The sequence below is a fragment of the Talpa occidentalis genome, unplaced genomic scaffold (assembly GCF_014898055.3).
Source record: "Talpa occidentalis isolate TD23 unplaced genomic scaffold, MPIMG_talOcc4v2.1 talOcc4.11, whole genome shotgun sequence".
NCBI lineage: Eukaryota > Metazoa > Chordata > Mammalia > Eulipotyphla > Talpidae > Talpa > Talpa occidentalis.
The window spans coordinates 45,856,118-45,928,206 of NW_023601104.1; the positions used below are offsets into that span (position 1 = coordinate 45,856,118).

The window sequence follows — 72,089 nt, forward strand, 5'->3', positions numbered from 1 at the left end:
TGATTCACCAGAGACAGAGCGGGGAACAGAACAGGCAGATGGACTGAAATACACTGCTGAGGGGAGCAGCAGGTAAGTCAGGAGAAGTCTGCTGTGCCATGTGGGTTGCCCCCTGGCCGGGGATCGAACTCATGCTGCAGTGGCTGCGAATTGCTTCATAGGTTGCATCTTAACTCCTTGCACCACCAGGGAGGGCTTTCTCCTCAACTCTTAACAGTGGAGTTTGCTAGACTCTGTCCTTGATCCTCTTCTTTATATTCTACTCCCTTTGTGCGCTCATCCAGCTCTTTGCCTTTAAATATTGTCTATTTATGCTGATAATTCAAAAACGTTTATCCCCAGCCCAGAACTAGCTTCTGAAATTCAGAATCACATAACCAACTCTCTGCCTGAAATTTCCACTTGTGTATCAACTAGACATCTTAAACTCAACGTATCCAAAACTGATATTCTGATGTCATGTCCAAATCTTGTCCACCCAGTTTCTGTTCTCAGTATACTGAAATTCTGGTATTCTCATTGTTCAGGCGAAACATTCACCATTGTTGAGTTCTCTTTTTTGCATCTTATATTTATCCCATGAGGCAAAGTTACAGATTTTACCTTCAAAAAGCCCACAAAATGCAACCTCTCCTTACCGCTTGCACTGATAGTCACCTACCCCAAGTTTCCCAGAAATAACTGCCCAGAATTCTCAAAATAGTCTTCTGACTTGTCCACTAACTTCCCACCCTGCTCTCACCAGTTTATTTCAGCAGGGTAGCAGGAGGAATTCTTTTAAAGTGTTAGTTTATATTATGTATCTGTTCCAAATTCTCCACAACTGCCTCATTGATGCACTAATTTTACTGACATTAATGTTGAAGCCCTACAATGACTTACAAGGTCCTACATAATACCCTGATTTCCATTATGCCTATTCTATCTTCTTATCCTCTCATTATTTCTGTTCAGGTACACAATAGTCCTCCTAAATGCTGTTGTTTAAACACACCCAAATAGGGCCTCCCGAGTGGCACAGCGGTTGGACGCTGGGTTGCGAAGCTGCCCACAGCCTCTGCAGCGCTGGTTCCATCCCTGGCCCGGCAAGGGTCCCACATGGTGCGCGGACCTCTCCTGCCGCCCGCTGCTCCCCTCAGCAGTGTACTTCATCAGTCTGCCTGTTCTGCTCCCCGCTCTGGCTCTGGTGAATTCTCTCACTCTCCCGCGCTTCTGACTGTACCCAGTGCTTATATAAATAAATAAATATTTTTTAATAAATAAATAAATAAACATACCAAAATACTTCAATTTTATGGTTTTGCAATTAATGGATAAAAACGATTTTGATATATTAATAAAAGAAATAAAAGTATTCCCCCAAGGAATATCATTTTTTTTAATTTATTTATACAAGCACTGGGTACAGTCAGAAGCACAGGAGGGTGAGAGAATTCGCCAGAGCAGAACAGACAGATGGACAAAGTACACTGCTGAGGGGAGCAGTGAGTGGCAGAAGAGGTCTGCACACCATGTGGGACCCTCGCCCAGCAGCCAGGGACCGAACCAGCGCTGCAGAGGCTGTGGGCAGCTTCGCAACCCAGTGCTCAACTGCTGCGCCACCAGGGAGGCCCAATCTTTTTTTTTTAATTAGAAGTCTATGGATCCTATACTATAATAGGAATTCTATAATAGGAATACAAATGATAAATATTAATTTTGGATTTACTATTTGCCTATTATCTTCTAAGTAGTTTAATTATAAGTTTAAATCATTTTATCCTCATAAGAAGATTATGTGATTGTTACCATTATTATCCCCAGTTTATACTTAGTGAAACTAACACATGGAGAGGTTTAATAATTTACTTAAGGTCACAGAGCCAGAAAATGATGTAATCATATTAAAATCCAGACAGTTTAACTCTCAAGCTTGAATTTTTTAATCACCATGTTTTAAACTTTGAAGTTTTACTAGTGTCATTATATTTAAATATTTGAATATAGGTAACATTTATGTTTCCCTATAGCCAAAAATTCTAAACAAATTAAAAAGACCAATGAAAAAATGTAAAAGATATTTGAACCAAATAATGAAAGGTTAATAATGTTAAGCTTAAAAATTAGTAAGAAGGGGCCTCCATGGTGGTGCAAGGGGTTAAGATGCAACCTATGAAGCTGTCCACAGCCACTGCAGCATGAGTTCAATCCCTGGCCAGGGAGCTACACACATGGCACAGCAGACCTCTCCTGACTCACCCACTGTTGCTCCTCTCAGCAGTGTATTTCAATCAATCAGCCTATTCTGTTCCCCACTCTGTCTCTGGTGAATCCTCTCAGCCCACACCTCTGGTCTGTACCCCAGTTCTTGTATGCACAAATAATAATAAATCTTTAAAAAATATTAGTAAGAAGAGCACAGATTTCTAATAAAAAGGATAAAAAACACATTAAGTGGAACACAGAAGAAATTTAAAATGCAAGTAATATTTGGGAAAAAATGAATCTTGCTATACATAAAAAAATATACATTAATGCAAGCATTAGGTATTATTTTTCCTCTTAAATTGGCAAAAGAAAATGTAATATTTGGTGGGAGTTCAAGACAGTCACTTTCAAAGATTGCCAGTACAAATATATATTAGCAATCTTAATGAAATGTAACTTAATAATAGGTAGCAACTGTCTTATACTATACAACCCAAAGACCCTTTCTCTAAAAAAATATAAAATAAGAAAATATTAGAGTTGGAGATATAGATCAATGTGCAAAAATGCACATCTCAAGTCATCTAACGATCAAAATTAGAAATAAGTAAATGTGAGGCAATGTTTATTGAACAATGATTATATTGCTCATTGCAAATCCCTATGGTAATATAGAGATTTGCCAACAGTAGTGTCAAAAATTAAAATAGTGATGGAGAAATAGTATGGAAAGGATAAAGTTCTCACCCAACAATACCGAATCAGTTTTATACTGTGGAGGGTTTTTTCAAAACATGCATTCTTTTAATATATATATTACTTAGGAATGCAACAATTTCTTAAAATTTCTACTGAAAATTAAGGATTGTCCTGCATTATTTTTAAAGTATCCAGAACACATTGAAAAATATATATAATTGTCATTTTATTAGATAATTTTGCTGCTCTAATTTATGGTTTTTAAATTGCTAAAGTCAATATTCACTTATTACTTTATGTAACTTCCCAAGAAACTATGCTATTGTTTTACCTGCATTCATCTCAAAGTGAATAAAGAAATAACACATTTCATGTGATTGTGAGATGCACATATTTTAACATTTCTGGTGTGATGCATCTCATAATACATGGCATATCACAAATAAATTCACAGCACTTTTTTTCCTTCTTCATGGTTTTACAATAGAAAATGCATTCAACTCAAATGAACATATTCATCATCTCTTCCAGTTAATTGCTTTATATCAATAATGTCAAAACTGATTGTCTAAACCCCACACTGCGAAACTCTAAAATTTAAGAACATCCTCTAAGTTCAAAGCTCTCTTCTTGAAAGTAGCAATCCATCCATCTTGATCAAAAAGAATTGGTTTCTGGTGCAAAGGTCAGTGAGGGCATAAGCAAAAGTATTGATTTGCAGAATCTGTGCCAGGAAAGTACCCATAAGCTCTATAAATATGTTACATGTTACATGACCTTTTCAAGTCTATTATGAATGATAGGTGAAGAGATTATGGGCCTTCCTGGTGGCGCAGGGGTTAATGTCTCAGCACTATCAAGCTATCTCTAGCCACTGTGGTATGAGTTTGATCCCAGCCAGGGAGCTAACCCACATGGCACAGAAGGCCTCTCTTGTCTCGCCCACTGCTCCCCTCAGCAGTGCATTTCAGTGGATATGGCTGTTCTGCTCCCCACTCTGTATCTGATGGACCCTCTCACCTCACACACTTCTGGCCTACAGCCCAGTTCTTATATGCATAAATAAATAAAAATAAATCTTAAGAAAGAAAAGAAACTGGCCAAGACACTGCATATGTGTAAAGACCAATTCTGGCTGAGTCTCTGAAGCCAAACAGCTAAATTCACTCAGAAATAAGGGTATAAGTCATCCAGACTTCATACAAAACTTGGACAGTTACAAACTGCTGTTCTTACAAGCAGGCTACACATCTCTGGCTGATAGCTCTGGGTGCAGGACTATAGCATGTTCCTCGAGGGAGGACAGACAGGCAGTTTTGTCCCTGAGTCCCTAATATCACACTTGGAAGAACCCTTCAATAAATGCACATTTTTTTTTAAATTGTATCATAATGAATGTCAATACTAACTTATTTTGATTTTAAACCAATTGTGTTTCAACTAAGACATTCATTTCAAACAAACCTGGTAGAGAAGACAGGAAAGGAAAAACTTATTTCATTTGGTCAGTGATATCTATTAAAGCTCATTTGTAGGAGGAACAAAATATAGAAAAATAAGCAAGAAATAGAAAAATAGAATAGAAAAATAAGAGAGAGAGAGAGATATGAATAGGTAGTAATAGAGTCCATCATCAAGGGCAGCAATAGCAGGGCTTCCATGACAGCGATGACAGGGTGTGACAAGGTGGGACTCACCAGGCATTCTAACAAGAGAGAAGGCTGTGATAGAATCAAAAGATGAACCAGATTACGGGTGCCATAGTGGTGGAAAAACCACAGGGCCCACACATGAGGGAAGATATCAGATACTGCCCACAAATTACAATAATATAAGAAAATAAATAAATAAATAAATAAATAAATAAATAAATAAATAGATGAAATATTTTTGCAGCTAAGATACTCATCTGGATCAGTTGCTTTGGTAGACCCTTACTTGTGTCACAAATCAATTACGAACGAATGAAAAGTAAGAAGCACACTGAATATTTGTGGCATATATATATTCCTATCTAACTCCTGGTTTTGCCTCTCTTCACCTCAATACTGATATTTTTTAAGATTTATTTATTTATGCATACAAGAACTGGGGTACAGGCCAGAGGTGTGGGGGGTGAGAGAATTCATCAGAGACAGAGTTGGGAAACAGAACAGGCAGATTGACTGAAGCACACTGCAGAGGGGAGCAGCAGGCGAGTCAGGAGAGGTCTGCTGCACCAATTGGGTATCTCCCTGGCCAGGAATCGAACTCATGCTGCAGTGGCTGAGGATAGCTTCATAGGTTACGTCTCAACCCCCTGCACCACCAGGGAGGCCCTCAATACTGATATTCTTAAAATCATGAAATTACTACTGTGTATTTATGTTGGGAAATAGATGTGGCAATGTCATATTTGCCTAAAGGGCATTTTACTTATTAATTTCTTTAATGTTTATCTTCTCCAACGTCCCTCAATAAAGTCAGGGGAATTTTCTGAGCTCTGTCCAATACTGTATTCTCACAACCAAGAAGAGCGTGCATACAGTATGTGCCCAACACATATTTATTGAATGAATAAATGTATTATCACTCAGGGACTTCATATAATTATATTTTTATGGCAGGAAAGATAAAGTGTTTCCAATTCTTCAGGACAGAGATTACAGCAAGTTCAGAAACTTGTGGCCGTGGTATCACGTGAACTGAAATATATATTTCAACAGGTAATTACATAAAAGGTTTATTCTTTCAAATAAGTCCTTCCAAACACTCAATTGCAAATACTTGAAATTAGTGAAAGCCAGATATGCTCCTTCATGTCTCATCAGCAAACTCGAAGGAAGTGGAGTGGCATCATGGGGTATAAATGAACAGAAGGGCCTGGGTTCTATTTTCCCGTGCTATAAAACCCATACATACTCTGATTGATAATGCTCCTATATCTCATTTGGAACCAGAGACCCCAGTGAGTTAGATGCTGAAGGCTAACTAGCTCTGGTGGCTGAATGCCAGTGGAGGGCAGCAGAGAGCTACTTGAGAGAAAAGATTCAAGAGGAAGTCTTAGCGGCTCCCAGCTGAGAGTATGGTCCCTAAGCCAGATCAACAGTGTGCTGCTGAGAAAAAAGCCAGTTTGGAAAACCAGTCCTCCAGCAGCCAGCAATAAATGGAGTTCCCAAATACTTTAATACATGAAGCCAACATGCAAGGGAGACATGCAGGAAACAATGCTAGGATATGCAGAATAATCTGGATTCTGGCTCAGCACAGCTCCCACTGACTTAGATAAGTGCTTTCTCTCCAGAGATGCTAAATTAAATAATGTCCTACATTCATCCTAACTTCAAAATCTCAGATCCCGAGGTCATTAACAAGCATGTTTTAAATACAATCTTTTTGCAAAGCTTTCCCTCCTACAGGTAGAATATAAAATTGTTAGCATTAAAAGGAGAAAATCATTGATGAGTAAAGAACAGCAAGCAGAGACCCCACCATGTTAACAAGAGGTCCCTAGAATTCTCTAAAACATTAGACTTCTCAAATATGTGTGATGGAAACTTGGTGAGACCCAATGAATAGCAGTCAGTAACCCCAGTTCCCAGTGTGAAGTCTCTAACCCTGAGGGCCACCAGGAGAGAGATGCAGCCTAACTAAACCCAGGATTTGTACTCTTTCTCTGTGTCTTCCTAGTGGTATGAACTTAGATAAATCATTTAGTCTCCTAGTTCAGTTTCCTCATTTCTCAAATAAAATTATATTTGTCTGTGTAATGGCTCAGATAATACGCAGAAGAAAAGATGCCATATTTGCCTAAAGGGCATTTTAGGTGAATGCCTAAATGCCTCGCTAATTTTATGTAAATATAAGTTATTTTATTCCCAGTTTGAGTAGCAGGAATTGCAGGAAGATACTTAAGGGACAACGGAAAAGCACCTAAAGGAATGAATCTCTAATACATTCAGCATTTTTTTTTTTTGTAATAAACCCTACTGTTTCAATCAACCCAAATCAGTATAGTTCTGATTTTTCCCATTCTTCAGCCTCCTTGGGGCCTATATTAAATGTTAAATGTATTTGCCTTCCGTGAACAGTGTTCCCCTTGCTAATTGCTGTGTAGTGAGCGTTCAAAGCCATATAGAAGTTGCAGATATTTCACCGCTACTTCCTGAAGGAATTCACTCACAGAGTCACAGAAGCAGGGAGGAAATTTGGGCTGTTTGCAGCCAGAACACTTTGGTTCTGGTTCCTAAAAATAATAATAATAAATAATCATTACTGTGAGGAGATGGGAGCATGTTCGAGAAACTCAAATACAGCTGCCTCAGCTTTGTGTTCAGTTTAGCCCCATTCCCACACTCTGATTTTTCTGGATGGACAGCAAGAGAGAGCTGAGTGCATGCCAATGAGTTAGTAAATGTTGACTAAAAGTCTAAGCTTTTTGTCACTTTTTAAATCAGACAAAGGAGGAAATGGGTGGGACAAGAACAATGACTTATTGACTCTCGATTCTCATTCTTAGTGAGATGCCTAACTGGAGAATTCAAAATTGACACTGAAAAGCCAGAAATGACATCAGATGCAACAGAAGAGGGTCTTCAAAAATGCAAGTTGGTGGGGTTTTGATTTGTAGATCTTGTGAGCTAAAAGAAACAGTAGAGAGTTCAGCATCAACCTTTTTTTTGCAAGGGAAACTGAGGTTAAGAGTGGTATGACTAGCTCAGATTATCTTGTATTAATAACTTGTCCCAGCATCTCATTATTCCAGAATTCAGCTTGACTAAACTAGCTCAAATGCCAAACAGTGGATGAATTCCATAGTAAAACATAGAAAGTATTGGTCTAAAATAAAATAGAATAAGAAAATTCATTTCCATTAAAGTTAGAAAACATGGATCCACCTATTTCAGTAACCACCAGCTCCTCTGCTAACAGGAAATGAAAAATACTTATGCTTCAGCTAGTCCACCCACAAGCTATGCCCACACACATGGCCAGGTTGCAAAGTCACAAGGAGTGAGATACAGTCTTCTAATATTTCTCTCTAAAGAATTAAATACTGAGGGCCTCCCTGGTGGCTCAAGGAGTTAAGATGCAACCAATGAAGCTGACTACAGCCACTACAGCACGAGTTCGATGCCCAGCCAGGGAGAAACCCACATGGTGCAGCAGACCTCTCCTGGCTCGCCTGCTGCTCCCTTCAGCAGTGTATTTCAATCAATCCACCTGTTCGGTTCCCCATTCTGTTTCTGGTGAATCCTCTCACACCCCACACCTCTGGCCTGTACTCCAGTTCTTATATGCATAAATAAATAAATCTTTAAAAAAAAGAAAGAATTAAATACCAGTCAAATGCTAAAACTGTTCCTCTAAAAACTCCTGGGCTACATAGTCTCTTTGCCATTGCTAAGATTTCACCTGTACCCAGATACTCCATTTATTCTTTACAATAAAGAAGAGGTGTCCAGGAATGAGCATTCCATTTCTTTGAATTATAAAATATTTCAAAGAAAAGTGGCAAAGACAGAACATATACATGGTAACTTAAAAGAGGGGTTTGCTTTTAGTATATTCCCTAATATTGACCGGATAACAGTCTCAAATCAATAAAATGGCTGGTCCAGACAAAAGAAAACCTCAGAAATTTGTATTTTCCCAATTTTGTTAAATACTTATTTAGTAACACATTTGGTTTTAACTTCAAGAATTGGTTAAATAAAGTAAACCTACAAAATTATTTTTAGAACTAGTCTCTTACATGGAACTTAAAACTTTGAAGAATATTCTTAGAAAAACTGCAATTGCCATCTATGCAGACTTGAGGCAGGAAAGTATATTTTCCCTTCTCTTCTTGCCATAATGTAAGCCAATAAAACACACTTTGATATCAAATAGTACTGCTTACCAGACAAATAGTCAAGATTTATTTTAAAAACCAAAATATCTCCTGGGAAAACCCATTCCTCAGTAAACAGCCCCATCTTTTCACAGAGACTATGGAAAATTTTGGTCACTAGATGTCGCTGCTGCTGTATGAATGAGATTTTTTTTTTCCCTCCTGTCTCAAAAATATATATATTCTTAAGATTTGGGGGATTGTTTTGGTATTGTGGGGATTTGATGGGTCAATGGCATTTTTTATATTAATCATTTTTTCAGATGAAGAAAGAATTAGAAAGGTGACATAACTTACCTAAGGATCCATAGAAAGACGGATGGTGCAGGCAGATTTGGAAAACTGTTCTTACATCTACACTTTATAGGTTTTTAAAAAGCATAAGTGTCCCAGGGGCCTCCCCGGTGGCGCAGCAGTTGAGCGCTGGGTTGCGAAGCTGCCCGCGGCCTCTGCGGCGCAGGTTCGATCCCCGGCTGCTCCCCGGCCACCAGAGGAGGGTCCCACATGGCGCGCAGACCTCTCCTGCCGCCCGCTGCTCCCCTCAGCAGTGTACTTCGGTCCTTCTGCCTGCTCTGCTCCCCGCTCTGGCTCTGGTGAATTCTCTCACCCTCCCGCGCTTCTGACTGTACCCAGTGCATGTATAAACAAACAAACAAATAAATAAATAAATAAAACATGCCTCTATTAAAAAAAAAAAAAAAAAAAAAAAGCATAAGTGTCCCAGATGGGAACCCTGAAGTCACTCATCTTAAACCAAGACCCACTGAACAATACCTATTTGATATTGCTCATTTTGTTTTCTTTTCTCCCTAAAGGCTTTTTCCCTGGAAACTGGACACACAAGAACCATGAAGACACTGACTTCCCAGGCCAAATTTTAAAGTCAGAGAGCCTGACATAGGCTACCATGCAAATTCAGGTTATTCGTTCCTCCAGAGGATCTCTTCCACAGAGGGACGGGGAGAATGCCAACAAACCCAGAAGAGTATCCTCTTTAACGTTATTAAAACTAGATAAACATGTACAATGTACACAAACAATCCAATACAGAGAGCATCTCCAACCTAGCTTTCCTGCCAAAAAAGAAAGAGAGACAGGCATTTCCTCAAAAGGTTAACACTAAGAAGGATGCAGAAGACAGCTATAAGAGCTGTTCTGAACAGGCTGACGTGAGGACAAAGTAAAGAAACGACTGAAGTAAAGATGAAGGCAAGTTCAATGAGAGAGACAAGCAAGTGTCATGGTGACGTGTCCAGACATTCCTGCTCCCAGCAGAAAACCAAAAACTCACTACCCTTAGGTGGGTTAGCAGACAGGAGATAGAAGAGGGAGCTCTCATACAATAGCCAAGTTGTTAGAGCCTTGTTCAGTGCCATTCTCAAGAAAAGAAAAAGGGGAAGTGATGAATGGAGAGAGAGAGAGAGAGAGAGAGAGAGAGAGAGAGAGAGAGAGGAGACTGAGAAGAGAGAGAGAGAGAGAGAGAGAGAGAGAGAGAGAGAGAGAGAGAGAGAGAGAGAGAGAGAGAAGAAAGGACAAGCCAGCACAGTGGGTAGCCTTGGGAAAACCTCCACAGATGAGCATTTTTGTTGCGTTAAGTGGCTTGCATTAGCAGCCTAAACACGTAGGAGAAGGCTAACATAGCCTGTTAATGTAATGCCGAGAGGAATGATAGATTGGGAGTTGAGAGTGGAAGCACTAGTTTTACATAAAACAAAAGGAAACATTTCTGAGAACTTAAATTCTTAGGGGATTGGTTGGAGTGACTTTGGAGCCTTCCTCACTCCACAGGGAAGACATGTGCTGGGACATCAGTTTTAGAAACTTGTTATTTTATTTATTCACTCGTATATACATGCATACATACATGCACATTTACTTCCACTGCCTTAAAAAAAAAAAAAAACTTGCACAGTATGAACAGAGTTTCTTAGTTCACGGTTCTGAGGTCACCTCTAGGAGGTGAGAGAGGAAAACACTATCTCCAAAATGACTTTTTTAATCTCCAGAACTGAGATGTAAGGAGGTCCTGAGACTCAGCATAAACATGGTCACCTCCACCCTGCACCATTCTCACGAGTGGGGAGGAGGAGGAGAGACGAGAAGAAGAGAGAGGAGAGGCTGTGGGGCGTGGGAGAGGAGGAGGAGAGAGATGAGAGAGAGGGAGAAAGGGAAAGAGGAGAAGAGGGAAGGGAAAACCGAAGGAATAAAACCCAATTTGAAGCCAATTATTTAGCAGGATTATTTTTTTCAAAATAAATTCAAGTTGTTAGTTCTTTGCTCGCCCTTCCAGCCATTTGCATCCTGAAGATAGTGTTCTAGGTGCCTTATAGCAAAGCAAAACAAAACTTTGGGCTTTGGGGGCGGCGGGGAGCACGCCTGGAGGGCTTGGCGCGCACGGAGGTGGCCAGTCCGTGGTTCTGCTGCTGGCACATCAACCGACTGTGCGCGAACCCATACCCTTTCCTTCTTCAGTACTTCTATTTTCCTAGCGCCTTAGCTCTGCATCGCGTAGCATACCGGGTCCCCAATTTCTGCTTTAGAACATCCAGCCAAATCGAGGTGTGAGGCTGACTTTTTCTGAGCGAGGAGCTTCTGGGATCCACCGAGAGAACACCATTGGAAACGGGCCCCAAGTCCCTTCGTCCCACCCTCAGATTCCAGGAACTGTAGAAGTTTCTCAAAACTCAAGAACTCAGTTAAAAGACTTGGATTTCTCTCGGGTTTGGCCTCCGGGACTACAGGGCGTGCCCCATGCAAAAACATGGCCTTCCTTTTAATACCTTCCCTCACTATCTCAGGCAACACGTTTTAGGCAAATCAAGCGGGGGATTCTTGCGCTCGAAGAATGGGTCTGACTGAGGATTTCAGATCATCGTGTTTGTGGGGGAAATTAGGGCACTGTGGACTGGGGAGAAGTCAAGAAAACCCCGCGGTAAGCCACGGGGCCGACTTTGGGGTGCACAGGCTGTCCTCTAAGAAATGTCACTCTTAATTTAAAAAAAAAAAAAAAACAAAAAAAAAAACACTCTGGAATGTGATGGCTCTGGCATCAGACGTTCTTTCCGAGACCGAATTCAGGCTGCTCTAGACGGATTTCGGTTCAAAGTGGATTACCTCTCCCAGATCCAAACACTCCCTGCTTCCCCAGTGCTCCCTGGCGCTTTCCGGGGAAAGCATCGCGCAGCCGGAGACTCAGAGCTTCTGTCAATTGCACAGAGCAATTACTAAGAAAATATTGTGACGATGTTGTAGGGCGGAAGGGGATGTGAGGGGGTGGGGGAGGGGGAGTTAGTTTGGAGAGCAATTTGCAAAGGAATATTAACTTTGATTCCTGAGGTCACCGCCGCAAAAGGGGTTGGCGGTGGGTGAGCTGCAGAGCTCTTCCTCTAGGTGGCGGGCGTGGGTCCCCAACCACCGTCAGGCGAGTGCTGACTCCAAACACAGGATTAAGGTTCTTGCTGGTTAAAAATAATAATAGTAATAATATGGAGGTGTGGGGCTGTTTTTTCCCCTTTTGGATATTTATTTATTGCAGGGAAAAGTCACTGATTTTCCTAAGCAAACTGTGTTTCTCCTTCACTTGGTGGAAAATAAAAACTGTTTGAATAAATAAGTTATTTCTGAACATTTTGTTGTCAAAGTGTTAAATGTTCCCGTCATTTTTATTCAAACACTAACATGATTACAGCCAATTATATATTCACCAGTGTTCTTTATTTTAGAGTAATTGTACTTGTCACTAATAAAACAGAGGCATAATGGATCGCTACTGTTCTGGATTTTCAAGCAATTTTGTGTAATTTGATTGAATTATACGTCTTATCTGCTACTTTTTTATTTTTATATTTGGGGATCCTATTTTCTTGAAAATTGCAGCTCTATGCTTGTTTTGTTGTTTCTCCAGTAACGTACACTTGGGTAACACTGATAAATAGAAAGAGTCCCTTTGAAATGTCGAAAATCAGCTGTTTCTTTCCCCATCCCCTCCATGCACTTCAGCGCGGGGAAGACCTGAACTCTGCGCTGCCAGACAGACTGAGCCAGGGAGTGTGCTTACCCAAAAGGTCCAACGCCAAGACAAACTCCCCATTCACCCCAAAGGCAGCCGCCTCCCTGCCTCTAGTCTTTGGGGTTTTGTCTCTTTCCTGTAATGATACAGTTGGGTGTCTGGGGCTTCAAACATGCCAAGACAAGCCGACTATGGATTCAGTTCATGTACAATACCTATCAAGGGAAAGCGTATACACAGCCAGCTGAAAGATAAACTGTATATATTACTCCAATTACACAACCCCCAAATGTCCTACCTATCCAACCATCCCCAGGCAATTATAACAATTATCTGTCTACTGGCCTATGTTCTTTTTTGGTTTCAGATACACATAGAGAACTGGGATCAATAGCTTCTCCCTTCAAAAAAAAAAAAAAAGACAACTTAAATAAGCAGATGGGGGTACATATAGATAGATATCTACCCTATTTTCCCAAATCTGAACAAATCGAGAAATAAGCCCAACAGCAGACAAATAGGATGTAGAATTTTAAGGGACCATCTTTCCAGCTGAAGGAGCTGAGACTGTGCAGTTCTTTTCCCACTGAATCCCTCCAGTTCCCAGGACACAACTCAAACGCCCCGCTAGGAGCTGCAGCTGTGAGATGGAGCCAAAGGCTCTGACAAGTGGCTTGTGTATGACCCAATATTTATCAATAACAACAACAACAAAATCAAGTGAAACCAAGGCTGGGGATTTTGAACAGCTTCTAAAGCCCTGGCATAGACACACACGTGGGCAAAAAAAAAAAAAAAAAATCACTGGAGATGAGTTGACTCCATTTGTCCGCCCTGGGGAGCATTCCTGGGGCAAAATCCAGTGTTAATTGATCCCAACCAGTCACACTATGAGCTGAAAATTTTCGAGTGGACAAAGAATAAGGAATGTGCGCTAAAGACACTCTAGGCATTAAACCCCAAGTAAATCGGGGTGTATAATCAATGATTTGAGCACGTATATAGTGAAAGAGAATTGCTTGTAATTAATGAGATATTAAAGTTGCACGTGTAATTTCAGACTTCATGAAAATCTAATGCCTTCCACCCTCCTATTGTTTTGCGGTCCAGACTTAGCATTTCTCCTCCAGGAAAAATCTGCGGGCCCATGTTAGTGTTCAGAGTTGAGCCAGAGAGCAGATACCCACTTAGGGGCCGTTCTCTCTTCTGGGGTGTGAAGGGGAGGCTGTCTGGGCAGTGGATCCGAGCGCAGAGTCCGGCCCCGCGGCAGTGATGGTGGAGGCGTGAGTTGGGGCAGCTCCGCAGCGAGCCCACAGCGCCTCAGCTCAGAGACAACTCGCGGTCGCCGCTTGCCAGCGCTGATCACAAGCAGCTCTCTCGAAAGGAACCGGGCTTTCTCAACGCTTCTATTTCCTCGTGGCCTCATCTATCATATCTCACAAGTTCAGGTTCCAGAAGAAAAGGGTGAGAAAAAAAGAAAGAAAACCTCTTCACCGTGGTGATTCACAGTTCACACGCTTGCTCGGGAGCCAAACTTGCCGACCGCGCTTTCTTCTCGAATGTTACTTTCTCTCCTGCGTGCTTTAGAACAAACCCACAAGGAAGACAGTAAAACTGGTAAACAAGGATCTATCTAGGGTCTTTAAAAAAAAAAAAAGTGACCCCCACTGCTACCTTTGTTGTAGATTCTGAAACAGAGGAGTCGCGTGGTGGTGTTTGCACATCAGTAACGGTAACTTGTCCCTGACGCCATTCTGCACCTCGCTTACCCTGGCCACTCCTCTCCTCCCTGCGCGCCTCTCCTTCCAAAGGACAGGAGAGAAAGAGGGGTATAACTGCTCTCCCCCACTGGGTTCAATACCCCTTAGTTGTAATTGAATATTTGAATTAACTTCACCTGCACGAACCCCGGTCTTTTAACTCTGAGCTGTATTCTACACAAATAATAAGCTTAAAACGCAATCGCCTTTTTTTGCGATCAACGTGGCAGATGACCTCTTAGCCCAAAAATATTGATCTGTGTGCGTGTTTTCGCTCTAATGTGCAAACACCCGACATCTAGGCTGAAGAGGTAACTTTAAAGGTGTGGGGTGGGGGGAGAGAGGGGGGAGGCCTGGAAACGAAACCTAAAAGCATGTCCTCTAGCTTGATTGTACTCGGCGGGCTCCGGCGACAAAAGAGTGCAGGGCGAGCGCCCGGGTGCTCGCGGGGAGGAGCGGTGCGCAGGCCTGGGCACGGACTCCGCAGCGCTCGGCGCCTGGAACCGCAGCGGTAGCAGCCGCGAGCTGGGGAGACAGCGTGCTCGACCTGCCGGGAAACGCAGTTCCAACAGATTTTTCAATGTTCGGGGTCACTGGGGAGTGGGAGGGCGGGAGGAGGAAGACCTACAGGAACTGCGGTTCGAGAATGAGGAGGCAGGTGGGTATGAGACAGACCCCAAGGAAAAGCTGATTCATTGGTTTGTCCACGCGGATTTTTAGAAAGGAAGCAGAAATGCTGGAAAGTAAATAGCCAACTGTTTACTTTCTCTCATATGACCTTTCCCGTGTGAGGGGGATTTGGGGTTGGAGGGGTCTCTCTCTGCCAGCTGACACGCTCACCCCTGCGCATATAGTTTTCTTTGCCCTCATTCCTTCACAGACCATCAGTGGGTGCGCGCATTTCCTAAAAGAAGCGATCAATCTTATATATGGACTCTTGGGCTCTTCAGTGTTCCCCGTGTACCTTTCACCGTTGAGAATTGGGACTGAGTCACAACTGTTTCATTCTCTTCAGGAACGGTGTGTGTGTGTGGGGGGGGGCGTTTAGAAGGGTGCTTCAAATAGAGGGGACTCAATGATCCACAATGTCCAAGAGTGCTATAACACTTCCCAAAGTACATTATTCCAGCTTCTACTAGAAATCAAATTAAGCTCCCAGTAATGAAGGAGAATAGTGATGGGATAGTTAGAGTTACGGAGCTCAGCATTTTGACCCCCATATGATTTTCTTTCAGTCTGATAGATATTTATGAGGCCATTTTCCCCTCTTTTGATGTCCCACTAATGGAAAATCCAAAGTAGCATTGTCTAGTGTGCTGACTTTTGCCAAACCTCATGTCCTCCCTTTTTAGACAGACTGGAGCATTAAAGCTAAGAACCAGAGCTCTAGCTTCTGTCATTCTCATTTAATATCACCCCTCCAATTTTTTGTCTTTCTCTTTAGCTTTTCCTGACCCCTTTGAAGGATGGACTGCAGTATTTTCCTAGGCAACTAGAGGAAAAATAGGAATTGGTGTGTCAGGCTGCTGCTGCGCTAAAGAGGTGGGACCATTTCTTCCAATTGGGTTGGGTCAAGATATAGAACAAGCCTCCATCACACTATCAGAGGCTCAACTCCTTCCACAGGTCCTGGGGATATTGGCAAATGATGGGAAACAAGTGAAAGGGTAGTGGGCATTTTACATTTACAAGCATGTACAGAATATTAGAGTCAGATTGCTTGGAAGAATTTCAAGCTCCTTCATCCTTGGGGTGGAATATTTCATGGTAGATTTCTCCTCATCTGATTCTGGCATGGGAAATTATTAGGAAGAAACTTTTCCCAAGTGTAGTGTTTTGCTGTGGGGTTCAGGAAGCTCCTCATGGATGAATATGCACTTGATTCACAGAACTTGGACCCCCTAGCAGCTCACTGAGACATGGGAGAGTATCACCGGTCTCTACTGAAACCCTCCTCCTCTTCTTCTTCTTCTTTTAAACCTTGGCCTTTCTCTCTTCTAAGGTGGTTCCCTAGCTTATACAAGTTAAACATTTCGACTCTCAAATACGAGGCTCTCCCATAGATTTTTTTTTTTTCTCGAGGTTCTCAAGCAAAATTGCCGGTGCCACAATGTTATGATGGAAGGATGCTGAAATGACAGGCCTAGTAGACGCTTGTCTTAATCATCGGCTTCTTAATTTAGTTTTAGTTCTGTGTGTGTGTGAGTGTGTGAATGTGTGTGCATGCGCGTGCGCCCGTGCGCGCACACATACACACACACATACACACACACATGTGCGCGCCCCTGGGGATACTGAGGGTGCGCGCAGCGGCTTGACAACCTGCAGCTCCCTAATGAGTGATGAGGCAGGGCTGCTGCAGAAAAGTAACACTTTCCTGGTGTGAAGACCTCTTACTGAGAAGTTTAGTTCACTACTGTTCTCGCAAACCTAATCATATAACCTGTAACCAAAACCCACAGAACAAGGATACAACACGCTAAAGAGTAACTTATAATCACTAAATGTTAGCACCATTACCTGCTGTTAGAAAGGGATTACAGACGAGGTGGCTCCAGTGAGGGCAGACCTTGACTGTTACTGGATCTGGGGAAATACCTGGATGCCTCTGCAGGAGTTCTGCTGGCTCCCAAATGTCACCGGGTCAGGTACTCCCTATGCATCTGCAGAAAGAGAGCTTTTTAGCCAGAACCGGGCCCTGAGCACAGCTAAAAGCAGCTGAAAGGACACTATGTCCCGGACCCAGATCAGGATGGACTTCAGGTAAATATAGCAAATGTGTCCCGCCCTCCTTCAACCAGCAGCTAGGAAGGAAGCAAAAAGCTAAGCAAGACCCCAGGCGGCAAACAGGCCCAAGGAACACAATATAACTTCAAGTTGAAAATGAAGTTGCTACTACCTATTTGAAGGTGGGCTGTGGAGTCATGTTTATTAATTAAAATTAGAGACAGAATAATCTATTCCTCCAGCAGTTCTTCCCCTAAACCGCTCAGTCTTCACCACTGAGTCTGTCCTCTTGGGGGAGAGGAAGGGAGGGACGACAAGCAAAGAAGTTTACCACTACATATACCAGAAAATTACATTTTGCTGTGATTTTTTGCTTTGATTAATTAGCCGTGTTTATTTGTAGACGTATGCGTGTGAGAGAGCAAGTTTTAAGATGACAAGGAGAAATAAATGAATGATGAGGAATTTATTTCAAGTCTAAGGCCACTGGATGCCCACCGTTTTCTGAAGATAGCAGAGACCGAGATGGAAATGCAGGGTTAGAGCTCCTTGTGCTTGGGGAAGAGGCTCAAAGTGGATGTGGGCTGTCCTTTAAATCCAATTTGCACCCAAATTGGCCCATAGGATACACAAAGCCCTATCCAGGGACTTTCAACTTGCACAATACTCTGTCCAAGAACCCCCTCCCCCTCCATTTCATCTAGTAGCAGTTCTAAAAAGAAGCCATTGCTGAGACAAATGTGGGTTGCTGAGTAAACAGTGCCTGTTTTGTTGAACAAGCCTACCCCCACACCTATATATATACACACACACTGCACTCTATCTCACCATAAAGTCCAATTAAAATAACTAAGGGGAATTCAAACTCACTTCCCCCAAAAGTGCAAATGACCTTTGTTTGTTAGGGAGGATAAATCTTAAATATGATGATATTAAACTATTATCTATTTCTATACAAATGTCCTATTTTGAGAGACTTGCATACACGCCATTCTTAAAATAATATAGCACATGCTTAATTTACATGCAAAACATTTTCCCAGTCAATATAAGCTCTTGGCACATAAAATCAGATTATTACAGCTCTCATTAGCAGACCCAGGTTTCTGCTCTTTGAAAGTAAACAGAAGAAAAACTTATTTTCACCTGCTAAAATTTTATGCAAGATTACAAAACAATGCCCACTCAGCTCTGACCTAAGAAACACCTTAAAACATTAAAAATTCATCAGTCAGTGCTGGTGTTGTATTCAAGGAATGCTTCTCCAGTTTGCTGCTGAGCTCAGATTTGAATAAAATGTCCAATGTTAACAAACAATACCCACGTTTGGCACTTTGTGTATTAAATTGATCAAACAGATTTTAGGAGGCACAATGCACAATTTGTACAGACCTGATTGAGTTAATATAATATCAGCAAATTTTACATAGAAATGATTCTGTTTCTTTTCTTTGTGTTTAAAACCAGCACAGATTACAAATTTTAATGATCTGAAAATGTTTGGTATACAAAATCATGCTTATTTCAGTATTAGCAAAAACACAAGAAATTTTTCAACACAAACACCCAGCTGTGTCTATTTTAAAAGCAGTTCAATGACAGCTTGCACTTATGAGCATGCAATCAGCTAATTTCGCTTTTTTTTCTTCTGTGTTAATCAACACTTTCCTTCCTGCATATCAGAGTACAAATAGTATAGTTACTCCACATCAGTAAATGTTTACGTAACCTGTCCTTTCCCAAGAATCCGGTTACACCGAATCATTTCACGCTAGACCGACTACGAAAACGTACCGGGCCGTCCACCTCTGAGGGAGCCCTTGTGTGCCATTATAAGTGGAGATGAGAAGGGGGGCTGTGGGGGGAGAAATGGGGAGGAGTAGGTGGAGGAATGGAGTGAGGGAAAGGAATGGAGGGAGGAGAAGTGGGGTGGGGGGGCGGAGGAAGAGGGGAGGAGGGAGGAAAGACAGTTGAGGAAAAGTAGGAATAACAGGCCTGAGGAGGGGAGATGAGTGGGAGGAGGAAAGAGAGCCGGAGGAAGGCGGCCCGCAGATCTCTTCAGCTGGTCCGCAAAGCCCATGAGCTCACGGGGCTCTGTAAGAAATGTAGAGCCTAGAAGTCAGTTTGGGGGGCCATGCCATTATGATCGCTGGAACCCTTGATATTGTGCACATGTAAATATCGTTTGTTTTAAAATAAGGAAATACTTAGACACAGGAAGAAATACCTAATAGACACAATGGGAGGATATTTGAGGTTAAACCGATGTCCAAACCTCTTTTATGGTGTTCCTAATAAGAATCACCATTTGTAATTCTTTCATAGTCTCTCTCTCTCTCTCTCAGCTTTTCATGGTGGAGGGTGAGGTGGAGTGTGTGGACTAGCTCCCCTATTAACCTGAGCATTCATCAACTCCGTTCTTCGTATCAGAATTGCACTTTACTATCACATATAGGCATCACTTTTTCGTTTTCCGTTTTCTGATATACCAAAACCGCCAGATAACTCGAGACTCTCCAAGTGAAGAAACGTTGACATTGTTTGATTATTTACCTTGCAGAGGAGGGAAAGGGGACTATTCACTTATGCTTCTCTTCCACCTCCCTCTTCTCTCAGGCTACATCCTCCGTAAAATGTGGTATGTTTCCTGGCCATGTGGGATGGAACAGCCTTTGATCAGTGTGCTCCACACCAAATTCCAATCCCTGGGAAATGCTGGGCCTTAGCCCTGCCCCTGGCCATGGGATCCTTTTAAAGCCCCCAATCACAATCTCCCCCACACTTGAGCCGCCAACCGAACCTTCTCAGTGTTAAAGCCCAAGAAGCCGGGATTGTGGAACCCACGTTCCCGAGGCTCCTAAGTGTCTTCCAGCAGCAGCATTCAGAGTGGGGAAGATCGGGCTTCAGCCTGAGGTTATTTCAGGATGGAGGCCCGCATGAAATAAAAGCACTTGAGAAATGCAAAGCAAAAAAGAAAAGAGGGAGCGAAAATAGGAAGGCTTAACAAAAACAAAACCAAAACAAAACAAAACAAAAAAAAACAAAAAAAAAACGGGAAGAAATAGACGCCCACCCTAATTTTCCCTCCAATGTCAACAAGCAACAGGAAAGCATTTCCAGGGTGATGGCTCGCGGCTACTCGCTTCCAGCTGGGATTAGAAGCTGAGCAGGCGCTGGAGCGGCGAGGAGAAAACCACCCCGAGTCCCCCCGAGCGGGAGCGCCGGTCTGGAGCAGAAGAGAAGGGACAGGAAGAGGCGCAGAGAGAGCATGTGTTACCTGGTTTATTTCGAGATTGTTTGGTATTGTTTTCTCTCTGAGCACCCCTCATTTCGGAAGGCCACCACCGACGCCCACCACTGAGCCGCCCCCGCCCGCCGTCGCCGTCGCCGCGCCGGGAGCCACAGGCCCGGCTTCCCGGCGGCGCCCGAGCTCGGAGTAAGTAACCCCCGTGCGGCCCCGCGCCCGCCTGCCCACTGCCTCCCACTCGCCCCGCCGCCGCCGGCGCTCCTCGACCCTCCCCCCGCCCCGAGGTATGGGACCCCCCTCCTCCCCTCCCCCGCCGCCCGGAGCCTCGCCGGGGGCTGACCCCCGAGGGCCCCGGTCTCCCCACGGGCTCGGGGCCGCGGGCCCCGGGCCTGCGGGGCCGCCTGGGCGAGCGGCGCCTCGCCTCGCCTCGCCTCGCCCCTTCCTCCCGCCCGCGCCGCGGTCCTCGGCCCGCACTCCCACGCCGCCCTCCGCCGCCGCCGCCGCCGCGCCCCCGCTTTTAAAAATAAAATCGGATACCGACTTTAATCACTAAGGACAAATATTGACGCTCAAACGCAAACGACCCGCGAGTGTGAGGAGGAAGCCGGCCCCGCGGGCTCCCCGCCCTGACGGGGGCACTCGGCCGCGGGGCGCGGGGCGCGGGCGCGGGCGCGGGGCGCGGGGGCGCGAGGAGGGCCGCGGCGCCGCGTGCTCCCGCCGGCGTATCCCTGCGCGCCGCGCACGGCCGGGAGGCCGCGGCCCGAGGCGCGGGGGAGGCGAGCGCCCGAGGGGGCGGGCGCCGGCGGGCGGGGCCGGGGTGGGTGGGCTCGGGCCCGCCGATTGGCCGACGGCGGGAGAGACGCGCCCGCACGCCGCCGGCGCTGATTGGCCCAGCGGTAGGAAAGGTTAAACCAAAAATTTTTTTACAGCCCTAGTGTGCGCCTGGAGCTCGGAAAATTAATTGTGGCTATAGCCGCCTCGATCGCTGTCTCCCCAGCCTCGCCGCGGCCGCTCCGGGACGCGCCCGCCCGCCGCCCGGCTCTCCCCCCCTTTGGGCTGCTGCTGCTGCTGCTGTGACTGCTGCTGCGAGAGGAGGAGGAGGAGGAGGAAGCAGCAGAAAAGGGGGGGGAGCGGGGGGTGGGGGGAGCCCGAGAAGTGGAGTTGGGAGCGAGGGAGCGTCACCCCGGGGCGGTGGTGGTTTCTTTTTTTCTTTCTTTCTTTTTTTCTTTCCCCCCTTTTTTTTTTTTTTTTTTTTTTTCCTCCTTCTAATTCCTGAGGGGTGGTTGCTGCTTTTGCTACATGACTTGCCAGCGCCGGAGCCTGCGGTCCAACTGCGCTGCTGCCGGAGCGCTCAGTGCCGCCGCCGCCGCCCGCGCCGCCCGCGCCCCGCTCGGCACCCACCGGCCGCCGCCGCCGCCGCCGCCGCCCCGCGCCCGCGCCGCCGCCGCCGCCGTTTCCCCCCGACGACTGGGTGATGCTGGACATGGGAGATAGGAAAGAGGTGAAAATGATCCCCAAGTCCTCCTTCAGCATCAACAGCCTGGTGCCGGAGGCGGTCCAGAGCGACAACCACCACGCGAGCCACGGCCACCACAACAGCCACCACCCCCAGCACCACCACCACCACCACCACCACCACCACCACCCGCCGCCGCCCGCGCCGCAGCCGCCGCCGCAGCAGCAGCCCCCGCCGCCGCCGCCGCCCCAGGCGCCGCAGCCCCCCCAGGCGCGGGGCGCCCCGGCCGCCGACGACGACAAGGGCCCCAGCAGCTGCTGCTCCCGCCGCAGCCGCCGCCGCCGCCGGCCGCCGCCCTGGACGGGGCCAAAGCGGACGGGCTGGGCGGCAAGGGCGAGCCGGGCGGCGGCGGCGGCGGGCCCGGGGAGCTGGCGCCCGTCGGGCCGGACGAGAAGGAGAAGGGCGCCGGCGCCGGGGGGGAGGAGAAGAAGGGGGCGGGCGAGGGCGGCAAGGACGGGGAGGGGGGCAAGGAGGGCGAGAAGAAGAACGGCAAGTACGAGAAGCCGCCGTTCAGCTACAACGCGCTCATCATGATGGCCATCCGGCAGAGCCCCGAGAAGCGCCTGACGCTCAACGGCATCTACGAGTTCATCATGAAGAACTTCCCGTACTACCGCGAGAACAAGCAGGGCTGGCAGAACTCCATCCGCCACAACCTGTCCCTCAACAAGTGCTTCGTCAAGGTGCCGCGCCACTACGACGACCCGGGCAAGGGCAACTACTGGATGCTGGACCCGTCGAGCGACGACGTGTTCATCGGCGGGACGACGGGCAAGCTGCGGCGCCGCTCGACCACGTCACGCGCCAAGCTGGCCTTCAAGCGCGGGGCGCGCCTCACGTCCACCGGCCTCACCTTCATGGACCGCGCCGGCTCCCTCTACTGGCCCATGTCGCCCTTCCTGTCCCTGCACCACCCCCGCGCCAGCAGCACTTTGAGTTACAATGGCACCACGTCGGCCTACCCCAGCCACCCCATGCCCTACAGCTCCGTGTTGACTCAGAACTCGCTGGGCAACAACCACTCCTTCTCCACGGCCAACGGCCTGAGCGTGGACCGGCTGGTCAACGGGGAGATCCCGTACGCCACGCACCACCTCACGGCCGCGGCGCTCGCCGCCTCGGTGCCCTGCGGCCTGTCGGTGCCCTGCTCCGGGACCTACTCCCTCAACCCCTGTTCGGTCAACCTGCTCGCGGGCCAGACCAGTTACTTTTTCCCCCACGTCCCGCACCCGTCAATGACTTCGCAGAGCAGCACGTCCATGAGCGCCCGCGCCGCGTCGTCGTCCACCTCTCCGCAGGCCCCCTCGACCCTGCCCTGTGAGTCTTTGAGACCCTCTTTGCCAAGCTTCACGACGGGACTGTCCGGGGGACTGTCTGATTATTTCACACATCAAAATCAGGGGTCTTCTTCCAACCCTTTAATACATTAACATCCCTGGGACCCAGACTGTAAGTGAACGTTTTACACACATTTGCATTGTAAATGATAATTAAATAAGTCCAGGTATTTTTTATTAAGCCCCCCCCCACCCCTTTTCTGTACGTTCGTTCAGTCTTTAGGGTTGTTTATTATTCTAACAAGGTGTGGAGTGTCAGCGAGGTGCAATGTGGGGAGAATACATTGTAGAATATAAGGTTTGGAAGTCAAAATTATCGTAGAATGTGTATCTAAATAGTGACTGCTTTGCCATTTCATACAAACCTGACAAGTCTATCTCGAAGAGCCGCCAGATTTCCATGTGTGCAGTATTATAAGTTATCATGGATCTATACGGTGGACGCAGACCTTGAGAACAACCTAAATTATGGGGAGAGTTTTAAAATGTTAAACTGTAATTTGTATTTAAGAAACATTCGTAGTAAAGGTGCCCAAGAAATTATTTTGGCCATTTATTGTTTTGTCCTTTTTTCTTTCGAGCTGTTTTTTTTTTTTCTTTTGTTTACTTTTAGACCAAAGATTGGGTTCTAGAAAATGCACTTGGTATACTAAGTATTAAAACAAACAAAAAGGAAAGTTGTTTCAGTTGGCAGCACTGCCCATTCAAATGAATCGGAAGGGGACAAAATTAATGATTGCCTTCAGTTTGTGTTGTGTATATTTTGATGTATGTGGTCACTAACAGGTCATTTTTATTTTTTCTAAATGTAGTGAAATGTTAATACCTATTGTACTTATAGGTAAACCTTGCAAATATGTAACCTGTGTTGCGCAAATGCCGCATAAATTTGAGTGATTGTTAATGTTGTCTTAAAATTTCTTGATTGTGATACTGTGGTCATATGCCCGTGTTTGTCACTTACAAAAATGTTTACTATGAACACACAGAAATAAAAAATAGGCTAAATTCATATATATCTTGATACTTTTGTCTCTTTTATTAAGTAGAACTAATTCTTAAAAGACCAGTAAAGTGCTAGGGAATCAAAGGCTTTGTCAGCCATGCTGAGATTTAAACTGCTCCTTCCATCTGAAATGAGACTTTAAAAAATGAAAACAGTACTTTTTTTTTTCTCCCCCCCCCCACTGGGGAATCAAATTTTACATGGAGCAGTTTATTTAATAAACACTGGCTTTAAACAAAGTAAAGGCTTTTCAGCTGATATCTTTTTTAAGTTTCTGTCGATATACAGCAAAAAGATAATTTAATTTTATGTGCATAGCTATTTACCTTGTGTTTATTTTCAAATCAGTTTATAGAATGCTTACTTTTTATATATGTTGTTTCAGGTCTCTTATTTATAGCATTTGGCAAATGATAAATAAATATATGTATATGGTTAGATAGAAGTGAATATAATGCACACATATGTACTATATATAGACACACAGAGCCCTTCAGTTCAGGTACAATTTGCGCTATGAATGCTGCAAATATTTTTGTTTAAATATTTGTATTTATACTTTCTAAGTCAGCATTTATTTTTGTGGCTGTTTACCCACAATGAAAGAGTTCTAATAAAGATTTGCTGAAGTTGCAATATAGATTTTGCTGAAGTGATCACCTGTTGTAATGACTTGCAGATCAATGTTTATATTTTATTTTTAAATTATAACAATTGAAAATCTAGATGTTCAGAAGAAGTAAAATGCCTCTCTCTCCTTTTCTTTCATTTTTTTTTTCCTATGTAGAGGTATTTATTTGACTCCCGTTTAAATATGTCTGTGTAATTTAATCTAGAGATTTGTTCCTTTGGCTTACAGTCATAATTTTGTTTCAACTAGAAATATACATATGTATGCATATATATGCATATATATGAAACATAATGAAAACAATTTTTGAATTGTTTCAGCAGCCCAATTGCTCTGACTCCAGAAAATAATTAGAAAATCTAAGTAAAAAGGTTTAGTAACTAATTGGATCCTGTGGTGAGTCTGTGGAGGACAAGTTGTTCATTTGTTACAATTGTATCGTCTGAAATGTGTTCTGCAGTAATGCAATAAGCTGGCTACTTCTTACAATGGACCCAATGAAAAATAATCTGTCCCCAAGATGTTATCGGCAAACACTTAAAGAGTTGCTGGGGGTGGGGGGGAGCCCTAAGAGAGATGCAAGCTGACTCAAATAGATTTTGAAATAGAAATACAGAACGGTTAATATTGGAACGTGGGGATGGGTGTGTTGTGGGATGCAGAGATAGGGGAAGAGTCAAAGAAAGGAAAGGGAAATAGGATCTGTAAACTGAAAAGATAAACCCACCACAAAAAAAAGGAAGCTGGAAAGAAGGAAAGAATGAATCAGAGGGAGAGAGGAGAGAGGGCGATGAAGGGGTTGGGGGCGGGTGTGGAGAGAACTGTAGGAAAGACAGAAAGGGCCAGGAAAATTAAAATAACTGCAACCAAATATACACAATTGGTAATGTACCAAAATACACCAAGACAGGTACTTTATCTCCTTTGAGCAGACTGGACATTATTATTATTTTTTTTCTTCTTAGTATGAGAGCAGTTTTATGAAAGCCCAGGTTTCTTAAAATTTAACGATTCTTTAGAAAGAAGCATGAAAGAAAATTCCACAAATTGTTTTAGAAGCCAAATTTGTAGTTGATATTTAAAAACAGTAATAAGGTCTAAGTGAATGACATTAGGCAGAGGAAATCCCCATTACACAGATAGCTGAAAGAAATGCATGTGTTTAGACTGAAAAAAGGTGTTGATGTATTATTTGATTTTCCCATGGAGAAGAAATATAATATTTTGCCTATCAAAAGTTAAGAAGAAAGTTGAACTCTTGTTTTGAGGTAAAGAGACACAGACATTGAAGAGAGGTTTTCCCCTTGAATTTTTATTTCTGGCCATATTAAATAAGTGTAATTATTTGTGCTAAGTGTTTATTTGCATGATGGATGAATAGAATATCAAGTATCAATGGCAAACTTCATACTTTGAGGTCAAGGGTAAAGTTGACTTCTTTGGATTCACAGGAACTAAGCACTGGCGTGGAAGTTCTATTTGGATATATGTCCAAGAATAGCATGTTTAATAATATGAGTGGATATACAGAGGTGTGTGTGTGTGTGGGGAGAGAGAGAGAGAGAGAGAGAGAGAGAGAGAGAGAGAGAAAGCCCGAGAACGCTATGGGAAGGCCTCCTCAAGTCCGATAGGAACATTTCATCTACCTCAATCTGTCCTATCATCCTCAAGTTATCTTCTTCAAAAACACATGACAGACTAGCATAGCATTTAATTTTTTTTTTTTTTTGCCAACAAGTTGGTTGTAAAGTTGTGTTGATATTTGTTGTCACCAACCTTTGCCAGTTAAAATTAGCTTATGGCAGATAAACACTTCAAAACTTTTTTGAAGCTTTTCTTCTTTCATGTTTCTAATTGATTTTAATGAAACGGAGGTTGCTCTTTTTGAGACGTGTAGCTGAAAGTGATTAGAACTTAAAATACCAAATTATAGTTTAATTCAAGGTTTAAAGCACTTACTTGTCTAAGGTATAAAGTGTATAAAAGCTAATAAAGTTAGTATATAAACCATTGAAAAATGATTTCATGAAACTATAGAAAAGTATTTTCCCAAATATCTTTCTTCTCACAAAATTGGAAATCAAATGAGGTCCAATACTTAACAAAGATTTCGTACAAATATATTTATGGTTATGGAAGATTTCGTGCAGTTTCTATGAGTTGCATAATATAGAGGGGAGCGTGGCCAAAAAAAAAAATGAGTCTTGTAGTGGATTGATTTCATTATATATATTTAAGTTGGTGGATATTTCACCCAACTAGGTAGACGCAACAAATATATTCAATGCTCTAAATTATAAATGGCTTGTTGAAGTGTATTTTCTACGACATTGTTGAGGAATTTGCATGCACTGAAATAATTTTGCTTTTGAAAAATGACGTTTTTGAGTAGCTAACGTGGCTGGTTGTGTTTGGACTAAATGTCTGTTGGAGAAATAGGCTAACAAAGGGTGAAGGTGAAGATCATTAGAGGTTTTAGAGCTGGCTGAGGCGGATTGCTGGGGTTGTGTAACTGTGCCTAGAGGGCGGGGTTCCTGTACATTCCTACTTCACCAGATAACCTGCCCCCAACACCACTCCAGCTTCTGCCAGACAGATGGAACTCTCCAACATGAAAATCTGCGCAGCCATTCCAACAAGCAGGGTAGGTGAAACTTGAATTAAAATTCTCCCTTCTTTTTTTCTGCTTGAAGCCTGATCCTGGAGATATGTAAAGAATACGGGTCATCTAGATTCTCTTTTCGCGCATACGCACGTCTGCATGCTTTCTTCCTAAGAACTACCTACCTGTAAGAGTTCAAAGGCGCTATCTTTCACAGTACTTCATTCTCAGTTTTCTTTGCGTGCGTTTTTTTTTTTTTTAAGGCTTTCTTTTCTCACCCCAATGATTCCCCCTTTCTTACCCTCCCTCTAGGACCTCCCCTCCCCCCAACCACCAACAGTTAAAATAATCCACCTCTTAGTTTTCAGCCCCCAAACCGACCTTTTTCCCCACTCTAGTGGTCAGGTCAGTTCTCAGGGACCTAGTCCTGAGGACGTGGGCCAAGGAGGCTCTGGGGAATAGATGATGTAGTGTTATGTTTTGAGTCCTTTTTCTCCCTCCCGATTTCTATCTTTTTTTTTTTTTTTTTTTTCTCCCCTCTCTCGGAAGACTCTGCCTGAAGTTGTCCGAAGAATGCCGAGGAAAAGGACTTAAGGACTGGGAGCGCTCTTACCCCAAGATCGGTAAGTGAAAGTGCTTTTCTGATGGGGAGGGGGCTGTGCCGACAGACTGCTTTTGACTGAGGTTTCAGCAGCGACTTTGAGGTTCGGGTCTAAAATGCCCCTCTGGGGCGGGGTAATATTTCCTCAGCGGGCTCGCTCTCAACGGAAGTAACTGTGAGATTACATGATGTGTCCACGTCGGCAGAAAGTCACGGTGAATCCATTTAAAAGGAGCATGTATATATAGCAACGAGGATGGAAGAGAAAATGAGGCGAATTTATAAGGAGAAAGGATAGTGGGGAACTGAAATAGGTGCCAAAGCGCAAAATAATTCATTTTGTGGACATTTGATTTCCGAATCTTAGCGCAGCTTCGATAATACCCCAATAGGCCTTTTTTTTTATTTATTTATTTTTTTTTTTGAACGCCCTGGCCCGTACGGACGTATTTGCTCTTCGGTTTTGAGACAAAGCTTTGCTGCACATCCAACAACTTGCCTCATTCTAAACTTCTTTTCTTCTCTTTTCACTTTTTCTCTCTTTCTTCTTTTTATAGAACGTCCCTCCGCCCCCCCCGCCCCCTAATTTTTTACACCAACACTGGCAACCTACCCCCCCAGCTGCCCTCCCCCGTCCCCCAGCCCCTCGGCCTAGGTCAGGCAGGGGTTCCCTCCGCATTGAGCGGAGCCGCTCCAGGTCGAGCGCGGCGCGGGGCCGGGCGGGGAGAATCTTCTGCGCCCGTTCGAAGGACTGGGGAAATGAACACCGTTCTGAGCTTGACTTTGTCCCTGCTGGGAATATTCCAGGTCCCGGCTTTGGGGATCTCAGGCAAATAATTGATTGTTAATGCACACTTAGGAGACGGCGATGTGAGCTCGAGAGCCCGGCTGTCCCGGGAGTGGCTGCGAGCGCGCCAGACGCTGCTTGGCTTCGGCCCGAAGCGAATTTGGCGCCCTCGCTGCTGTCTCTCTTTTGCCTTCCCCGCTTGGAGCTGGAGCGGGACACAGAGACGGGGCACGAAGTCATCCTCGCGGCAGGGACCCGGTAGCGTCGTCCTCTCGGGCTTTGGGAAAATGCAGGCAAGCGCCTTGGGCGGCTGAGCCTGCAGGCGCGGGAGCCGGGTCCGAGCGGCTGGCTCGGCGCGCCGCGGCCGAGATTGCGGCGGAGCGGGATGCCGGGCGCTGCGCAGGGAACAGCAAGGTGAGGGCGCTCTTGCCCAGGACAAGCAGAGCTTTGAGAGCAGCAGCATCACTGGCTGGTGCCAGGAAAACTGACTCCAGAACCTTGGCTGGCGCTCTTCCCCACTTTTTCCCTTTCTTCCTATTCTTGTAGTCTCCCCCCCTCCCCAACCTCCCTGAAAATTGTTTCTTTTTGTTTACTTGGTGCGGTTTCAGATCTCAGCACTTATCTGCTAGTTGATAAAACTGTTTTCTCTGAAGTAGACATCTTTTCTCCTCTCCACTCTCTACTCCTCTTCCATGTCACTTTCTACTGCGTTTTGCTTTTCTACCAAAGCCTGAAGTCCAACGTGAAGGGTTCCTACAGGAAAAGAGTCAGGCTCGGTGCAGGAATTCCCTCAGTAGGGAGGGTCGCCCTGGATTGGGGACCCAGCAGTGGGGCTTGGGTGGTCAGAGCATCCCGCGCCTGGGGGAGAGGCTCAGGCTGTGCTCTTCTGCCTTGGAAAGGCCACAGGAAGGAAAGGGAGCAGCAGAATAGAGATCATCCACTTCTGACTAACACCCCCACCCCCCCATCCCACATAAATCCCAATTTGGGTGCTTTGGTGTTACAGTATTCTCCCCGCGCCCTCAATCAAAACTAGAGGTAGGCAGAAAATTTTAAATTGTTGCAATCAGAACTGCCTTTTAAAACATTAACAAATAACTCAACTTTACGTTTGTGGGGGTGGAAGGAGAAATAAAACGTCCCACGTCCTTTCCGTGGTCTCTTGCCTAACACGTGTCATCCTTTCCCCTGGTCTTCAGCCTCACAGGAAACCTGCGCTGAGGAAAGCACGTTGCACTTTATGAGCTTTGGAGATTCTTGTCTGAATGAAAGGGAGAGACGTGTTTCAATACTCATTTTCGTCTTAGGTGGAGTATTATTTTTTTACTCGGCTAGCAGTCCCCGAATCGGGGTCGTCTTTTCCAGTTTTATCCCCCCTCTTATTGTCGTTCTTTGAATGAGAAAGCGTGTAGAGTGCAAACACGTCTTCTTGAAGGTCTGCATGGAAGGTGTAGTTGACGTCCTTGACTGAGCTGGAATGCTGAAAACTGTAGTGAGGTTAGGGAGAGTTGTCTCTCGGCTCTTTCATTTTCTCACTGATCTGAAATTTAGTGACCTGATCGTTGTTGCTTGAAGTTAAATTATCTGTTAAATTAGTCTAAACAATAACTGAGGATATTTTCCTTTTGGGTCGGGTTGCCTCTGGACTCGTTTCCCTGCTTGGGAAGGAAAGGAATCGAAAGAGAATGCTCGGTCGCATAATATTATAAAGATAATCGAAATTTATATTTATATGCTGGTGATGTTATGTAAGAAAAATCTTCAAAGAAACGAAATTTCACAAATAAGATATTCTTTTAAAGGCCTGTGCTTTGAAGCGGTCGCCCTCATTCAAGGATGAGTGTGCAACACATCTTTGTTGATGAAGAAAAACTATGAACAGTGCATTTTCATTACTCTATAGAACCTAAGTCCTCAAACCCATCGTACACAGGTGCTTGCTAATCCAAATTAATTCTGGTCTCCAGGGATATTTTCAAAAAGGAAGTTTGAGTTTAAGCAAAATCTGAAAATTCTTAGATCTGAATTTTTAGAAGTAAAAAGTATAATTTATTTCTTTGAATTAGATATCGGATACTTCCGTGTTTGGAAATTATTATATGAAACAATTTTGGAATAATGCAGATGCTTTTCTCTTTCTCCTTCTTTCAGATTACTTGTATATACAGGCATAGGCATGAGAGCTTACACAGCATCTTGAGGAAATGACATTTTTCTCATTTGTTTTAATAAAAGGCCCAAAGAGTCTTTACACCCTAAGATATTACAGTAGTTGAGGAAAATCTTTAAAAATAATGAGCACTATTGTGTTTTTCCTATTAAAATGTGCTGAGTGAATAATTAGAGGCTATGATGAAGGTTGAAAATTTCAGAATAAGAATAAGGTGGTAATTTTATTATTTGATACCTTTATAATTTCTATAATTAATGATAAAGTTTTAAAGTTTGGAAAAGCTTTCTTAGAGAAAGTGGAGCACTCCTCCCACCCCATCAAAAACCCTCTAAAAGGAATAAAGTAGAATTAGGTAGCACTGGCAGCAAGGCTTGTTTATTTGTTTATTTTCCCTGTAGTAGTAGTAGTAGTATTAGTCGAGTTGCAAATATACTTTTAATTATACATTGAAGCTCTGATTGCAGTTGGAAGACTAAAATCGATCCTTCCTACATCGATAGTGTTGTCTATTACTGCATTGATTTGTGTTTATTTATGCAGAGACTTTCAGTTATTTACGTACATATTTCAGCATCTGCCTCTTGATTACTATGGCAGGTTGGTTTTAATGAAAGAGCTTATATAGGAAACACACTTAATGGATCAATTTTAAGTAAATCTGATAGTGAGTTATGGCAACCTAAAGAGTCTACGAAATTACTTATTCGTACTTGCCTTTAAGCAATTAGGAGCCTGTTTCTGATTAAAACCTCATGCTTTACACATTGTATTGAGGTGTTTTAATAAAATAGAAAAACAGATGATTTTATGATAATGGATATAATAGATTGAAACTGAGCAAGGCCCCTTGTCTTGTCCTCTTGGCATTCACTAAGTTACCCTCATAACAATAGGTTGCTCACTAGGCTTACTAATGTGGTAGATGGAAAATCAAGGAGCAGCAGGATTGGAATACAGAAGTGGTATTGTTTTAAAAACATCTACTAACTCTATGCTATACCTGGAGTACTTATACTCAGCAAGATAGTCCAGATTTAGTTGGGATGCATCGAATGCACATCTACACTCATAAATTTTATTATTTAGTGCACATGTACGGTCATACCTTATGAAGAGAGACATGTCTCTTGAACTAACAGCTCACCTGTGAATGTTATGTACCAGGGCTCATTTGAACAAACATGACAACTAAGGATCCCGGGGTGTGCCTTTTGCATGTAAAAGGCAACAGTGGGTTCCTATGTGTGCTCTTATTTTCATTGAAAAATAATTGAAAAGTGCCTTGGGAATTTGGAAAAAGAAAAGTGGCCTAATTTATGGAGGGCTATTTACTTCTCGTTTTTTCTAGGACTTTTCTTGTAGTTTGGAGGATGAATCTTCCCTGGCCAATAATTTGGAATACATATACAAATACGGTTAACAGTCCTATTCTTCATCTCCTCTGCCCCCTCACCCCTTCCACTATTTGCGAAGAATATAGGGAGGAAAATTAACCTTATTCTTTCTTGAGAACGAAGGGACCTTGAGAAATGGAAAAGGAATTAACCCTGGCGAGGTTTTCTGAAACTACTTGTGCTCAGCATCCGCGCTGTGAGAGGCGGAGCCTTGCAGTCCGGAGGCTGCAGGCAGAGGTGGGAGAGCCCGGGGACCTCACGGTTTACAGAAGGTTCAAAGGAGAAGCAGAGAGAGCTTGGAGTTTATTTGCTTTATTTATTTTTCTGTCTTGTGCCAAGCCCTTGAAGCTAACACAGAGACCTGGCTCTTTAGGACTAAGAACTCTTGGCATTCTTTCGAGATTGAGATTCCAGAGCATCGGATGGGATGGACAGGATTTATAGCTAAGGCGCGCTCACTCACCCCTCCCTCGGTCCTTTTACGCACGCACCAGCTCGTCCTCACGTGCATCGGAGTAGTGGACAGTGTTGATTTGAATTGCTCTGGCTCGCTCCAAGCCTTTCCTGTGAATGAACCCGAAAACACTCGACAGGTCGTGAATAATCGTTTTAATGAGTGTGCAAAGCGTGCGACGGGGTGCACGGAGCTGTCGGGTTAAACAAACAACTTGTACCCTGACCAAATCCGATTGTTAAAGTGCAAAGTGATGTCAGTACCATTTCCATTGCCCTTCGGACCACAGATCTGATACGCGGGAGTCCAATTTTCCCCATTAAAGAAAAATAACAATATTTTCCAACCGTGTATGTTATCTTCTTTAATATTAATCTGAGCCAAACAAAACCTCATTTGAGAACCGGAGAAGTAGTCGTGTCAGTGACTCAAAAGCAAATCGAAAGAAAGGGAAAACAACAAATCAGAACAAATACAAAAAGTCTGAAGGAGGTTTTCTTTTTGATAGCTCACACATCGTTGCTGATCAATATTGTAAAGATCTCACCTTTACATATATTTTTATAACTCAATAGAGGGAGATACCAAGTTAACTGTCCCTAAATAATTGGGTTTGGTAATTTCATCCTGTACTAAGGTTAAACCTTTGAACCTGTAAGGACTTTTTTAAAAATTGAAAATGTAACTAAAATATTTGCTGTTTATGTGCTAGCCATGAGAGCATGGAGGCATAAGTAGCTCCCACATTCATGCTTTCAAGGAAAACATTTTGGAGGAAAGAAATGGAAAAGAAACACTGATGAGCCCACAGTCTAAAACAATAACAAAAAACACAAGTGAGCTCCTTACAGATCACATTCTCTCCCTATTTTTTTTTTTTTGCATAACTGTCCTGGGGAGATATTTTTGTTTCTTTTTTCCATCCAGTAAAAAGATCTACTTGGAATTAGCCACATGTGTTCCTTTCCTTGTTCATTCTTTTATATTATTTCACATTTCCAAATATCATATACCACATGAAGGAGGAGATTCTTAAAAATTCCCTTTTCTACAAATTTTGAGAAATGTGTGAAATGTTTCCCTTGCCTGCACCTCAATATACATTCACAAATTAAACAAAATGACCAAGATGCTTGGAAATCAATGTATTAGTTCCAAAAAACTAGGCTCTTCAATAATAATATGGGGAGATTAAGATCGATATTTTCATTAAATTAAGTATATAAATAATATATTTTCTTATTAAACACTGCAAAAAAATGATATCTTACAGCCTAAAAGGTTATTTGGTCTCTTAAAATTGTAATCAGCTTGTAGAAATGAATTGTTAAGGATAAGGCATACTTGAATATGGAAACTCAGCATTACTGGTTTGCTTAACTCTTATTGGTCATATTGTCATGTTACATATCTGTCTTTCTGACCATCTATTTCCCAGACAAGCATGTTAAATCACAACTGATAGCAATTAAAGATTAATACACCTAAAAAGATTAACAGGTGTTTGACTGAGTAAGTAATTTCCTATGGAAGTCATTGTAGTTTTGTTATAATGGGTGCTAGTTTTTACACATCTGTGTCAGTTTAGCTCCAACTGGATAAAATGGAAGGTATTGAAATTCAGTTTCCATCATCAAAACTTGGAAAAGACAACCAGTAGTTTAGGACAGTGTTTTTGTTGATTTTGACCATTATCTAGTGTCTGTATCAGAATATCAATTCAGAATATCCTTTATTTTCTAAGAAATTTGACCAAAAATGACTATCAAAACCTAGGGCCTTGCATTTTTTATTGTTTTAAATATTTTTGGACACACAACAGACTGTGCAGTTATTACCTAAACAGATTTCTTCTCTGTGGGCTGACTGAGTTGAGGAATTTTAGGAGTCACTGAAAGAGCTGTATCCATTTCTGCTTTAGATGCACAAACAGCAAAGCTAGAGGGTGCGTCTGTTTTTGTGTGTATATATGTAGTTAAAGAACTACACTATCAAAACATTAATTATATTTGAAAGAGAGCAGAGAGCTTGTTGTGGAGAGAATTGCATTATTGAATTTATATTCCATGGAATCTGTCTGTAGAGCGGGCTGAAATTGTATACCTGTCTTTATGATGCACCCTCTTCAGTGAGGTGCATAACAAGAGCAAGGATGAAGAAGGTAAACTTGGAGAGAAGTGATTATAGATACTTGGATTGTCCTAAGCAGAGGGACTCCACGTGCAAAAGCATATCACATGAGGAACAAGCATGGGGTCTTTGTTCTCTGTCAGCAAAGACAAATACATATGTGTATGTGCATATACACACGTGTGAGTGTGTGTTTGTATGTCCTCTGTTAAGAAAATCACAGAATGATCTTAGCTGAATTTGGAGGAGGGGGAGAGGCTGAGTGACTAACACTGTTTCAATGATCATATTTCTGATCCCCTAGTCCTGTTTATTTCACAGCTGCCAAATTTTATATCCAAAAGCTAGATTCTCTTCCTCCCAAATCCTACATTGGTATGAATCATCCCTGATCATTTTTAGTTTTTGGCTTAATTACTAGTTTTCAGCTTTAAATTACTAATAAACTAATTAATCTGACTACTCTTCCTAAACTTCTGTTGAATAGTATAATAGCTGCAGCAACAACAAAAATATCAAAAACTGCAGCAATAACAAAAATAAAATGTTAATAATAATAATGCAAATAATAATAGAAATAATTTTAAAATTATTTCTCTGGTCGACAGGATGAAGATGGAATCCATTTCAGTACGAAATTTGTGTTTCACAGCTACAATCGGGCATTCCTTTGATTTCTTGTTTCACTGAGTAGATGGATGATGCATTCCAGTCCAACTCAAGTATCATAGTAGAGATCCCTTGGTCTAATATGGTAGGTCATTAATGGCACCGAGTACCTTTGTGCCCACTCCTCTGCATTGTTTCCGCGCTATCTCGGAGAGACACTATTCCTCAGTAAATCAATCAGGAAAGGAGCCGGGGGAGCGGAGGCAGACATATGAAGGGCTTCTTAGGTAGAAAGACCCAGTGCCTTCTAGCAGGAGCTCTGGGGGTGAGCAGGCAAGGTGTCATCCTTGGGAAGCATGTTCACAGAGCTGAGGAGCTTGAGAAGGGAAAACTAACCCAGGCTCCAAAGACTCACAGGCCCTGAGGAATAGAGGCCATAAGGCAAAACACACACACACAAATAGGGAATTAGGTCCCCCTGGATGAACTTGTCTGATTCCTTTAAGGATAAAGGGCTGGAAAGGGACAATAAAGTGAAGAAAGTAGCAGTGAAAGAAGGAGACCAGGTTGAAGATAATAGTAACTAGTGGTCATCTACTTCATAAGCCAAGTCCATTCACTTAGGAGATGTTGTGCTCACTGTAAAACTGCCAAGGTTTACCAGAGCACCCACCAGTTCCTGAAACAAGGCTGGGAAAAAATCTGCCAGTTAATCTACACTTGGAGGAACCTAACTTTTCTCTCAACCAAAGTTCTCCCCATCTCCTGAGTCCCCTCCAAAACCCCTCCGGAGAAAAGGGGAAAAAGTGGGTGGGAGTGGAACTCAACTCAGTCAGTGTTAGTCAGGCAGATGTTTGGGTTAAAGTAGGTTGTTTGATAATCACATTCCCTTGTGGAGGAGAAAGCAAGTTGGTTAGGAGAGGAAGGGTGGTTATGGGAAAGGTGAGCAGAGACTGAAATAGAAACTCCTTGGCAGTACAGTGGTTAGGGCCAACTAGAAAAGGATTTTCGCTGTAGGGTAGTCTGACAGCAAGGAAGGATATCTATGAAATGTTTTTGCTTTGTTCTGTTTTCCTGAAAATTAACAGTTCTGAAAATTTATCAGAAAACAAGATGTGTGTCTTATTAGAAAAATAAACTATAAAAAGAAAGATATAAATATCAATAGCTAGTTTTGTTCTCTAGTAAACTTTTCCCTCGGATATTTTCTTCCAACTCACATATATACGATCCAGAACTAAACCAAATACTAGCTGAAGGAAGAAAGGGGTGGGGGGAACGCAACTTCCTTGCTGGTATCCCCGAACATCTTTAGCTTCACCTTTCCCAGCAGGGAGGCCGAACAATCCTTTTTCAGTTCTGTGTAGTCTTTTCGTTTAAAAAAGTATGAAAACGTGCAAGCTCATGAGAATATTATTTTACTAAAGATCAGCAGAGAATGAGGAACTTTCATTTCTAGATGTAGATTCACTGAGGTGATGTTTGGTTTGCAAGCAGAGAAAGGCCGCTTTGCTGGGTTACTGCCCCCCCTCCCCCAAGCCTTACAACTGACTGTTACTGTGCTCCTCGCTGGTACCCCAAGCTTTCTCCTTCAGTGATATTAATAACTACTGAGTTCCCTTGAACTCTTCTAGAAGTACGACTCAGCAACTTGAAATTGAACTGGAATTTTCCAGATAAATTCCAATTCTCATTTAAAATAATCTTCTAAAGAAAATATTCTGTTTTTGTGATTCTTATCTGAATTGTTCCTGTGATTAGGAGACAACTATCATTTGTTTCAATAAGGAGATTAAAACGAATCAACGTTACAAGTAAAAGTGGCCCAGAATTCTGTTACATATAACCCCAAAGTGTGGTTTTTAAGAATTTATTTTCAAACACCTTGGTTGTAATTGTAAATAACTGTGAACCTCTGAGTCATTGGAGAGATGTCTAACTATAAGAAACTTAGTTTAACACGTTTGTAACAGGAATATTTGACAAAAAGTAAAGAAATGATAAAAGCACTTATTTCAGGAAGTAGTCAAAGTCAGGCAGACATACACGCATACTAAGATTTTATGCACTCATTTAACAAAATAGCCTTCTATGTCCCAGTGTCTTAAAAAACCATTAGCCAACACAAATCATGTATTTAAATGTTTGTACAAATATATATGTTATATATACCATTTTGCATATAGTTCAAATATGTACGTTTATTTTTTATAGGAGCTAAGAATGAACTAATACTGTCATTTCAAACTTTTAAACTACCAGTATTTGAGGTTTATGATACGTGAGCACTGAAGGAAAGCCAGAACTCCTAAATTCTGCTTGTATTTGCAAGAAAGAGGAACTTAATGGTGAATGGAAATAACATCTATATACGCTTTTCACTAAACCTAGACAGAGTAACTTCGTTCTATAAACATTCATATTCTACTAAATAAAAGAGATACCGTTTCAATGGCAAGTCAATAAGCACAAGTCAATAGATGATATTTCAGATAGGGAATAGTTTCACATGATGCTAAATTCTTGCCCCCTACCCCAAAGAAGGTAAATAGATCTGTTGCACAAGTGGCAAAACAAATATATTATAAATGGGCTGCAGGGGTACACTGAGTATTTATGAAGAATAATACTTCTTTGAAGAGAGTTGTGTGATTGTCTAGCATGCTACTTAAAAATGGAGAAGGGGAGGAGGGAAGGCTTGGTGGGTGGAGGTTACCTTGGCATCCTAACATCTGTAGTGGCCTGTGCTGTGCAGGAAGAAATTCTTTGCCACGAGTGGAGTCGCAAAAGTCCATTTGTCCTACCCTGTTCATTCTCTTTTAGGTACACATGTTAGAAATGTATCCTTTCCACTAGGATCTCATTTGCAGTTAGTTTCACAGAGAGCATCCAGTTCAGTTTTGAAAAGAAAACAATGGGCAGGAAAAATAAAGTTGCAGTCTTATCAATGAAACTGTCTTTGGCAGTTGGAAGATAGGAAACAGGCTTCAAAACAGGGTGTGGGGGGAAGCAATACTCTTTAGGTGAGTTTTAGGAAGATACTAAGTAAAATGTTTTTCAGAAATTGGGATTAATCGGGCAGTTTAAATACAAATCTGCCGGAAATCATGCTCCCTGCGAATGAAAATGAAGGAATTTATGCATATTCTAATTTTCCCTCTTTGGCTGCTATTTTGGAGGAAGAGGCTTCTTTTGCTGATGGTGGGACTTTTTTGTTCTGCACAGGAAATGTGTAAATGAACACAAATGCTTTCCCCCTTTCCATTTCTCTCCTCGATCCTCCCTCCCCTTTCAACAATGAGAAGTTGCTAGGGTCCTCAGTTCCACTGCCGCCGATCCCAGGGTTTCACCCCATTCCCAGGATGGCAGGGAGCAGGCAGTGCATGAAAGTGCATGGGAGTTAGGGCTCCTCTGGGTCTCTAGCCCTTTGGAAAACGATAGTTTTCACTTTATCTTTGGATATGCAAAGAGAGGAAAGGGTGAGAAAGTGTCATACGTTTAGGATGATGAAAAAATCGTCTCCAAAGCTATTGCAAAACCGATCTTTCAGTGACGATCAGATTGAGGAGAGCTTCAAAGTGATCTTAGACATCCTGTTGTGAAGATGCACTGACCATTAGCAACGAGTCCAAATACTTTCCTTCTCCTGCCTTTGGGAACAAACAAGGCTGGTGCATTTTAATTGCGCTAAGACTAGCAATAACCTCTAGCTCTATTCTGTTGTAAGTCTCCTAATGCTGAGAACCAGTGAAATGGGGCGCGCTCCGGTCGTTTTGTGTTTTGTGAAATATGTCAGGAACTCCTGAGATGGGCCAATGAGACGTGTGGGTTGATGATAGGGGCGGGGGCGACTCTGTCCGCGGGGAAAGCGAGGGAGGGCGGGGGAGAGAAAGATCCAAAGAGCGGCGTTCCCTTTTCTCCGGCTCCCGCACTTGCAGGCCGGGCTGAGCGCTGCAGAATCAACTCCGGGGTAGGGGAAGACTGAGACAGGCTCCGAGTTTCTATCTTCTTTGCCCGCCTAAAGTCCCGGGGCCAACCGTATTTTTAACATTTTAATTTGTAAAGAACCTCGGGGGTCACCGCCTCCCCCCTCTGCCCCGCCCCCCCAGCTCACGTGGCGCGGTCGGAGCCCCCGGCCTCCGCAGAGGTCACCGCCAGCTCTCGGTCAAGTTCTCCACGCGTCCCGCCGGATTTGGCGAGGCTCTTGGAGGAAGACCAGGAGCACACCAGCTTCCCCACAGCCCCCCGATGCTGACCCCCTGCCACAGATCCATGTTTGGAGCCCTCATCGGAAGCCCCTGAGTCTCAAGGTTGCTAACATCCCAAGTACAGGAAAGCGGGTCCCGCCTCCCACTTCAGTGTTCCTCACGGAGGGGGAGCGGCTAGGCAAGCACCAGGCCAGGTCTGCACCCCCAACCTCCTAATTCCCCTCCCCCCACCCCGCCGCTCCTCCCGGCTTCCACGCCACCCTCGAGACCCAGGGAGAGGTGTTAGTTTCTCTCCCGGCACCCGCAGGGTGGCGGGGGTTGTGGCTGGGATGGTGCGCATTCGCCTGGGAAAAAGCTGGCAGAGAAGTGTGGGTCCGTCCTAGCATACCTCAAGTCAAAGTTACCGCCACTTTAGGATCCTCTCAAATATCCTTATTTTGCAGAAAGCCTGCTAAGGTGCGATGGGACCTTTGTGGTCCGAACAACCTCATAAGGCCTCCGTTCTAAACTCAAATGCTACCCAAGACCATTGCCCCTCACTCTCCAGACAGTACGCTTCCAGACCCCCTGGCCCCCTGGGGAGGGATGTGGGAGGCCTGGGTGGGGGCAGATTCTACCGCTAACACCTCCGGCCTGGACTGCTGCACTTCTACCCAGTCACATGGCTCAGGGACATGGTTGAGAGCTGTTTCTCCTTCCGGTGACTGGTGGGATCTTTACCTCGCTTCCATATATTTTGGGGAGAAGTACATGGGTGGTGGTGGAGGAGGGTGAGACGTAAGAGAAAAGGCACACTGCAACCTTTATTATTATTATTTTTTTGTCTTTACAGATCGCCTGCCCCATTCTGAATCTCCTGCACAAATTCATACCAACAGCTGAGACTTAGGCCTCCTTGTTTCCCTGCAGGGCCTTAGGTGAGGGCCTGCACTTAGTAGGCATTCAGTAAATAGTGACAGAATCACTGAATACACAATGTGGTCTTTATTGGCCACGCATATTGTGCTTAATGTTAGCGGGTATCCTCAGAAATCACCTGACCTATGACTTGTGGTGTTTCGTTGAATTCAGTGGAGTTTGATAAATAAATGGTCTTTGCAAAGACATTTTGATTGTTTTTTTGGCTGGAGGAATTCCAAAAACTGTGTGTCTGTGGGAATCAGAGTTGTTGAAAATGTTTTCTTGAACTTTTTGTATGGATGAGGTAAAATGCTGTGATTTTTAGAGTTTGGGGGTTTATAACCCTTCTGTGACTTTCCTTTTCATTTTGCTTTCTTTTCAATTTTTTTATTTCTCTGCTAGGATGTCGAGGACTTATGTAATGAAGTTAATTTCTTATAGCCACTTTGAAGCAGAAATTAAGTGATGTCTGTTACTTTCCTGCTATGTGACAGCTTAACCCTTGCCAACCTTAATTCACTTTTATGTTGTGTCATCTGCATTATTCAACTCTTCTTGTTTATTTATGATCATCTTTGTTATTAAGCTATTTGTAACTAGAAGAGAAATTTTATGGCTGTGAGACTGGATTTCAGTCGGTCAACACATATTGAATGCATGTTCTAATGAGCACCATTTGTATAACTCATAAAGTAGTCCCTAGAGCATATAATGTCTCACTTTCATGGTCTGTAAAATAGTGAAAATATATAACCAATAAATTAATAACCATGAAAGTGATTTGAAAGGTTATAATTGATAATCAAATTTAAAGTGTATTTACTAGCATCATTTTTAGGAGACATGACAGGAATACAAATTAGACCTGTTCTTATCTTCTGGAAACTTACAATCCAGCTATATGAATAATGTAAATGTAAATTGATAGAAACAACTACTATGCAATATTCAGTGTCTGGCATATTGAAAACATTCAGTAAACAATCACTTCACATTTAAATTTTCGGTTATATCATTATTTTAATAGGAATATGATACTGGCAGCAAATAAAGGAAGTATTAAGAAAACTTTCATGAAGGAAATGAATTTCTCCTTTATGGGCCACCTATAAAGATTGGAATAGGCAAGTTCTTTGTGTTTGGGAGGGTAAAGGTGGAGAATGAGAAAGATGTTTGATGAGATGGAGTTTGGTGGTGATTTGTAGGGAATCTTAAAGAGTATACAGATAGTATTAAATAGTAGAGATGGGTGAAACAGACATGATGGTTCTGTGATTTAAATTTACTCCTCACTACAGTGAAAACTGAGGAAGAAAGGATAGGAGAAAACACTTTAGTCCAGTTTTGGAATGGGACATTGGAAGAAAATGGCTATAGACAGAGCCATCACCCTTTCTCCCCGATTTATATACAATGGAAATTACATTGAAATCATAAGATCATTTATGAGCTTTGAATAGAACATATGCCATAAGATCGCTGGAATCAGTACTCCTTCCTATTCATTGTTGGTGGTGGTAAGGGATGTCAGATGTTGACTGGTGGTGACTAGGATTAAGATTATCTTAACCATCAGTTAAGCTCAGGTAGCTTTCTCACTTAGTGCATCTACCCATTATTCTGTTGCACTTGTTCTTAACTCTATGTAGTTCCCCCCTTCCTCGCTGGTCCCCCTTCACATATACACACTCACACATATTTGGCAATCTCCAGAGATAGTTTCAGTTGTGACAACAATAAAGCCACTGGAGTAAGTAGAGGCCAGGGATATATAGCTAAACATCCTACAATGACAGGACAGCCCCCATCACAATGAATTATCAGGTCCAAAATGTCAATTGCACTGTTGAGAAACTTTCTATTATGGGGATGAAGCAGGGGCTCTAATTCTGGAGAGCTACACAATGAATCCCAGAACCTAACTTCTCCTTATGGTAACTTCAATTGAAGATATGTTTTGTTTAATGAATCAAATGTACTTCTAATAATGGCAGTGTCTCTGCTTAACCCTGAGGCCTCCCTAACAGGAAAATCAGAAAGGTACCTGACTAGATTTTTTTACTTTTTAGAAAGTAAGAAATCTTCCTTAAGAATTTGTCATCTAAATGTTATTAAATTAATAAAATGTGCCTTTGGCGTTGCTTAGCAACTTATGGAAAGCTTGCTTTTTAGAAGTTCATTTGTTTGTTTAAAACTAGGGTAGGTTGCATATTATTAGCTACATTACATAAATCAACAAAGAAATGTACACTGAAAATGGAATAAGATGTTTCAACACATCTTCTGCTCTGGTGTCTGGCAATTAAAACACTCTAATTGTCTGGTAGAATTGCATCAAGTATTCGACAAACATTATTTATGTGAGAAACTTCAACATAATATTGAGTATGTAGGAGAACCAAAGGGGAAAAATTAAGCAGGTTTGTCATAAAGTATGTGTTTATCTTAACCTTTCTTCTTCAAAAATCTTATCTACTAAGTACTTTTATCAGACACTAATTATACTCTTTCTGAAAAGAATTTCTCCAACACCCTTCAGTGCCTGCACCCTTTAATCATACCTCATTACATCTACCTAATCCATATCTTTTTCACATTGCCAGGACTCATTAACAGTTTTAAAAGCCAATCTTGGACATTATTATTCCTTGTAATCAACATGAAAATAATGCCAATAACATTTTGTTTCTAAAATGGATCATTTAAAATTTGTTCTGAAGCCATTTCTTCTTTAAATATTAATGAGAAATTAACTTTCAAACATGGATTAACCTAACAGGAATGGTGAGATGTGTCTGAAAACCCTGAAGCACCTTTTCGAAGGAGAAGTTATTTTTATAAGATGTTTTAACAGTGGATCATCAGTCACTTTGAAAGGAAGTGATCCTTGATTAACAGTTGGCTGATATTGTGTTTCCACAGATGTGTGGCAGTAATACAGGTGCTATCTATGTAACAGGACAGGTAATTCACAGAATCTGAACATTTTCTTTTTCTGATTTAAAATGAATAAGCTCAAGTGGACCTTCATATAGTTATTGTAGATAAGAAAAAACAAATCCCCAATTCAAGTGACTGACAGGCACCATGTAGCCCATAAATTTCAAGTATGGCTAGTGTTTTATTCTTTTAGATTTTCCATTTTTAGAAAAGAAAAGTCACATCTAACATCTACATGACTAAGTTAGTGCCTCATGATGATGACTTGAATATCAAATCCTGCATTTCAGAATGTAACTACAGAAGGTTAACACATTACTCTCCAAAATGGAAGCTTTCTCCACCATTATACATTTTTTTTGCAAGTAATGTTTAAGAGTCCTAGGAAAGTTTAATGATTTGTTATCTATTTATTATGCACATACTATTAGGTATAGTGTTTGGAAAAAAAAAACACAAACCAAAGGTCATTGTCTTGAAGAACTGCTTTTGGACAATTACCTCAAGTTATTATTCAGTAGAAGTGACATAACAAAGTCCTTATTTTCTTAGATTTTCTCCCATTCATAATTTCTGCCAGATAGTAATTATCTCTTATTTTGAATGTTTTATTAGCTATTTAATTAGTTTTTTGAAATAAATATTTCTTCTTTAGAATTGTTTCTTCTGATTTTTCTCCATTAATTTGTTCCTTACAGTTGATGTGAAGCATGGAGTAAGATAATCAGATTATTAGGATCTGAAACAACTTTTTAAAAAAAATTACTCTCTGGGTACTTTTTTCTATTAAACTCTTTAAATTTCATTACTCATCATTTTTTGGGGATGGTAGTTTTGCATATACTCAATTATACACAACATTTTTTTATAGGTTTTTTGTTGCTTGCTGGAATAGCCTGAGTATTCAGATCTTAACAAATGTTTACAGTGACATCACAGACACAATTTCTTTTAGTGGAATTTCACTCCCTTTATTATCAATTAGTCTTTAACTGAATTTGGTAAATTTAATATAAATTTCAGCAAATTTAAAAATTACAGTGATAATAACATTTAAATGGTTTTTACTTTTGTAACCTAGTTTTTATCTTTGTATATTTCTCTCTAATTAGTAAGAAATATTGTCTTTTCTGTAGTGATCATCTATTTTCTTGTCCTTTTTGTGTTATTTTTAAAGGTTTCTCATTGGTGGATACAGTGAAGGTTGATGACATAACCATCCTCTTCTCATCAAAGGATATTTATTCTTTGGCATGCTGTTATCAGTCAGAGGTTTCCAAACACAAGTTCTCCTATTCAAGGAAAAGAAGCTGGATCCAGGTTGAAAAACATCTAGTAGGAAGAACACTCTAACAGTGTGCGATGCATCTCCAGAGAAAGTTGTTTCGGCACTCCGTTTTGTTTTTTTGTGGAATACTTCTCTCCACAGAATCCTCCACACTTGAAACTCCTAGATAGGTTCCTGAGTTCTTCCAGATTCGTACTATGTGTGAATTCTTGATCCTCTTCCTATTCTCCTCTGTATCCACAGATAAAGAAGAAATAATAAAGGAATAGAAACCATTTTTTTTCTGACTGAATCAGTCCCATCTTCAAGCACCTTTGTGGGTCAATTAGTCTGTTATTGCATTTCCTGTCCCCCACATACTAGTTTTGGTGAGACAGTGCTCCTCTTAGCATTTGTCTAGTTGGTCAAAGGAACAGTAGGACTGTGGCACTGGACACTTTTTGGCATATTAAATCAGAGTGTGAAGCTTTCACTATGACCAGTAGATCCAGGATTATATTTAGTAAGGTCAGTCCTTTCTGTCAAGATTTCCTGTGACATAATAAATGGATGTACAGCTACATGGTTCTGTTTAAGAGTAGGAGAGCTGTTGAAATAAATTATTATTGCTCAAACAATTTGTTAACACCAAATATTATTCTCAGTGCCATACTGTGCATTAAGAAGATGACCATGGAGTCAAAAAGATATTTTGAGTTTTGGATTCATCACTTAATAGCTGTGAGATCCTTTAAAATTGTATTGACACCAGTTTCCTCTGGAAAGTGAATATATTATCAAAACTCCCTCATAGGGTCACAGATAATTCACATAAAATGATTAGCACTATACCTAGGGTATGTTAAGAAATGAATGGTAGTTAATTCTTTAAGCCTTATCACTAAGAACAATAACAACATTATAATAATATCCAAATAACATTAATTTAATAAAATAACCTTCAATAAAGCAGCAGCACAATTGGGGATGCAAGAATATGATAGGGCATACTTGAGATCACATAGTTTCTAAAAACTACTCATACTGTAATATTCAGATCCCATACAGTTACCACCTTTACCTTCCTCTGAAGTAACCAATTTTTATTTTTTCCTTAGAATTCTATTTTAGTCATAATATTTGAGGAATAGATAAACTAATGGATAATCTTCTAGCCTTTCACAAATTGTAGTGGCTTACTGTTATTATCAAGATGTATTACACCTTCTTGTAACATTCCACTGTGAGTTTGGCACAAATTTGGGGAGAGGGTATCTTTGTTCTATTAAGTTCCATTAAGTCAGTCAGTACCCAGGAGTGGTTCTATCATTTTCTAGAGGCTTGGAGACCTCATTGGATACTTTGCTTTGGGTAGTGAGGGAAGGAAGCTTATTGAGGATTTCTTTTTGTTTCTTTGGCTTTTATCATTAATTTTATTTGAGGTAACATTTTTGCTTCAGAACACTGCTATTATTTAGAGGTATAGGATCACACATTTCAGGTGTGTTGGGGATTTTGAATACCTTATTCCATTGACTTGAAGTCAGGCCACCTAATTGGTCCAACCCAATTGCACAGGAGGTTGGGGATGTAATTCAGTTGTGTTTTTAAGAAGAAAAATAAATGGGTTTGCTAAACACATAGCCTTATTACTACCGTATCCACCAATCAAAAACTAAGTCTTACCATTCTTATAAGAATTTTCATCAGTGTCTACCAACAATGGTGAGGCACTCTTGCCTATACAATTCATTTGCACATTAAAATGTTATAAAGCTACGAGTATTAGAAAATCTATGTGAATAGAATTTGGACTTTACCACCTTTTAATAAGTTTTTGTTCTATATAATTCTCTGGGTAACTTATCTGAGGCGCATTTACCCTACTTCATTTGTACTTTAAGCTCATATATGTGAAAGAGATTATATCCGCAAATGAGCATTTTCCTTGCTTTTATCATCTTTTGTCATTATCCCAACATTCTTTTATTATAGTTGTTATTGAGAGCATACTTTCAGATTTAGCATGGAGATTAACTGTACAATAAGTAAATAGTGAAATGTTTTGTTAGAGTGAAGTATAAAAGTCAATGCTTTTAAGAGGCTTTTTTCATTGTCAACTGCTACTTCTAAGTGAGTACAGTACTTGGAAAACAGCAGATTGACAACCTTAAAGATTTTTTTTTTCTATGAAGAATCACTGTGATGATAAACTTTACACACAGTGCATGCTTTGCTATGATACTCCAAAATATGACTTTTTCTAAAGCTACCCTTTATTGATGACAGAGCTCCTTATATTAAAATCCATTTACTACATGGATTCCTAGATACTCTTCAAAGCAGAGTTTTAATGTTTTTACGATGGCATCTATTCATCATGGTTAAGAAAACAGATTCAAACTTCCTGCTTATTGTTGCAGAGTGGCTGTGTATGTAAATGATTTCCTTTCCATAAAGGGTATTTTATAAATTGTATTGATGCTATTTTGAAAGGCATAATGTTTAAATTATTTTTTCATAATTAATATGTATATAAGACATTGGTCTTGTATTTTGATATTTTTATTAGAAATTAAATCACTCCTTGTAATTCATGTTCAGTCAAGAGTTATATATCTGATACTCATTAAGATACATTAAGTGACCATTTTAATAATTAAGTGAAGTTATATGCTTTAGTTAATTTTATATTCATGCACATACTTCTATTTTAGTGGTTTAACACTAATAAATAATTCTTAAATATCTGTTGTTTTCCAACTGCTTTTTTAGTGCATTCTATATTTTTCACTTAATTACCTGTTTGCAAATGTAAAGAGGTCACAGAGTTCAAATAACATCATAATTTTTGTTTCTATGCTAGCCTAACCAACTTTAGCCTTTTGGAATAAAGGTAGAAAAATAAATATCTATAAATACATTCATTCTTTAATTGGTAATGCACATTATTTAACTGAACAATTCTGTGAGTGGTGTTTGCAAATATACATTTTGAAAAGCAGAAAATGGCATTTTAACTATTAAGTGGAAATAAATAAATATGTAGTCCTACAAGAACTATGATTAAGTATTTCAGGTATTAAGCATTATAAACTCTGTTGTCTTACATTACTATATTTTCACATAGTCTTTCACTGATTATATTTGTGTTTTGTAAAAATCTCCTTTGTATTTCAGAATAATAACTGGTGATGATGAGTATTTATTGAGAAAATAATTTAAATTATTGTAACCTTTACACAAGCATCCCAAAATGTACATTTCATATATTGTAGTGAATGTGAGCCTCTGGAAGAATTTCAAAGTTTTTGGTCTATTTAGATATATGTCATTGAATATTCATATGAGATCATTACCTTGAATGCTGCATATTCTTTATGAGATTTCATATAGTGTATTATATAGTAAAAGTGTTTAAGTGCTTTGGACTTTAAACTATTCTGTTTCATAATTTAAATTGGTATTACAAATTCTACACTTGTACCACTAAACTTTTACATTACAGATTGTAGACATTTTAGTGTAAAGTTTTCTGCATATTTGACAAAAATAATTTCATTCCTATAGTAGTGAGCAGAAATTGTGTAGCATATGAAGTAGTAACGTAAATGCTAATTACAATTCATTGGCAAACCATTTAAGATTTTATGTAAGTTGACTTGAAGACATTTTCTTCCAAAACAGTTGTTACGTTTCCCCATGTTTCCTGCATGGTGGGTTTTGAATTTAGCATCTGACATGTTTTCTCAACTACTGGTTTATAATGAAAACATGTAGGTACTCGAGGGAATGTGTTAAAAGCAAAAATTCTATGATCCTTGAAAGGTAAATGACAGTGCTGAGATTGTCACATCTGGATCAGAAATGTTTCATCTGTTTATCTATCTAAACAAACACAAATAAGATAATTAGGATCCTAACAATGAATGTTTTAAAAAACAACGTATGGCTTTGATTAGCTCAGAACCCAATGATTTTTCATTTTCTTTGTTCCACAAATTAGTAAAAATGAATTGACCTTCAGTGTCAAGTACCTTTGAGTGATTATAGCAAATCTCTATTTCACATTTTGAAATCAAAGATAAAATTCTTGATTTTCAGACAATCCTATATATACTTATCGGCTTATATATATATATATATATATATATGTGCACATGAGTACACATGCATATGCACATATATAATCATGGTCATGATTATGTCCATGGTTATGCCTAATTATTCATTTAAATTTACCTTACCATTTTTTAATTTTTTTTTTTTTTTAATAGAGGCATGTTTTTTATTTATTTATTTATTTATTGTTTTGTTTGTTTGTTTTGTTTATACATGCACTGGGTACAGTCAGAAGCGCGGGAGGGTGAGAGAATTCACCAGAGCCAGAGCGGGGAGCAGAGCAGGCAGAGGGACCGAAGTACACAGCTGAGGGGAGCAGCGGGCGGCAGCAGAGGTCTGCGGGCCATGTGGGATCCTCCTCTGGTGGCCGGGGAGCAGCCGGGGATCGAACCGGCTCCTCAGAGGCCGCGGGCAGCTTCGCAACCCAGCGCTCAACCGCTGCGCCACCGGGGAGGCCCCATTTTTTAATTTTTAATAGAAGAAGGTTAACATATTTCAGAACTGCTAACTTAATGGTGTGAAAAATCACATGCAAAAGTAAAATAAATCCCTTGGAAAAATCACAATTGGTTATGTTGAAAATAATTTTTTTGCACCATGGTAAACTATTAATTGAATTTAAAATTTAGTTTTGTATGTATATTAGTAAATTTAAAAATTTTAACATAAATATTTTCTAAATCATATTAGTTTTAACTCTTAAAACTATTTTGATATCCTGAAGACAGAGCTTAAAATATTTTGTTTACATTCCAATCACATGTCTTGATTTTAAATTGGTATAATCATACCTTCTTGGTGAATTAAAATGTTTTCTTTGAAGTCTAGTCATATGGTTTGCTATTAAATTAATATAATCATACTCTCTTGTTCAGTTAGGAGTAAAGTAGTTGTTTAATTAAACATACCATTTGTTTACAATGTTGTGTTTCAGAAATGATAGTTCAAAGATAGGATAAGGATTTATATCAAATATTTCAATCTGACAAGTAAATTACATTTCTTCTACCATAAAGAGGTAAGCAGAAAGCTATAGCAGTGATGAAAAGACATATTCTTATAACTGAGAGATATGATATACATCAGTCTACAAAATATGACCTTTTCCACTTTTAAGATCATGTAAATCTCTAACCACTAAAAGAAGGATTTCTTGGTATTTTAAATATTATTTTATAATTTTTACCCCTTTTATTATTCGAGTCAGGATAAAAAAATAGGAGGGTGGGTTTTGATATGAAAAAAGAGAATATAGAATCTGTAAGTTATTGTACACATATTAAATTATGTCTCAGTAAATGCTACATTCAAGAAAAAAACATGAAATGTCTCTCATTGCCACTGAGGATTGCATTCATTTTTTACAGTTTACACTTTAAGTAGTCTTCATTATAATTTCTCCTTTACTCAGAGCTTTTGTTGTTGTAGCAGTTACCAATGATTTCACTATAATTAAAGATATTCTCCTACCTTCTTAAACTTATAAAATGAAAAACAAAATAACCCCTGTAAAATTATATATGTAAAGTAAAACTATATAGTGCTCAATTTGCATGGAGTTTGGATAGTCTTCTAAAGTTCTTTTGAACTGGATAGGTTATTTTTATTCTGGTTACTTTGGTATAGTTAAAGTATAATACCTATTTCTGAGAAAACATGTTTGGTTTTGATTTTCCCATGAGCATTAAAACATTACATAAGAGAACTAAAAGGTTACTAATAGTTATGCATGGACTTGTAGTTAGAAGAACAAGCTACATTGAGGGTGCTATGTCAAAAAATATAATCTGATTTACTATTTGCTCAGTGTTCAGGTATCATGAACTTGTTAAATAAGTTTTCAAAATTGCTGATACACTGCTTCTCTATATATGAATTACAAGGTAGACATAAATACCTATTCTCTCAATTTCTAAATTATTTGCTAAGTTTCAAAAATTATTATAAGGATATTAATATTTACAAATATTTATTGAGTGATTATTATGTACTAGTCACTTTATGTTTACTATTTGCATAAATTTGTTCACCTATCCCCCCACACTATTATGTTTACAACATACTTATATTTTATTAAGCAGACTAAAATGATAGATGGTAGAGAAATTATGAGCCAGTTTTCTATAATCAAGATAATGAAATAGGCTGTCGAAGTGTGGTAATACCAATCTGGTATTATTTTTTTTTGGCAGTTATAGTTTTTTCTCCCCTCAGTGAATCACAAAGGGAGAAGATGGGTATGATTTTTCCAGGGGTGAAATAGGTTGTCTGTCAGTTGGGTTTAGGCGACAGTCTGTCTGCAAGCCGTAAGATGATCTGCAGAGCGCCAGAGGAAAGCAGGCAGGATTCCTGGCTTGCAAGAATAGATATTGATCTACCTTAGCCACCTAAACAATGCCTCACCTGTTTGCCTTGTCCATACCTTATTTTACGCAGTCTAATGCTTGTTTTGTTTGACTTTTCTTTTATTTCTCTGGATCTGAGCTTTGATACACTTTGGGGAGTACATAAACACAGTGTTGTACTTGAACATCACCATACTTCTGAGTCCTCTGGTGGTTTAGGACCACCCTTCCCTCTTGAATAGCTCTGTTATTGAAAATTATGAACCAGAGCTAAATTACTAGGCCTCATACAGAAGTGGTTGATCCAGTGGCCTAGTGTCCAATAACACTGAATGTGAGATGCTGCTAATTACTGCCCTATGGACCTTGTTTAAAATTTCTTAAATTTCAACTTGTAAAAGGCTTTATTATTATTAATTCTTTTCCCCCAGCAGATAGTTGAAAGATAAGTTACTATAGTATTTAGAATTCTATCCACTTATTTTGGAGCACAACTATGTTACTATGTTCTGCCTCAAGCACTAATGAAATACAAAACTACATTCAGCTTCCCAGTAAACTATAATATAAATATTTTACCAGCACTTATTATTAGTTTGCCATTTCCTGCTGACAGCTATTCCAACTTTGCCAGCAGGCACTGGGTCTCACAATTGTATTATGTTTTGAACAAATAGCGACAAACAAAAATTCTCGCAAAATAAATGAACAGGATTTCCTGGGGAAAAAAAAAACCCTCTTCCAATGTTAAATGGATATCTCTTTCAAACTCTGACACATAATATTATTTAATTTGCATTTTGCATATTGCACATTTCACTTTTACTGGAAACAATTAAGATAACGAGGAACTAAATAATGTGCACTCAGGGATAATTTAACATTATTGGTTGTTTGATTTTAATTTTAATGTTCTTTTAAAAAACTTTTTGCTGTTCTACAACAGCCCACATCCTAATACTTATATTGATAATGGAGGATTCTAGTTTTCAAATGATACAATCTTTAAACCTTAGCAAGAAATAAAAGCAACTTTCCTGAACCACAAAATGAAAAGGTTTACATTAAACTTTGTGTTTTTCCTGTGCTGTCAAGCAATACCAAAAAAAGTTACCAACTGATGAAATCCAAAAATGCTTACAAAATACGTTTTGGATTTAAACTGGAATGATACTTTGAATCAGTGATAATCACTCACCTGAGAACACCATCACTCCTTCACCCCACTCTTGCTTCATTATATTCAGTTGGATAAGCACCCCCTTCACCTACTCAATGTTTGCCACTTGCAATAGAATGTAGCTGGAAAACAAAAATGCAAAACAATGCTAACTGATCTCACCTTAAATTTATGATGATTCTTCTCATGTGGCTATTTAATACTGTCTAGCAATCATACTGTTTTTCTAGTTCTTAACACTCCCATGATCATTTCACATCTTCTCAAATCTCGAGCACTTCTCTCTTTATCCTAAGTTATGATGACCATGATTTCAACTCCAAGGAAAATGAAGCTAACAGAAAAAACTTTGCATGAGCTCTTACCTGAAAATGCATTGATCTAACTATATTTTGCAAATGTACTTGAACTTCTACTATCAAACTCCCAGAAAAGACCGGAAGGAGTACTCATGTACTCTACTTGTATACCTGATTCTACCCCTCCACTATCTACTCTAAGATGTGGGACTATTAATTCTCTCTTCTCTTGCCTGAATCACATATATTTCTCCCAATAGTAGGTGGTTCACATCAGCACATAAATACGCTGCTCTTTTCTTGAATTTCTAAAAATCTCATTTTTTAAAATTTCACTTCCCTTCCAACTCATTCCCTTTACCACTTTGCTCTTCTGTCATTCCTTTTATTTTTATTTTATTTTTTTTTAAAATAATGTTTTTGTTGTGGATGGAAGTGCTACCAATTTATTGTTATTACAGTTAAAATAAATCATCAAACATCTTACATTTGCATAAAATTATTCCAACCCATTAAGTGATTTTTTTTTCTCTGGAATTTAGAACCCGGTGCTGGTAATAAGATACAATTCAATATAATCAAAATTGTTATTTATTAAATCTATATTTGGAATAAGAAAATATATCTGAAATCAGTATGTAAAATCTCAATTCTTTTCACTGATCTGACTCATATCCACTTTCTTTTTTTTATAATAAATTTCATTTTTATATTCCCCATACAATTGCAACCCCCTTATTTTGACCCCAATCCCTCCCCTCCCACCCCCTACCCCCCATAGAGTGTCTCTGGTTCATAGTTTTTTGTTGATTTTGATTTTCACTTTCTTATAGTTATTCATTTTCCTGGTCCCTTATTTAAGTTTTCTAGATTCCTGCTATGAGTGAGACCATCTGGTATTTTTCTTTTTCTTTCTGGCTTATTTCGCTGAGCATGATCCCTTCCAGCGCCATCCATGTTGCTGCAAATTGCATGTGTTTATCTTTTTTGAATGCTGAGTAATATTCCATGGTGTATATGGACCACATCTTCTTGATCCAGTCATCTATTTTTGGGCATTTGGGTTGTTTCCAAAGCTTAGCTATTGTAAACAGTGCTGCTATAAGCATAGGGGTGCAGGTGCTCTTTGGAATTGATGTTTCTGTGTCCTTTGGGTAAATACCTAGGAGTGGAATTGCTGGATCATATGGAAGCTCTATGTTTAGTAGGTCCAGAAATCTCCACACAGCTCTCCATAGTGGTTGGACCAGTTTGCACTCCCACCAACAGTGCAGAAGAGTTCCTTTTTCTCCACACGTCATTCCTTTTAAAACAAAACTCCTCATGGGCCTCCCCAGTCGCGCAGCGGTTGAACGCTGGGTTGCGAAGCTGCCCGCAGCCTCTGCAGCGCCGGTTCCATCCCTGGCTGCTCCCTGGCCACTGGAGGAGGGTCCCACATGGCGCCCGCTGCTCCCCTCAGCAGTGTATTTCGGTCCTTCTGCCTGCTCTGCTCCCCTGCTCTGGCTCTGGTGAATTCTCTCACCCTCCCGCACTTCTGACTGTACCCAGTGCTTGTATAAATAAATAAATAAATCTTAAAAATAAATAAATAAAAAATAAAACTAACTCCTCAAAAAAGGAGTTTTTGCTCGCAGTTTTCAATTTCTCCCTCCATTCCAAACAGATTTTTAGTATCAGAACTGCCACCCAAACTAATCTTTTTTAATCAAGGACATTCATGAACCTCTTGTTGCTCAATCCAATGGCCAATTCTCAGGCCTTGTCTAACTTGAACTCTAGCATTTGACAAAAGTAATCACTATTTCCTTCTTAAAGCACTTAATTATTTGGCTTCCAGGACAACTAGAGTGTTGTTATGTTAAATGTTTCTTTTGTTTTCCTATCTCTGGATGTTCATCTCAGATTTTTTATTTTCTTTCAATCTCTCTGACTTCTAAATGTTGCAGTGCCCCTAAGTTAAGTATTCACATCAGTTCTCTTTTTTATTGCTAATGACTATTTTGTTGAACACTTTCACTCTCTAGGTTTAAACTGCCATAAATATGTTGATATAATAATGTAAGTATATATTCCACATAATAATAATGCAAAGAATGCAAATATTACATATATTTGTATATAAAATAACTTATATGCATATTATATATTAAATATATAAATATAAATGATCAGTTCTGATTTCTCTTGTGAATTCCATTATTTACAGTAACCTACAAGATATCTCCACTTGATAGCAAACATACATCTTAAGTTCAAAGTACCCAAAAGTAACCTTCTGGTATTCTCCCACAAACTGCCCTTCTCCTAGTCTTCTCCTTTTTAGGGAAAGGCAATTCCATTCTTAAAATTGCACAAACAAAATTCCTTAGAATTGTCTCTGGCTGTTACCTTTCTTCACATACTATATCTAAGGTGTCAGTAATTTAAGCTGGTGCTATGCTCAAGATGTATCCAAAATTCTTGCAACACTCTCAGCCACAATTCAGGTCTAAGTCATTCCTCATAACTCACTTGGGCTATTACAATAGCCTGTTTTTGCCATTGTCTAGCTTCAAGCAGTTTTTATTCAACCAGTAGCAAGGAAATGTTCAAATTTAACTCAGATAATCTTATTTTCAGCTTAACCTCCTACTATTATCGTACTTTAGTCAGGATTAAAGTCAAATCCTTACAAAAATATACAAGGTCCTCTAACCTTTCTCACCACATAGACATTTAACCTCTTCTTCCATCATTTCTGGTCACTCTAGCCTTCTAACTTTCTCAGGATGGTTCACAACCTCTAAGTGAAGTATATACTAGGGGGTTGAACTAAATGGCTTAAATGAACTTCCAATGCCCAGGTTTTCTTATTTTAACTATTTTTGTTTGTTTGTTTGTTTAGCTATCTATACTGCAAAATGTTAACACTTCTCATTCCTCTAAGGGAAGTCTACTCATTCAAAGCAAAGTGGAATATGTCTACAATGATGGGAAATGTAGAATAGTTTTTGAATTCGATTTAATAATCTAGACAATACACTTTCCTTAATGAATTTATCCAATGAAATTTCCTAAAGTTTTTTGCTAGGTTTACTGGAATATTTTTTGATATGTATTAGATGACATTTTAATTCTACTTCGAACAGTTAATACAAAGTGATGGATCATTGACTAAAATGAAATCCTCTTCTGTAAAACATTTTATTTAAATTTATGACAAAGGCACTCTGAGAAAGTTTCAATCCCCAATGTAAAGTGATCTAAAAATAATTGACTACCTCAAATTTATGCAAAAAGAAGATAATTTTTGAACTGGCCAGCCTACACCACTTCCTCCAACACAGTAATTATGAAAAAAATAAAGAAGTTAACTGGATTAATATAGTCAACAAAATTGTGAAGTTTTCATTCAAATTGTTTCCAGGAAGGTGGTAGGGTGGGCAGATGAAAAGTAGTCTCTATTCTGCTGCCATGAATATATCAGAATTTCAGCAATGGCAAAGGGAGCAAATGGCAAATGGCAAAGGGAGCAAAGGGAGAAGGGGCATGCCAGTATCTTACAAGAGGTCTTCAGGAGGTTCAGATAAACCTGTGTTTGAGTTTAATCAAGAGGAGCTTGAATTTTCATTCTGCGGTAGTCACTTCTCTCATTCTCTCAACTGCTCTTTATCTGCCTAACACTGGTACCCTCCCTCCTTTCCACTTTTGAAAGGGTAACTAATTGTGATAAAGTGAGACATTTTATAGTGAAAAGGATACAGTTTTAATACCTTTAAAGCAGTTCAAAAAGCAATACAATTAGCTAAGTACTTATGTTTTATTAGCAATAGCAAGCAAAATTAATAAGTAAATTCAACTAAAAATGATTATGTGTCAGAGTGTATAGTTTTTACATTGACATTTCACATAATCTGACTTTGCTTAGAAGAGAAATCACTCGGCTGTTAAAATTACTTTTAAAGAGCTGTCAAAATTGGAAAACCTGCTGTCAAAAAATATGATGGGAAAAGTTTAAAAATGGTAAAGTATGTTGACTTAGACAAAAAATATTACCTTCATGGAGGAAAACTTGAATATTTATCATTATCTTCAAAAAAGATGATTTCCCTCCTGAAATCGGACATCTTTGTTTTAAGATTTATATCCTGACACATGTATTTTCACCTTAATAGCTACATGAATGAAACTTATATTTGTATCACAATGAGAACATCTGTAAGTGCCAGAAAATGTTAAACTATTAATGTTATTTATGTTCAATGTTACTATTTGTTTTATTTTCTCTTAAAGATTTACTTTATTTACTTATGCATACAATAACTCGATATAGGTGAAAGGGGCAGGGGGTGAGAGGATTCACTAGAGACAGTGTGGGGAACAGAACAGACAGACTGACTGAAGTACACTGCTGAGGACAGCAGCGGGCAAGACAGGAGAGGTCTGCTGCGCCATGTGGGTTAGTTCCTTGGCTGGGAATCAAACTCATGCTGCAGTGGCTGGCTATACCTTGATAGCTTGATAGTGCTGAGACTTAACCCCTTGCGCCACCAGGGAGCCCCTATTTGTTTTCTTTTTAAATGAAGAGAACTCATAATGCTTATCCTTATTTTCAGCCTTTCTGACATATCTATCAAATAAAAACATTTTATCTACTAGGAGGGCACAAATCTATGTTTTCTGGAAGGTTTGATAAGATTCTTGTATTTTTATCTTGCCTATTCAAATTATAAGAAAACAATATTTTGTCCCATATATAAGATGCTCAGTTATGTGCTTTTGAGAGTCTGAATTCCAAAATGGTTGAATTTTGACACCTGACACAAATCTTCACTTAAAGATTGAATTTTTTATTACAATATTACCCAAAACCAAATATTTGAGGGCACTGGAATTAAGAGTGAATAGATTGACAAAACTATGACTTCTTTTAAACTCTTTTCATTTTACAATGAGTAAAATCTGTCAATAATTTAAACCTCAAAAAGCTCAATTTCTCTTTGAAATAGAGCAACTATTTCAAAGTTGCTGATTTGATTGCTGATCCTTAATAAATTTGAATTGGGACTTATAGCTAGATGAAGTAAATACGTGAGTATGAAATAAAACACAAAAAATTTCCCATAGTATTTCCGTCTATATAAAAAAGTAAGACTTAAAGACTTAAAAGTAACCGCTGTATTGCTAATTTGTTATTGTCATGACCTTAAATGTTTATCTTTATCTCCACTGTAAAAGACAAATAATTGTAGTCATGACCCATTTAACAAATTCATACCAGTTTAACTAATGAAGGTACTTACACACACTGCAACAAATGATATACTTTCATGGCATTCACCTGAAATCCAGCATAAAATTAGGGGATATCAAGTATATAGATTGTGTGATGTTTGCACATCTGTACCTGAATAAATGTTATTGTTTTCAGAATCACGTTGACATAGTGTTATTACACATATTCCTAAGAAGTTATAAATTTAGAGCTTGCACTGGTCCAAAATACTGTATGTGTGCATTGGAGAAAAGTTTGTGTTGCTATGGGAACTTTGGCTTTTGTTTACATTATATTGCAAACTATATTATGTGCCTTGGTTCACCTTAATGACTACCTTCATATATTGCTAATTATACTATTTTCCCTCATTCACTCTGATGATTAACTCCTTAAGGTTAATATCACTCATCTTTATTGAGTTAGTTCATATTTTTCTTGAATACAGAAATATGAACTTACATTTACCTTCATTTGTGAAAATTGCATTATGCATGTTACCATCACCTGTTCATTACATTAAGTAAAACGAGTTTTAGCTTTTTATGAAATTTGCAAAATTACATTTATGAAAATTATAAGATTGACCTTGTTTGCCTATAGGAACAAATTGTAGAAAATAAAATTTGTGAACATTTTTTTCGTTTCGAATATAAAAACGTATCTTTTCCTTATTTGATTTTTTTTGCAGCAAATTAAAAAGAGGAAATTTTTTAAAACTGTTCACACTTTCAATGTATAGGTAAATACATGATGAAATATTCATTATGTATATACAGAATCCCCTCTGAGTTAGTGGGACTATAGAGCTGATTAATAAGTGAATGTGTTATATTATAAATATTGGTAGAACAGATAAAGAATTTCATGATTTCCGTTTCCTTCCCATATTTTCCAATGAAAATTTGAAGACCAGAAAAATTTCATAATGAGTCTATGTATGATTTGATTATGATAAATTGGGACTGATATTTATTCAGAAATAGTCACTAGGTTCCTACTGTGTGCTAGATACTGTACTGGCATAGATACCCATGTAATGTAGGTAAGCTCTCATGAGGTTATAAATAAAGAAGCAAATACAAGATAATCTTTCAGATTCTGTATTTTGTGAAGCTGTTATAAAAACCCTCAGGAAAAAAAAAAAGGAAAAAAAAAAACCCTCAGGATTTTTTTTTTTCCTAAAGAGGATATTTATTGCATTTGAGGTGATACATTAGGTACTCTGAACTACAAAGGACAGGATTTCCTACTATCGGAAATTCTCTTACTACAAAATGACAAAGTAATCATGACCTGATTCCTAGTCATCTATGATGACTTTATATGTAATATGTAAAAAATAAAAGGTAATGAGTACAATTAAAATACACTATATTTGGTAGACGACAGAACCAGTATTGTTAGTAGATCACAAAGTACATATTAACATTCCAAATAAGCAAGACTTGCAAGTTGGTGTTTTAAACGCAACTAATCAGTCTCTAAAAAGTTCTACTTTGATAGTATTTACCCTTGTAGGGAGTCTCCCCAGCTCTTAAGGATAAAAAGAAAAAAGTAGAATCAGTATAACATGTACACAGAAGTCCATATTGTGAAGGTTAAAAGGATTTCAGCACAGTGAGAAGATGCTTCTGCTCTTTCACACTGCATAAAAATTATGTGAATTGTGTTCCTTATCTCTTGTCATGTTCTGCTCTGTTGGTCAAATACTGAACAGTTATGTTTCCAAAGGGATGAAACACAGGGTTGCAGTCTGTCAAAAGGTAGCAAATGGACAGCAAGATCTTTGAAAAAGAGCATCTGGAACTTCAGTTATCTTTAAGGATGTCCAGACAGGTGACCCCTTGATTGTTGCTGTGTGGTGGTGTTAAGAGTCTAGTGTTAAATGTAACCTTTGGCAGCTTAAATAGATAATTGGGTGAAAGTGATATCCAGAGAAAAACATATTGCCTTCATTCAAAGAAACTGTTGGATCAAGTATAGTCAATCTCGATTTATATATACTGTATCCCTTAAGTCTAGGACTGCAGTCAGGAGGAATAGCAAGGATGATTTCAGATGATCTCTTCTGAATTCTTTTCACACCAGTAGATACTTTAGGAGAGATTTTGCTAAGGAGTTTGGTGCCCTTTTCTGCTGGGTAACAGCAAGTTTTTTCTTTTTTCTTCAGGCAATAAGCAACCATGTCTTTCTGGGATGTGTCTGAAGCACCACAAGCAGGTGCTGGACATCCTATCAACAGATATTTGCCTATCACTGAACATTCTGGTGAAGTTATTTCTTGGAAAACTCAACTGTTTATCTGACTCACTCAAACACTCCTACAGTAAAAGGGGGGTACAGAGGAAAAAAACTCCTTTCTTAAGGAAACAGATGCAACTGGGGGGAGGAGCAATAAGAGAGCTGGGGAAAAACAAGCCAAAGAGTCTTGGTCTTCAGAGTGCAGAACATTGAAACGTCAGAGTGGAGACAACAGCATAAATTCATTTTTAGCTTTCTATATGGCACAGAACATGTAAGATGAGCCTGAAGAACCCTGTAGTGTCCAAAAGTAAGGAAGTGTTCAAAACACACACACACCCCTATGCACACACACACACACACATACACTGAATAAATGATGGGAGTGTGTCAAATGGATTCAGGAGTCAACTTAATGAGTTCCCAATGGTCAAATGGGTTTGAACAACAAAAAGATAGTAGTTTGAGTTAGTCCACACTGATGTAAATAACAGAATAAACAAATACATGAGGGAGAACAGACAAATCTCCTATGTAGTAGATTCAAATAGTTTATTTGATATTCTACCCTCAACTCAGCCACCAGTGATAACCTAAGTTGACATGACATGCTGGCCTGAATGGATGAATCTTGACTAAAGAGTGAAGAGTTATGCTCAGGGGCTGCCTATTGACAGTTTAAGGACATACTATTCCCTGGCTATTCCCATGCTATTGGAGAAAGTGAAAGCCCAAGCAAAAGTAGAACACAAATATATGTAGAACTTCAAAATTCCACAAGCAGGTTTTAGGAGGATTGGTGTTGACAAAGTAATTTCTATGGAAAAGCTAGTAAAAGGAAAATTTTTTAATTCATTCAGTGGTTCAAGAAGTTTTTTTGATGCAAACTATGACCCTGTAGCTGCCAGCCAAGGCAAGAAAGTGCAATGGCCCTGCTCCAGCTCTGAACAGGTCAAAGAAACCTCTCAGTTCTAGCAGTGCAGCTCCACAGAGGTCCAGTGCAACATTCAAAACTACTGACATGCCTAAGGCTGACACATGTGTGGTGAGAAAGAATATTGGTGTGGGCTATGGGGGTGATGAAACAGCCTAAGCGATGAAGAAGGTCAAGGTACTGACTTACTGTTGATGATTTAGAGAAAGTGATATTTCTATGTAGGGAGGCTAAGGAACACTAAATTGATTTGTCAAGAGAACAAGGGGAAAACAACCCTGTACAGCAGTGGACTGTGGACATTTTTTACGGCAGAGACGAAGGTTTTGTGATACCAGATGAAGTGAGCCCACAGGAGGAACAAGAAATGTAGTAACAGCCTGGACCAGCAAAATTTTCACTTGAAATCATGTTTTCAGGTGCAAAATACTCCCTTTTCTTATTCTTAGAGGACTTGCTGGTCTCTTCCCATAAGCAAGAACTACTACTTCTTAAAGGGCATTTTGCAGAAATTTCACTCCTTTTCCAAAAAGTCTGAGTTAGTAACTCTTACATTGTAGCAGAGCAGTATTTTTTTTTTTAAAGATTTATTTATTTTTGCATACAAGAGCTGGAGTATAGGCCAGAAGTGCGGGGAATCACCAGAGACAGAGCAGGGAGCAGAACAAGAAGACTGACTGAAACACACTGCTAAGGGGAGCAGCAGGTAAAACAGGAGAGGTCTGCTGCACCATGTGGGTTGCTCCCTGGCCAGCTGGGAATCAAACTTGTGCTGCAGAGGCTGTGGATTTCTTCACAGTGCGGTGCTTAACCCCTTGCACCACCAGGGAGGCCCATTTCCTTCCTTCCTTCCTTCTTTCTCTTTTTTTTTAAAGATTTATTTATTTATGCCTACAAGAACTGGGGTACAGTCCAGATTGGGGGGCGGTGAGAACATTCACCAGAGACAGAACGGGGAACAGAACAGGCAGATGGACTAAAATACATTGCTGAGGGGAGCAGCGGGTAAGTCAGGAGTGGTCTGCTGTGCCATGTGGGCAGCTCCCTGGTCGGGGATCGAACTCATGCTGCAGTGGCTGTGAATAGCTTCATAGGTTGCATCTCAACCTCTTGTGCCACCAGGCAGGCTCTTATTTATTTTATTTTTCTAAGCCATTTGAGAGTTGGTTGCATATATTAGGTCCCTTATTCCTTTAAAACTTGAATAATTAATGTATATTTATTAAGGAAAAGATGTTCTCTTATGTAATCCAAGTATAATGACATGTTTAGGAAATTTAACTTTGATAGAAATTTTTGTGCCTTTAAATAAATGTTACTAATAGCAATTTTTATCATATTTTCTAACACTAACAAAGTATCAAGTCCGTCATGTTACATTTACTTTTTTTTTTAAGTTGGAAACTTCCTTGATCTTAAAATATTAACTTAATATTGACCTATTTCATATTCCTTAGTTTAGATTTATTTGATATTTCTTTATTATTAAACTTAGAATATACATGCCTGGCTGAAATATCATAAAAAGTTATTCTTTTAATGGCATTATATCCATAAACCCACATTAATGACATTATTTTGATCACCTGGTCAAGGTATTGTCCAGTTGTCCACTATATGGTTGCTATTTTCTTCTTGCAACTAACATACAACATATCTGTAGATAAATATTTATTAATCATGTAAATATCTTGTGTTCAATATAATTTTATGCCTTGATTTAGCATCCATTGATGCATCTTGTTTAAGTCATTCTTAACTATGCTGTTTTCAAAATAATGATTTTCCAACCATATTGCTCTCTCCACATTCATCAGTCTTATTATAATTTTCTTCCTGTCTGTCACCGAACCTACCTACCTACCTATAATCTATCTATCCATCTACTTACCAACCCTCACTATGAATTAGTGATTCCTATTTTAATCATTAGGCTATACTCCATTAATTCCTTATTTAATCTGATGTTCAAACTGTTTCAGAGTTGGTTAATAGGAACCTTCTACACGCCCTTCTGTGTCTTCTTTACATCTGTCCCCATCCATTTTTTTCAGTATTATTCCCTGACACTGAAGATATTCCAGATTCTTTTTGTGATTTCCCTGACTCACCTCAGTTTCTTTTGTGGCAAACAGCATTTAGAAACCAAGATCTGGGTAATAGGTATCCTTTTTATTGGTGTGTTATTGCCTCCAGACCTTTTGAACAAATGGAACTATGATATGAAAGGATTTAATATGATATGCTATGAATTATAAAATCAAGCCTTCAATAGCAAAGCAAACCTATAGGTTTTTCTGTATTTGTATCTGCTTTCTTTCACAGTAAAAACATTTATTCACAGAAAAATCAACAAATTTGTTCAATTATCTACATATACCACAAGAATAATAAGTCTGTGAAGAGTTTGAATTTTGTTAGTTTTTTTATCCCCCTAAATTAAGAGTATACATCAAAGTGTTCTGTTCAGGAGTTGCATATATTGTAAGCATCTACATTTGACTTTTCTTTGATTGCCAAGACTTTTGTATCAAAGGGACATCCAATTCAGAGGGCTAACTCAAGCTCAAGGTCAGTCACATGACTAGAAAAGAGGCAAGTTGTCTCCCACCACTAAATTCCTTTTGTTTTATAGATCTAGGTTAATTTAGATATCTGGTCAGATGGGACTTACTTATATCTTGCCTTTTTTCTCTTCTGTTGTCTCTCTTCCCATCCTTTAAGTTCCCACTCTTCAGACTTGAATTCACTAAAGAGCGTCAACTCTGGACACCCTAGATTGTCTCCTCAACCCTAATAGAAGCAGGAACCCTGGGCCCTGCACATCACTCCCTGGGCCCTCCTGCAACTTCACTGTGGCCCAGGTATGCTCTGTAATTTCCAGGTTTTGTAAGTAATAAACCTCTATTTCTTCCCCCAAAGTTTCCTAGTGGGTATTGCTAAAGAACATCTTGCAATTGTAAGAAAACTGAGGGCAGAGCTAGTCAGTTGTACTGGCCTAAAAAGGAGAAAACTTGGGCCCAGGTGAATGCCCTCAGGCATTTCTAAACTTTAGCATCATTAGCAATAGTCTGAGACTAAGACAAAACAAACAAGTACTCACTCATCTCTCCCTGTTTAGTTTTAGCATATTTAGATTCTTCATTTGAAATACTACAGATATTTCATATGGTTTTATTTCAATTTAGTTTTAGGTCCCTACCCTCCATACTTGGTAAATGTCAATCTAGTTCAAGTATTTGAATACATCGAATATTTCAAAACAAAAATGATTTAAAAGGGCATACTCAGGTCCTCCCTGGTGGTGCAAAGGGTTAAGCACCTCATATGAAGCAATCCTCAGTCTCTGCAGCACAAGTTCGATCCCAGGCTGGCCAGGGAGCAACCCACATGGTGGAGCAGACCTCTCTTGTCTCGCCTGCTGCTCCCCTCAGCAGTGTATTTCAGTCTATCTGCCTGTTCTGTTCCCCACCCTGTCTCTGGTGAATCTTCTCACCTCCCCTCATCTCTGGCCTGTACCCCAGCTCTTGTATGCATAAATAAATAACTCTTAAAAAAAGGGCATATTCAGAGGGAGTATCACTCCCTCCCATAACCCTTCCATTGATTTTTTCCTCCCTATATATAGATAATTTTATTGTTCTGTGGTCTATATTTCCTACTTTTCTTTCAAAAAGAGAAATAGATTTCAGTATTTTATTTATGTTTACCCTGTTCAAACTATCATGTGGTTTCTCTCTGGTTAGACCCTGACTGATATAACTTGATCACATTATCTTTTCCAATAATTTTGTATCTTTTCCCTCTTACCTTTCCTTGTGCTGTATTTGCCACACATTCTATTCTGCATAAAAAATTAAATCATTTTTAATATTTTCCTTAAACATTCTACTTTATAGATACTAAACCAATTTTAAGAAAAATACATTTGCTAAGATATTTACCATTTTAAATAATCATCATTCTTTTTAAATTTTTTTTTATTTTGCTTACCTTTATTATTTTTTTTTTTTCAATATTCCCCAAACAATTGCAACCCCTTTATTTTGACCCCAATCCCTCCCTTCCCGCCCCCCTCCCCTCATAAAGTGTCTCTGGTTCATAGTTGTTTGTTGATTATGATTTTCACTTTCTTATAGATATTCATTTTCCTGGTCCCTTATTTAAGTTTTCTAGATTCCTGCTATGAGTGAGACTATCCGGTATTTTCCTTTTTCTTTCTGGCTTATTTCGCTGAGCATGATCCCTTCCAGCGCCATCCATGTTGCTGCAAATTGCATGTGTTTCTCTTTTTTGAATGCTGAGTAATATTCCATGGTGTATATGTACCACATCTTCTTGATCCAGTCATCTATTTTTGGGCATTTGGGTTGTTTCCAAAGCTTAGCTATTGTAAATAGTGCTGCTATAAACATAGGGGTGCAGGTGCTCTTTGGAGTTGATGTTTCTGTGTCCTTTGGGTAAATACCTAAGAGTGGAATTGCTGGATCATATGGAAGCTCTATGTCTAGTAGGTCCAGAAATCTCTCCACACAGCTCTCCACAGTGGTTGGACCAGTTTGCACTCCCACCAACAGTGCAGGAGAGTTCCTTTTTCTCCACAACCTCGCCAACATTTGTTGTTGCTAGTTTTTTTAGTATGTGCCATTCTCACTGGTGTTAGATGGTATCTCATGGTAGTTTTGATTTGCATTTCCCTGATTATGAGTGATGTTGAACATTTTTTCATATGCCTGTTGGCCATTTGCATTTCCTCTTCAGAGAAGTTTTTTTTTAGCTCTTCTGCCCATTTTTTCACTGGATTATTTTCTTTGTTGTTGTTGAGTCTCATCAGCTCTTTGCAGATTTTTGTGATCAGTCCTTTATAGTTAGTGTTGTGTGCAAAAATGTTCTCCCAGTTGGTAGGGTTTCTTTTAGTTTTTGTTATTGTCTCTTTTGCTGTGCAGAAGCACTTTAATTTGATGTAGTCCCAGCTGTTTATCTTTGCCTTCACTATCACTGCTTTGGGTGATGTGTCTGTAAAGATGTCTTTGATGTGCATATCCCGTATTGTTTCGCCTATATTTCCTTCTATGTATTTTATGGTTTCAGGTTTTATGTCTAGTTCTTTAATCCATTTTGAGTTGGTTTTTGTGTATGGTGTGAGGTAGTAGTCAAGCTTCATTCTTTTGCATGTAGCAACCCAGTTTTCCCAGCACCATTTATTGAACAAACTTTCTTTGCTCCAATGCATATTCTTTGCTCCTTTGTAAAATATTAGTTGACCATAAATCTGTGGGTTTATTCCTGGATTTTCTATTCGATTCCATTGGTCTGTGTGTCTGTTCTTGTTCCAATACCACGCAGTTTTGATGAATAATCATCATTCTTTTATGTGGATCCATGTTTATATTTGATATTAATTCTTACTGTCTGAGGAGCTTCATTTAACTTTTTTTTAAAGATTTATTTATTTTTGCATATAAGAACTGAGGTGTAGCCCACAGGTGTACGGGGTGCGAGGATTCACCAGAGATAGAGTGGGGGGCAGAACGGGCCTGCTGAGGGGTGCAGTAGGCGAGACAGGAGAGGTCTGCTGTGCCACGTGGGTCAGCTCCCTGGCTGGGGATTGAACTTGTGCTCCAGTGACTGGTGATAACTTGATAACGCTGTGAATTTAACCCCTGTGCTACTAGGGAGGCCCCATTTAACTTTTTTAATGTAGATTTACTGTGTCTAAAAAAAATCTATTTTACGTTTAATTTTGAAGGATTTTTCACCGGTATATAGAATTCTTGATTGAAGTGTTATTTTTAGTAGCACTTTTAGACTTTTTCATTGTCTTCTGATTTGGATAGTGTCTGACTAGAAGTCTGCAATTGGTTTCATTTTGTTCGTCATATGTGATGTGTGTTTTTGAGATTCTCTTTTTAAATTATTGGTCTAAACAATTGGATTAAAATGTGGTTTGTCATGGTCTTCTTTGTGTTTACTGGGGTTCATTGATTTTGTTCTTATAAATTTATTATTCCTTATTAAATTTGGAAAAGTACTGGTTATTATTTTCCTCAGTTTATTTATGACCTTACTGTCTCCTTTCTTTTATGGATTCTAATTGCATTCACAAAAAAGAATTCATTACATTTCAATTATTTTCAAGAAAATTAAAGGATAATCCTGATTCATACAGTTAGGTCAATTTGTTATTCTTTAATGCACTTTTGGTTGCCATGCTTTAATACCTCTATGCATTTGCAACCTATACAATTTTGACTTCAATGGAACATAATTTTTTTATGTACTCTAGATACCAGATGGTCAGTGGTATGAGTTTAAAATTATGGGTTCAAAGAACCCAGATGGATGTTGGTAATGTGATGCATAATCTGGATGAGTGCATTGTCAAAAATAAGGGAGACTGTCAAGGATGTTGGCTGAAGAGGGAACAGAAGTATCAGAGTTGAGTGACTGCTTAGAAATGCATAAGTATGCAAAAGTCAATTATTCATGTGGGACAAATTAATTCAGGCAGGGTAATAGGCAGAAATAATGTTATCTTTTTGTATTGTTGTAATAACTAACAGTACCTTACCCAGTGTGGGACCAAGAGAAATATGTTTATTGTATGACTAATGTGGCAACAGTATCACATTACATACACTGGGGGATTTCAAAGAGTTCACCTATGCCTGTGTCCAAGATAGAGAAATGTATTGTCAGGTATCTTTTTATTTAACTTCTGCTCTATGGTACAAATAAACTTTATACCTCTAGTTTATGGGTATAAGTTAATTGCTTCATAGCATAATTTTCTATGGATTGTTACCTTTATGAAATTGCATAGGAAGATATTTGAAGTTCTCGGCAAAAGCAAATTGTGTGGGACACAGGATTACAAAATTTTTCAAAATTCAAGGGAACAATAATGTCTATAAACTCCTGGAAGATATGTGTGCATATTTTAAGAGACCAAGACACTTTTAAAACAGGGAAATAAAGGGCCTCCCCGGTGGCGCAGCAGTTGAGCGCTGGGTTGCGAAGTTGCCCGCAGCCTCTGCAGTGCTGGTTCGATCCCAGGCTGCCAGGGAGGGTCCCACATGGCGCGCAGACCTCTCCTGCCGCCCGCTGCTCCCCTCAGCAGTGTACTTTGGTCCTTCTGCCTGCTCTGCTCCCTGCTCTGGCTCTCACCCTCCCGCGCTTCTGACTGTACCCAGTGCTTGTATAAATAAAATAAATAAATAAACAAACAAATAAATAAATAAAATAAAAGAGGGAAATAAAACATTATAGCTTGAAGTTTAGAAGCTCCAGGAAGAAAGTCTATAATTGCAGTGTGATTCCCTAATAATAGTATTTTAGAGGACAAATTTACAGCTACCTTTAGACAGTCTGAAAGAAGCTCACAAGTAATCTTCTTCCAAGAGATGACATTAAATAGAGTTGGGGACCAAGAAAGATGTAACGAGTTTAAGTATGATCTCTATTTATATATGATATTCCTCTCTTTAAAATAATGTCATAAACCATAGCATGTTAGGAAATATGCCCTATTTGAGAATTATAGCAAAGCAGGTTGTCCAATGTAAAACTGTGAGTGAGATCACTTGAAGCTGAGAAAACATAAATACAGTATGAACCCACATACCATGAAAAGTTAAGAAATAGAGAAGGGAAGCAGTGGGGGAAACCCCAGAGCATTTAATCTTATTTTATGGTGGCATTCATGCACTGAAAAGAGTGAAAGAACAGCCCCCACACTTCCAGAAATGAGTCAGTTTCATGTCTCAAGCTGATTATAAACCATTCAAGGGCGGCAGCCTCCCACAGCTGACTTTAACTGTGATTAGAATAGAGGATGGGCTAGTTTGGGCTCACCATATGTACCCTGAAGTCTCAAAGCCTGATCATTAGGTAAACTTGGAATTTCTCAAGAACCAAGGAATTGGCTTGTGAATAACTTTTCATTTATGATTTCTGAAAAAGACAGTTCATCAACAAGCCAGTCATATATGTTAGCCATTTGGCATCTATTTGCTATACTAGACCGATTTAGAGTTTAGGAACTAACTTAATTTGAAAGCTTTTCAACCTTCCATTCCTATTCTTATCACAAAGAAAGTACTCCATCTGATGAACATAGGTCAGAAAGTTTTGCAAAAATTCTTATTCTTTGTGAGAATCAGATATTTTTTTCCTGAGAATCAGAATTTGTATTAAACAGTATGCATCCAGAACTGCTTATGGTCTAGAAGGGGACAAACCTCTCTAGTTAATGCCATGATCTTTGATGACCAAACATTGGGCAGAAGAGTTTGTGAAAACATCGTTGGGTTTTGTTTTTTTTTTTCAATTACATAGGGGATTTTATATTTAAAGATTTCCTTATAATCCTTTCTTCTGCATAGAAGCTTACTTATAATACAATAAAGGATTTTTTAAAAAGTCTGCTTTGCAAATAGAATTGAGAGAATTTCTACATTTTTCTGACTAAAAACAGAAGTCTACTTGTTTAAGGCATTCATATTTCTGTAACATATTTTTCAAGTGTTAAGCCTCAGGTATGAAATCAGTTTTTGTTGTTACATGATGAACTTTGCTTAAAATAATTGTTACAATTTCAGAGCTGCAAGATAATGAGTGTGTTCTCAGTTGGCAGACTGAAAACAATAAATATTGATTTTATACTTTGTATATTCCAGTACATATTGAACAAATTAATAAAATCATACAGAATATATTAAAATGGTGCAGATTTTAAGACAAATTATAATTTTTCTTCACAAAATTTTAATTTTATTTAAATAAAAGTGTAGAAATATTTCCTAGTATAATTTATGACCACTTTACATCTACCATTAAATAGTCCAATTTATTTGAGTGCAATTTCTTGGAAGTGTGGAATACTGAATTTAAGAGAAATAGAACTTAGTTTCTTATCATCTTTTTTTTTTCCTGAGCCCAATTTAACCTGTTAAATACCATTTTAAAATGGTGAATCTGAAATTGTTGTAATGGAAATTTTGGAAAGAAAAATCTTCACTACTCCCCACCATGTTTATAGATGTTCAAGCCAAATTAAGAGAACACTTATAAGACCAAGTTACATAGTGGTATTCAAAAGGGAATTTTCAAAATCTGAAGATGTGTAACAGAATATGAGAGTTCTATGTGCTGGTTTTCCACAGTAAGCTTTGTTCTCAGATGAATATATCTAGAAAGTTAGTTGAATTACCAAGGTTCTTGGAGTTTTAAAACCCAATATATCTAGCCCACACCACACTAACTTAACATTAATATGTATAATGGGATCTACTCAAATACAAATTCATTTTTTCTAGGAGGAGGTTTTCAGGAAAATTGAATTTTAACTTATTTCCCATGCAAAGTAAAAAGCAAGAATGGCCAGTATGCCACTTCATATTCCTCCCAAAGAAAAATAAATAAAGCACATAATTAATCCAGGACAAGTAATCCAGGATTCACATAAGTGGCACTACACATTTCTGAAATGTCCTCTAAACTAAAGGTTTATAATGAGTGAGACAAGAAATTATAATTCACTCTATCAAAAATCTGAAGAGGGAGGGAATATTTTTGCTATGCACAAGCTGAATCAAGTTAATGAGGCATCTAACATTGCAAAAAGAACGTTGTCTATAAATAAATTCAGTCTGATTGGGATGTATTAGTTGTCTGATAATATTCTGTAGCCTACAGATGCTTTGGGTGGAATGTAGATTTCTTAAAAAAATAAAGGCCAGTGGAATTACTTTTGTAAGGTTCAGGTCATTTCTTGTAGATGTCATTAAAGGAAGATTTTACCTTAAGAAATGGCTTTGCATTCGGGACAATGTTTCCAAAGTAATCAATTCAGCATGAAACAAAACACATTCATCAATGAAAATCTACTCAAACCTTGGAATTATATCTCCCCATTTAACTCACTTTTTAATTGAAATGTCTCTTAAGGTGCTACTCATAGGCTACTACATACATTTTTGAGGCTAAGAAGAGGATATAATTAGGATCTCAGCTACTGCTCAGCCTACATCTATCACATTGGACATGTGCTTATGCTTATTTGTTGAGGGGGGGGACTGGACTTTTATTTATAAGCACATGCTGTTTTGCTTTGCTACCAGGTGTTTCACAGAGTAGTGTGAATCTAATTCTTCTAATCAAATGAGAAGTTCAAATTTCAGGAACTTTAAAGACTATATAAATTATTATAAAGTCTAGAAGTAGTATGCAATTTATAGTGGGTATCCTTACCATCAGGGAACTCTCTTAATTTGTTCATGCACTCACATTTATAGCTTTAAATATATATGCCTTTCACATCATTTTCCATATATATTCAGTACAAATTCACTTTTATCACTTTTACCCTTATGACAATATTTTTAAATGTAAAATGTATACACTTTACTTAAAAATGTTCAACCAGCAGGAAAAGGTACAAAGTGAACAACAGAAAATCCACCCATCCCAACTTTCCACAAATCCCATCCTCACAACCTACAACTAAAGTTTTATACAACTAGAGCTTTATTCATTTATTTATTTATTTATTTGCAGAAACGAACTGGGGTTTGGGTTAGAGGTGCAGGGGGTGAGAGGATTCACCAGAAACAGAGTGGGGAGCAGGACAAGACAATCTACCGAAATACAGTGCT

General features: G+C 39.6%; 1 protein-coding gene and 1 pseudogene across 1 annotated transcript; both read left to right on the forward strand.

The window, feature by feature from the left end:
* The first annotated feature begins 21,968 nt into the window (after positions 1–21,968).
* Positions 21,969–45,342, forward strand: FOXG1 (forkhead box G1). The gene is given in 3 exon segments (XM_037501949.2): positions 21,969–22,255; positions 22,258–23,466; positions 44,967–45,342. Coding segments are annotated over 2 exon segments (1,470 nt in total). The 5' UTR covers positions 21,969–21,975; the 3' UTR covers positions 23,448–23,466; positions 44,967–45,342.
* A 15,100-nt stretch (positions 45,343–60,442) lies between these two features.
* Positions 60,443–61,807, forward strand: LOC119238092 (microtubule-associated protein RP/EB family member 1-like; annotated as a pseudogene).
* The last annotated feature ends 10,282 nt before the right edge of the window (positions 61,808–72,089 follow it).